The 72089-nt window shown below is 47.6% G+C and overlaps 2 protein-coding genes across 2 annotated transcripts; both read right to left on the reverse strand.

Annotated features, from left to right (window-relative positions):
* Positions 1 to 6139: 6139 nt before the first annotated feature.
* LOC142201050 (uncharacterized) lies at positions 6140 to 31514 on the reverse strand. The gene is made up of 4 exons (XM_075271874.1): positions 31332 to 31514; positions 12201 to 12327; positions 9718 to 9819; positions 6140 to 9616 (listed from the first exon to the last, which is right to left on the reverse strand). The coding sequence occupies exons 1-4, from the start codon at positions 31353 to 31355 to the stop codon at positions 8190 to 8192; spliced, it is 1680 nt and encodes a 559-aa protein (XP_075127975.1). The 5' UTR covers positions 31356 to 31514; the 3' UTR covers positions 6140 to 8189.
* An 11821-nt stretch (positions 31515 to 43335) lies between these two features.
* LOC142201204 (sterile alpha motif domain-containing protein 9-like) lies at positions 43336 to 47988 on the reverse strand (the record flags this gene model as incomplete). Its single annotated transcript, XM_075272029.1, has 1 exon — positions 43336 to 47988. A coding segment is annotated over one exon (4653 nt), but the record flags the coding sequence as incomplete, so codon positions are not given.
* Positions 47989 to 72089: the final 24101 nt, after the last annotated feature.

Raw genomic sequence — 72089 nt, forward strand, 5'->3', positions numbered from 1 at the left:
CAGGTAACAGCACTGGGGAGACGGCTGTCAGTAAATCTTCAGGTTTACATTGAAATTTTGGACACTTTTCTTATCCCATCTATCGAAAGGATGTTTGGGGATGACGAAATGATAATGCATCTTACCATAGAGCAAAAACTGAAAACATTCCTTGAAGAAAGACACATAAGGTCAATGTCATGGCCTGCAAACAATCCGGATCTCAATCCAATGGAAAATCTGTGGCGGAAGTGCAAGAAAATGGTCCATGACAAGGCTCCAACCTGCAAAGCGGATCTGGCAACAGCAATGAGAGAAGGCTGGAGCCGGATTGATGAAGAGTTCTGTGTATCACTCATGAAGTCACTGCCTCAGAGACTATGAGCAGGTATAAAAGCCAGAGGTGGTGCAGCAAAGTCCTAGTCATGTGTTGTGTTTCTTTGTTTTCATGATTCCATAATTTATTCCCAGTGCTTGTTCTATAAATCTCACTGTTACCGGCGACCACAATTATATTTCTTGATTTCTTTTTGTGTTTCTTAAAGCCAAAAAGTTTCCATATGAAAGGCCTTTAGTGTTTTTTATGGCTGTGATCTGCTTTTTTTCTATAAAATTAAACAACTGAAGCAACCTCCTCAGGGACTGGTGATTCCAGAATTTTTGCCAGGGGTTACACACTGCCAGACACTGAAGATGGATTAGAGACCAATGGATAGAAACCCCAAAGAAAAATATCCGATGGCGCTCACAAAGTCTTCAGACAACACTCGGATGGGTGAAAAGGATAGGATTATAAGCTAAATATAAAAAGTATTATAGTAAAATCCTATCCCTTTCACCCATCCAAGTGTTGTCTGAAGACTTTGTGAGCGCCATCGGATATTTTTCTTTGGGGTTCCTAATCCATCTTCAGTATCTGCTCAACCAGCTACCTCCCTAAGGAAAGCTGGGTATTCCGAAAGACGGTGAACCATTGTCTAGACGACAGTTACTCCATCATTATACCTACCAAAATCAAGGGAAGCATTTTTTGAGACCTCCAAACGCATCCCAGGAAACACAAGGAAGTTCCATTAGGAAGCGCTAAGTATCCTTTTTTCCTCGTATAGAACTATACACTGCCAGACACCTCATACACGTGTCTGGCAGTGTATCCAGAGGCACAGCCTGACTTCCGAAGGTCCTGCCAGGATCACCAGGTAACGGCGGGACATGAAGTAGCCTGGGGTCACTGGCTAGACCCCAGGCTGCATAATATAGATACCGGCACCCCCCGATCTCGCTGCGGGAGGGGAAATGATTGCGCATCCCGTTGGATACATCGATCATGTTTGATCGCTGCATCCTAGGGGTTAAAACCCCCCATTGGAGCGGAGCTCAGATACAGCTAACACCCGCTCCATTACGTCGGCACTGACAGGGAAAACCTTCCCCGACTGCCCGACATAATTTTACAATAGGGCAATCAGGAAGGACCTGTCCTGACCTAATTTAACTATGGGCCGGTCGTTATGGGGTTAATGGCAGGCGGTGAGGATTTTATATGTTGTGGGTGTGGCTAATGTCCACCAGGTCACACATGACTGTTTTGAGTGGGGGAATGAGCTTCTTGTGCCATCAATGGGAACAACGCCCTTGGTAAACATACTGTCTTGGAACTGGCCATCCGGCCCTATTCATCCTTTTTGTGCTCCTTGCTGTGCTCAAGTCTTTTCTTCTGAGCCATTTTGGTCCTGCACCGTATTTAGAACCTGAGAGTGGAGAGTTTTGGTCCAGTATGGTGACACCTCCCCCCCCCCCCCGTGTTGAGGCAATGTCCCCTAGACTTTGGAAGCAGCATCTGCCCTCGTGTTACCTCTGCTGTCTTTAGTATCAGCCTTGGTGTGCGCCTTGACTTTGACTATACCCACCTGTTTGGGTAGCAGCAGGGTCTTCATCAGCTCATGAACTGCCTGGAGATCCTTCATGGGCTTACCATTACACTCGGCCATTTTATACCACTTCATTGAGAAATACTATTTGGGTGAAAGGTCTCCCTGAGGCTTCGAAGGCCAAGGACCTTATCTCCTCATTACAAGGAATTTTCAACACCCTTCTTGAAAAACCGTCAGATGCTCCAGTAGAAATGGATAGGACACAGTTTACTCTTCCGCCTAAAAGCCCTAACCCTGAGAGGCCATGTGACATGACTTGCTGCCCACAGCTTTTGTGTAATAAAATCATTGTGCTGCCTTGTCCTTGCTCACTCTGTTATGATTCGTGGGATCGTCTGAAAGAATCCACCCTGACACGGCGTAGAACACTAAACCAGTGACTAGATCAGGTCCCACAATGGGACAAAGATAAAAAATTCAAAGGGATTCTACCATTAAAACTTTTTTTTTTTTCTCGTTACGTCGGAATAGCCTTAAGAAAGGTTATTCGTCTCCTACTTTTTGTTGTTTTCTCCCTGCCACCGTTCGGTTAAAATCCCGGTTTTTGTTGGTATGTAAATCAGTTATCTTGCAGCACTGGGGGCGGGCCCCAGCGCTCAAACAGCACTGGGGACGTCCCCAATGCTGCGAGAGAACTCTCTCTAGCGACGCCTCCATCTTCTTCAGGAAGTGCCTCTTCACTCGTCGTCTTCCGGCTGGGTTCATGCGAGCATGCGCAGTACACTCTGTAGTGGCCACAAAAAAACGGCCAATGGCATTTGCAGTCTGCTCTGCGTGAGGCCCAATGGCAGAGGCAACTGCGCAGGCATTGAAGTGTGAACCCAGCTGGAAGACGACGAGTGAAGAGGCGGTTCCTGGAGGGGATGCCCCCAGTGCTGTTTGAGTGCTGGGGCCCACCCCCAAAGCTGCGAGAGAACTCATTTGCATACCGACAAAAAACGGGATTTTAATCGAACAGCGGACCGGAGACGACTTCTAAAGGTAGGAGAAGAATAGCCTTTCTTAAGGCTATTCCGACGTGTTAACGAGAAAAAAAGGGTTTTAATGGTAGAATCCCTTTAAAAAAAATTAAAAATTCCAAAAAGTAAAAAAATCTGAAATAAGTACAAACACAAATGCCTTTACCATATCCTGCTTTATTATATATAGAAAAAAAAATTAAAAGCAATAAATATTCACTATTGCCGGGTCTGTAACAACCACAATTAAACGGTCCTGAAAAACTAAAGAGAAAAAAAATGCTGTAAACAATGACTTTTAGGGCTAGTTCACACGGGGGCAAAGAGGCTGATTCTGACAGCGGATTTCGCTTCAAAATCAGCCCCTTTACAATAGTGGTCTATGGAGACTGCTAGCAGAGAAAAAGAAGAAGCGACATGACCTTTCTTCAGGTGTTTTCCGCCTGAAGAAAGCAATAGAAGTGAATGAGAGGCGAAAACCGCGCGTTTTTTGCAAAAATAAGCAACGCTTTTTTTTTTTTCAAAAAACCGAGCAGGAAAAAAACGTGATGCGGTTTTTTCAGCCCATTCACTTTACAGCAGGAGAAAACAGCCTGGCTTTTTTTTAAAGCTGTTTTTACAAAAAAAAGCTCCAAAAAAATCTTGGCAAGGTCCAAAAAAGAGCCTCCTAATTAGGAAGCTTTTTTTTCTGGTGCCAAAATAAGCCACAGTTATATACGTGTGAACTAACCCTTAGTTGTCTTGCTTCATAAAAAAGGAAGAACAATAAAAATGTGGTAGGTACCCTAAAAAGTCACGCTCATCCCGAAAAAACAAGCCCTAAACCAGCTCTGCAGACAGAAAAATGTAAAAGGCAGATGGCGGAAAAATTAGAAAAACATAAAAATCCATATCTTTTTTTTCCAGTTCTGGAAGTGCTCCATTACTACCATGTAAAAGATAAAGTGCAGAGAAGTTTCCAACTCACAACCTGGTGCCGAGGACAGAGTCAGAGAACCCTCCACGAGGACGATAGAAGGTGGGAAACCACAGAACCATAAAGGGGGGGTTATCCACAAATCTGGTAGGGGGGGGATTCTTGTATGTCCTGACATATCCTTGTTTATCCATCTTCCATTTATGTCTGAAGATCATTTCAACTGATAAACCAAAAGATAGAGATGTGAAAAGTCAAGAAAAAAAAAAAAAAAATCAAGGTGACATGCGCACGACCGTGATTGACCGGCACATGGATAACATCCGCATGCCGCCAGTAACAACATGGATAATATGCGTGTGCCGCCAGTAACAACATGGATAACATCCGTGTGCCTCCAGTAACAACATGGATAACATCCGTGTGCCTCCAGTGACAACATGGATAACATCCGTGTGCCTCCAGTGACAACATGGATAACATCCGTGTGCCTCCAATAACAACATGGATAACATCCACATGCCACCAGTGATAAAATGGATAACACCCCCATGCCGCCAGTGACAACATGGATAACATCCGTGTGCCGCCAGTAACAAGGATAACATCCGCATGCCGCCAGTAACAACATGGATAACATCCGTGTGCCTCCAGTAACAACATGGATAACATCCGTGTGCCTCCAATAACAACATGGATAACATCCACATGCCACCAGTGATAAAATGGATAACACCCCCATGCCGCCAGTGACAACATGGATAACATCCGTGTGCCGCCAGTAACAAGGATAACATCCGCATGCCGCCAGTAACAACATGGATAACATCCGTGTGCCTCCAGTAACAACATGGATAACATCCGTGTGCCTCCAGTGACAACATGGATAACATCCACATGCCACCAGTGGTAAAATGGATAACATCTGCGTGCCACCAGTGACAACATGGATAACATCCGTGTGCCGCCAGTAACAACATGGATAACATCCGTGTGCCTCCAGTAACAACATGGATAACATCCGTGTGCCTCCAGTGACAACATGGATAACATCCACATGCCACCAGTGATAAAATGGATAACATCTGCGTGCCACCAGTGACAACATGGATAACATCCGCGTTCCTCCAGTAACAACATGGATAACATCCGTGTGCCTCCAGTGACAACATGGATAACATCCGTGTGCCTCCAATAACAACATGGATAACATCCACATGCTACCAGTGATAAAATGGATAACACCCCCATGCCGCCAGTGACAACATGGATAACATCCGTGTGCCTCCAGTAACAACATGGATAACATCCACATGCCACCAGTGATAAAATGGATAACATCTGCGTGCCGCCAGTGACAACATGGATAACATCCGCATGCCGCCAGTAACAACATGGATAACATCCGTGTGCCTCCAGTAACAACATGGATAACATCCGTGTGCCTCCAGTGACAACATGGATAACATCCACATGCCACCAGTGATAAAATGGATAACATCTGCGTGCCACCAGTGACAACATGGATAACATGCGCGTTCCTCCAGTAACAACATGGATAACATCCGTGTGCCTCCAGTGACAACATGGATAACATCCGTGTGCCTCCAGTAACAACATGGATAACATCCACATGCCACCAGTGATAAAATGGATAACATCTGCGTGCCGCCAGTGACAACATGGATAACATCCACATGCCTCCAGTAACAACATGGATAACATCCGTGTGCCTCCAGTAACAACATGGATAACATCCGTGTGCCTCCAGTAACAACATGGATAACATCCGTGTGCCTCCAGTGACAACATGGATAACATCCACATGCCACCAGTGATAAAATGGATAACATCCGTGTGCCGCCAGTGACAACATGGATAACATCCGCGTTCCTCCAGTAACAACATGGATAACATCCGTGTGCCTCCAGTGACAACATGGATAACATCCGTGTGCCACCAGTAACAACATGGATAACACCCCCATGCCGCCAGTAACAACATGGATAACACCCCCATGCCGCCAGTAACAACATGGATAACACCCCCATGCCGCCAGTGACAACATGGATAACACCCCCATGCCGCCAGTGACAACATGGATAACACCCCCATGCCACCAGTGACAACATGGATAACACCCCCATGCCGCCAGTGACAACATCTGTGAGCACAGACCACGACATGAATAGGACTTATCCTGCGTTGCGCTCACGGCCCTATACACCAGTTTGTGATAACACGTGTGTATGGGGTCATAGAAACAAATGGGCCAGTGTGAAAAACACGGCTAGCACAGTGACTGTACGCACGGTTATGGGCACGAGGTGTAAGGGTTACAAATGCTCGGAAATATCAGTATAAATATAAATTTTATTAAGTTTCCAGAATGTAGCGAGCCGCACACAATTCTGTCTGAGATTCTTGGTACAAAGTGAATTTATTAAGAAGCCATGAAATCATTGTGTCTGCAGCAAAGTACCAAAATACACGTCATCTCCCAGGTCACCAGCCAAAAAGAAATCCGGTGCAGTACAGTAAGACTCAGGGAAAATCTTCATACTTAGTAAAATGGAGTTACTAGTGTCATGTGACATGCCAGGCCTAGGAATCCTGACCTCTAGTCCCTTCTATACAAGTATCCAAGTGATTGTATATATCCCTAACACCCCGGGTAACAACCAGCGCTACACTACAGGGCTGTGCAGAAGTAGCTGCCAAAACCACGCCCCCGTTTCTGGATGTGCCTCTTGCTTTGCTGCCATTGGCTGAAGCTGCACCACACAGACTTCCTGCATTGCCCTCCCCTCACCATCCTACTGGTAACAACGAGGGTCATTTCACTCCTTTCTTCTCCAGCCTTCTTTTTCTTGCTTTTCTTGGATTTTTCTCCCCGTCCTCCTCTTTTCCTTTTCTACAATTTGGTCAGTGGTCTCCGAGGTGACAGGAGGAGTTATCCGGATGACCCCTTCAAGTTTTGTGCACTAGGTGCCTGGAATCACATGTATGTTTAGTGTCGGCCTGTATGAGAATCCGGAGGAAGTAACTGATATGAAGCGGGCAGGTCTCGTATTCAAGTCATTATCTGCCTATTGGATGCAGGAGAAGGGTAAAGCTGGAAGTCGGTGAGGTGCCCCTTTAAGACCGGTACTGAACAGACCATAATGAAGTTAGAGACCCCGGTAGGTTACCCTACTCCGGTCACTCCATTTCGCTAAATGAAGATTTGCCCAGAGTTGCGCTTTAGACAAGAATGTTGAGAAGAGAGATTGGTTTTGTAGCTCGGACACTACGGTAATGCCTGCCAATCAATATCATTATTTCAAGGGGTTGTCCAATGTAATAAATAAGTAGGAAACATCTGTAAGGTGTAGTAATATAAATGTATAACAAGTCCGGGGGTCTTATATTACAAAACATTCCCTCTTGTCGCTAAGGCATTCATCACACATTCTGAACTTGGCGGCTGATGGAGGGGCGTATGGCCAGACGCCTCCAAGGAGTGTAGGAAACTGGCGCGGGAAGGAGTCTGGCGCGGGAAGGAGTCTGGCGCGGGAAGGAGTCTGATCATGTGCCGCTCTTAGTAGACAATAGGGAAGGTTTTGGTGACAATGGGGCTGCACATCAAACACCAGCGCCAAATGTGTCATAACGTTATATTGCTACGTTTCATACAATATTTCCATCTCATTACACAGGGGTAACCGCTTCCAGCCCCGTGCTCTGTACAGTACTGACATAAGAGGTGGCCCCAAAAAGCTAATCGAGCCGGGGCTGGTGGTAAGTCCGCCACCAATTTTAAGGATACACCCTAAATAAATTCCCAGCCAACCCCTTTAATAAATTGACCTGAACTTTTCCAACTTCCATAACCTTTACCAAGCTTTAAAAAAAGAAAAAGCAACATAAAACTTCCCACCGCTCTGCCCAATCTAAACACCGGAGACATCTATAGTGAGAATCACATGTATGGAGTAAGAAGTGGTCACAGGTAACATAACTATAGGCACCTAGCAGCAAAGACAGTCGTATATTACCAAGATAGTGCAACCTAAAATGACTGGAGATAAAGGATCCGAGAGAAGACCAGTACACGTCCGCTCTGGCATAGGGGTCCCCACTATTAACTAATAGCTCCTACATCTTGTACACAACATCTGCACAATGGTAACGGCCATCTTGTATCCATCAGCAAAACACATAGCAGTTCAGACAGGGACAACCTTGTCGGGCAGATCTCGTATTGCTTCAGTAGTGATGTATAGCCCTATAGCTAGGATAACCCTGAGCTGCACTTCTGCCAATTCACACTGGTAGAGACAGGGCAGAAGTGTGCAGTGCCCTCCGTAGGACATAAGGCACGTTTCTATAAAGCACCAGGACAATGGCTCAGTCTCCACCTCACCGTGTTTTAGATTGTTGGTTATTGGGCTGATTGTGAACTCGAATATGTGCAGTGAGAGTCTCTTTCTTGTTGAAGCTCTTTTCACACTGGTTGCATGGAAAAGGCTTGTCCGGGGCGTGTTTCACCTGGTGCTCCATCAATTGGGTTTTCAGGAAGAAGCTCTCGCTGCACTGGGTGCACCTGAAGGGCTTAGTGTCCGTGTGCACGCCCTCGTGAGTGATGAGCAGGGACTTGTCATTGAAGCTCTTCTCACAGTGCCGGCACTTGTAGGGTTTGGGCTTTAGATGGCTTTCCTCGTGTGCCAATAGGCTGTTGCGGTTGGGGAACCAGGAGCTGCACTTACTGCACTGATGAGACTTCTCTCCGCTATGAGTCCTCTTGTGAGCAAAGAAAAGGGTCTCATCTTTGAAGTTTCTATCGCACTGATCACACTGGAAAGGTTTACATTCCTTGTGCTTGCTGCTATGAGCGGAAAGCAGCGACGCCTTCGAGAAGCTTTCGTCACAAAATTGGCAAGCATAGGCTAGTTTTCCAGTGTGGATTCGGTTATGGGCTTCCAGGATGAATGGGCTGTTAAACCTCTTATCACAGAAATTACATTTCAGCGGCTTCTCCTTCTCAGCATGGCCGTTTGTTACGTTGGAGTTGGTCCCCTGGGTTGCCACCAATTTTGGGGCCTCACTATCCGTTGAGGTGGTTTGTGAAGGTGCGGCTGCTTTACCAGCTTGCTCATTTGTTACGATGGAATTGCTCTCTTGTGTAGACACGGTTTCCGAGGCCTTGCTGTCTGCCGAGCTCGTTTTCAAGGCTACTTTATCCGCTTGCTCAATAGTCCTATTGGAATTCGTGTTTTCAGCGGTCGCTGTTTTTGAGGGCATGTTACTTGTCGAGCTCGGTATTGAGGCGGCCTCCTCACCGTTTACATTCTTGGCGCTTCTCTTCTTGTAGGGCCCTCTTTTTGACCTGGATTTAGTATTTTTGGATGATTTTGGAGTGGAGTTTGGAATTGGAATCACATTTTCCACACTCGATGAAGTTCGTGAATGTTTCCGTCTATGGACGATCAACTCGGATTTATAGCTGAAGGTCTCGCTACACAGTTCACACTTATGGGGTTTGTCTCCGCTGTGGATCCTGAGGTGGGCCTCCAGCGCCGAGCTGTATTTGAAACATTTATCGCACTGTGGACAATACAGTTTTTTGTGTTTTTTCACGATTCTAGGAGCATGGAGGGCCTGGTTTTGGTTCCCATTCAGGATGCTGTTCTGGTTATCTTCATTGTAATCCTGCCGAGGCCTTTTGGGGCGCAATTTCATTGAAAATTCAGACTCTTTGGATAACTCAGGAGGATCGGCCTGTGATGACATGGGTCTGGTCTTCCTACAGGAACCAACTGTAGACTTCTTGTCGTTGATTTCTGTCCCTACAACAAACAGAATGAGTATTAAATAGACCACAAGGCAACCTACATGTATTCTAATAGCAGGTAGGAAAAAAAATCATTGAAGAAAACTGATATCAAACCTTGTGTAGCAGCCGAGGTGGGTAAAACAGTCTGTTGTGCTGTTGCTCTGGCTGCTGACTTTCTGTTCTGCTGCCAGGACAAGATTATAGGGACCTTAGAACCTGAAATATAGATAAGCAATCACAAATCAATGCTGGACCTCTCTTTATTGCTATATGTTATGTGGTGGAGCTGTATGTGCCCCTACCATGGACACTATTGGACTGTAATCTCTTGCCTTATGGATATCATGCGCTGGCTGTGGAAAGGCCATGGGCCAAAGGACTGTTTTGTGGGGTAGTCAAACCCCCAAACAATCTGTGGGCTACTTATGGACTCTAAATGGACTGTGCCCTGGATTTCATGAGGTGAAGTCCAGAGACCCAATCGGGCATTATATTTCTGTTTCTAATCTTTTATCCTTTTTTATCTTACTGTACTGTACCATACCTTTCTGTAACTGTATAAGCTTGTATCCGCTAGCATATGTCTCTATGTATGTTGGTTGACTAGTATCGACCCTCTTGGGTTAATAAATGTATTTGTGCAGCTTCCCAGCACATTGTATGAAACATTAAATGGTACCATTATAGGGATCCTATCATTAAGATGACATTTTTTGTCCCTAACACACCGGAATAGCCTTAAGAAAATCTATTCTTCTCCTACCTTTAAATGTCTTCTCGCGCCGCTGTTCAGTAGACATCCCGGTTTTCTTCAGTATGCAAATGAGTTTTCTTGCAGCACTGGGGGTGGGCCTCAGCGCTCAAACAGCACTGGGGGCGACCCCAATGCTGCAAGAGAAATCTCCAGCGTCGCCTCCATCTTCTTCTGGAACGGACCCTCTCCGCGTCTTCTTCTGGCACTGGGGTAAAATTTCTACACATACACAGTCTGCTCTGCCATCTGCACATGCCCGTGGCCAATTTTTTGGGACCGCCCCCAGTGCTGCAAGAGAACTCATTTGCATACCAAAGAAAACCGGGATTTCTACCGCACGGCGGCGCGGAGAAGACATCTAAAAGTAGGAGAAGAACAGCCTCTCTTAATGATATTCCTACGTGTTAGGGACAAAAAATGTCATTTTAATGATAGAATCCCTTTAAGAAGTACAATTTGTCCTGCAAAATACAAGACCTCGTACAGCTCTGTGAATGGAAATATAGAAAAGTTAGGAATTCTACAAGGTGAGGAATAAAAAACTATAACACAACAATGGAACATTTGTGGCTACTGGAAAGAGTTAAAGGAACTTTCTAATTTTCCACACATGAAGCTTTAAAGGGATCCTATTTTTTAAACACAATTTTTTTCTCCCTAACATGTCGGAATAGCCTTAACAAAGGCTATTCGTTTCCTACCTTTCCTTTACTTCTGTGCGCCGCTATTTGCCTGCAATCCCGGTTTTTCTTCGGTATGTAAATGAGCTCTCTCACAACACTGGGGGCGGGCCCCAGCACTCAAACAGCACTGGGAGCGTCCCCAATGCTGCCAGAGAGCTCTCCAGCGCCACCTCCATCTACTTCTGCGACGAGGTCTTCACCACGTCTTCTTCTGGCAGTGTCTTCCTACTTGTAGGCCTCGGGCAAGCTGACTGCGCATGCCCACGGCCATAAGAAAAATGGCCGCTTCCACAGTATTGTAAGCGGCCATTTTCTCGTGGCTGGTGAGCATGCGCAGTCGGCTTGCCCTAGGCCTAGAAGTAGGAAGACGCCGCCGGAAGAAGACGCGGTGAAGACCTCGTTGCAGATGAAGATGGAGGTGACGCTGGAGAGCTCTCTGGAAGCATTGGGGACTACTCCAGTGCTGCGAGAGAGCTCATTTACATACCGAGAAAAAACGGGATTGCAGGCGAACGGCGGCGTGGAGAAGATAAGGAAAGGTAGGAGACGAATAGCCTTTCTTAAGGCTATTCCGACATGTTAGGGAGAGAAAATTGTGTTTAAAAGAGAGGATCCCTTTAATCATCTTGTCGTAAAAACATCTGCAACGTTCTAATAGACTCTGAGGCAGATCGATCAAGTCCCTACGCCAGTCTTCTGGAGTGAAATAAAAACCCACTGACAGAGCTGAGAGAGATTTCAGTATTGGCCCATAGACTGCCAGAGGATGTCCTGAGCTAAGGCAACATGGCGGGGGATCCAGGTCTGGCTGCCTCCTGGTGCACACAGACCTAACAACAATGGGGGAAGGTGGATGGATATTTTGTCTATACACTTCCTATTATGTATAAATGATGGTCAAGTGGGCTCGAAAAAAGGGCCTATAGTATCAATGTCAGACCCCAGGAGCATAACTTCAGGTTTCCAATGATGCAATATTCATCACTTAAATCAACAGAACATATATAAGGTCTCCTACACATGGCCGTATATACTCCGACCTCAGTGCCAGACACCTGTACTTACAGCAGCAACGATCCCTGATGGGCTGTGCTCATTTGTGGCTGTAATAAACGTGCAGGAGCCCTAATGGATGTTATATACAGGGAGAGGGAACCTACCCAGAAAGAGAAAATGCTCATAGTTTTCTTTCATCACTTCCATATACAGCGTCCTCTGCTGGACATTCAGCATCTCCCATTCTTCCGCAGAGAAGACTACAGCAACATCATCAAACGTGACTGAATTCTGCAGAAAATGGGTTCAAAGAAAAATTAAGCTTCAGACCGTACAACAAAAGGTAAATTTTATATATATATGCATCACATTACTCATCCGAATTACATCCTATATTATATTCCAGAGCTGCGCTCACTATTCTGCTGGTGCAGTCACTGTGTACATACATTACATTACTTATCCTGTATTATACTCCAGAGCTGCGCTCACTATTCTGCTGGTACAGTCACTGTGTACATACATTACATTACTTATCCTGTATTATACTCCAGAGCTGCGCTCACTATTCTGCTGGTACAGTCACTGTGTACATACATTACTTATCCTGTATTATACTCCAGAGCTGCGCTCACTATTCTGCTGGTGCAGTCACTGTGTACATACATTACATTACTTATCCTGTATTATACTCCAGAGCTGCGCTCACTATTCTGCTGGTGCAGTCACTGTGTACATACATTACATTACTTATCCTGTATTATACCCCAGAGCTGACCTCACTATTCTGCTGGTGCAGTCACTGTGTACATACATTACATGACTTATCCTGTATTATACTCCAGAGCTGCGCTCACTATTCTGCTGGTACAGTCACTGTGTACATACATTACATTACTTATCCTGTATTATGCTCCAGAGCTGCGCTCATCACTTATCCTGTATTATACCCCAGAGCTGTGCTCACTATTCTGCTGGTACAGTCACTGTGTACATACGTTACATTACTTATCCTGTGTTATACTCCAGAGCTGCGCTCACTATTCTGCTGGTGCAGTCACTGTGTACATACATTACATTACTTATCCTGTATTATACCCCAGAGCTGTGCTCACTATTCTGCTGGTACAGTCACTGTGTACATACATTACATTACTTATCCTGTATTATACTCCAGAGCTGCGCTCACTATTCTGCTGGTGCAGTCACTGTGTACATACATTACATGACTTATCCTGTATTATACTCCAGAGCTGCGCTCACTATTCTGCTGGTACAGTCACTGTGTACATACATTATATTAGTTATCCTGCATTATACTCCAGAGCTGCGCTCACTATTCTGCTGGTACAGTCACTGTGTACATACATTACATTAGTTATCCTGCATTATACTCCAGAGCTGCGCTCACTATTCTGCTGGTACAGTCTCTGTGTACATACATTACATCACTTATCCTGTATTATACCCCAGAGCTGCGCTCACTATTCTGCTGGTACAGTCACTGTGTACATACATTACATTACTTATCCTGCATTATACTCCAGAGCTGCGCTCACTATTCTGCTGGTACAGTCACTGTGTACATACATTACATTACTTATCCTGTATTATACCCCAGAGCTGTGCTCACTATTCTGATGGTACAGTCACTGTGTACATAAATTACATGACTTATCCTGTATTATACTCCAGAGCTGCGCTCACTATTCTGCTGGTACAGTCACTGTGTACATACATTACATGACTTATCCTGTATTATACTCCAGAGATGCGCTCACTATTCTGCTGGTACAGTCACTGTGTACATACATTACATCACTTATCCTGTATTATACCCCAGAGCTGCGCTCACTATTCTGCTGGTACAGTCACTGTGTACATACATTATATTAGTTATCCTGCATTATACTCCAGAGCTGCGCTCACTATTCTGCTGGTACATCACTGTGTACATACATTACATTACTTATCCTGTATTATACTCCAGAGCTGCGCTCACTATTCTGCTGGTACAGTCACTGTGTACATACATTACATTACTTATCCTGTATTATACTCTAGAGCTGCGCTCACTATTCTGCTGGTACAGTCACTGTGTACATACATTACATTACTTATCCTGTATTATACCCCAGAGCTGCACTCACTATTCTGCTGGTACAGTCACTGTGTACATACATTACATTACTTATCCTGTATTATACCCCAGAGCTGCACTCACTATTCTGCTGGTACAGTCACTGTGTACATACATTACATTACTTATCCTGTATTATACTCCAGAGCTGCGCTCACTATTCTGCTGGTACAGTCACTGTGTACATACATTACATTGCTTATCCTCTATTATACACCAGAGCTGCGCTCACTATTCTGCTGGTACAGTCACTGTGTACATACATTACATTACTTATCCTGTATTATACTCCAGAGCTGCTCTCACTATTCTGCTGGTACAGTCACTGTGTACATACATTACATTACTTATCCTGTATTATACTCCAGAGCTGCGCTCACTATTCTGCTGGTACAGTCACTGTGTACATACATTACATTACTTATCCTGTATTATACTCCAGAGCTGCGCTCACTATTCTGCTGGTGCAGTCACTGTGTACATACATTACATTACTTATCCTGTATTATACTCCAGAGCTGCGCTCACTATTCTGCTGGTACAGTCACTGTGTACATACATTACATTACTTATCCTGTATTATACTCCAGAGCTGCGCTCACTATTCTGCTGGTGCAGTCACTGTGTACATACATTACATTACTTATCCTGTATTATACTCCAGAGCTGCGCTCACTATTCTGCTGGTACAGTCACTGTGTACATACATTACATTACTTATCCTGTATTATACTCCAGAGCTGCGCTCACTATTCTGCTGGTGCAGTCACTGTGTACATACATTACATTACTTATCCTGTATTATACTCCAGAGCTGCGCTCACTATTCTGCTGGTGCAGTCACTGTGTACATACATTACATTACTTATCCTGTATTATACTCCAGAGCTGCGCTCACTATTCTGCTGGTACAGTCACTGTGTACATACATTACATTACTTATCCTGTATTATACTCCAGAGCTGCGCTCACTATTCTGCTGGTGCAGTCACTGTGTACATACATTACATTACTTATCCTGTATTATACTCCAGAGCTGCGCTCACTATTCTGCTGGTACAGTCACTGTGTACATACATTACATTAGTTATCCTGCATTATACTCCAGAGCTGCGCTCACTATTCTGCTGATACAGTCACTGTGTACAGTATACAGTATATACCAGGCTCTATATTATATATAGCAGTGTACCACCAGTGCTAGACTCCAGCAGAAATAAGAAAATTGGGAACACCCTAAGAATCTGGGAATTTTGGGAAACTACAATATGGATATCCAAAATTTAGAAGAATGCCCCAATACTACAGCCCTTAATAAGACAGAGCTGGGGTCTGCATTCTGGCACAGCAGGGGGTCCGGCACCCTGGAAATTGTATATCCTAACAGCCTAAGCCTCAAAGAACAGAAAGGCATAAAACCTGCAGCTCACAGGGAACACCCAGAGGTCTTGTCTGCTGATTACTCTCTTAATGGAGAGACCAGGAGAAGAACCAATCTAATATTCTATACTAAGCATCTATCTGCCTGGCACACCGCTCTGTCCACCCACTATAAGAAAACTACAGAAGGGAACAACAGCACGGGCAGACAAATTAGGGTAAAAGACCCACGAAACGATGACGACGTGATACTCACTATATCCGTATACAATACTGGTAATATTACAGTACAGGGCAGAGAAGTCAAACTACAGCAGTTTGAAGATGCCTTTCCAAAGATTAAGAGACTGGCACAAACCCACAAACAGAAGACAGACACCTCTGCCTGCACAGAGACTGACCCAGGGGAGCCATCCCCTCTACACAGACACCCACCAGCAAACCCCCCTCTACACAGACACCCACCAGCAAACCCCCCTCTACACAGACACCCACCAGCAACCCCCCACACACACTGCTCCAAGCCACAACCCCCCTCACCTTTCACTTGAGATCCTCAGAGACTCCTTATCTGAACTAGAAAGATTTCACATACTTCAAAGAACAAATTAAAAGGAACCTCAGTGACAACAACACAAATAAGCAAACCATTGCTGAGCTGACCAGGCTGAGGTGTGAAGCCCTGCAGAAACTAGAATGTGATTTTCATAAACTACGCCAAGAAAACGCTGAATTGTGGAGAGTGATAGCAGACATGAAATCTCAGATACAACACCTCACCCAAGAGAGAGGGTCAGAAAATGAGGGGGGGTGAGAAACAAAGGACAGATAACAGACAGGACCCCAACAAAGCAGAAGGAAATACAACACAGGAGATACCAGAGCAGCCCCCCACCCAAAGAACAGAACCAGAGCTGCCCCCCACCCAAAGAACAGAACCAGAGCTACCCCCCACCCAAAGAACAGAACCAGAGCTGCCCCCCACCCAAAGAACAGAACCAGAGCTGCCCCCCAACCCAAGATCAGAACCAGAGCTACCCACCAACCCAAGATCAGAACCAGAGCTGCCCCCCACCCAAAGAACAGAACCAGAGCTGCCCCCCAACCCAAGATCAGAACCAGAGCTACCCCCCAACCCAAGATCAGAACCAGAGCTGCCCCCCACCCAAAGAACAGAACCAGAGCTGCCCCCCACCCAAAGAACAGAACCAGAGCTACCCCCACCCAAAGAACAGAACCAGAGCTACCCCCAACCCAAGATCAGAACCAGAGCTTCCCCCCACCCAAAGAACAGAACCAGAGCTGCCCCCCAACCCAAGATCAGAACCAGAGCTACCCCCCAACCCAAGATCAGAACCAGAGCTATCCCCCACCCAAAGAACAGAACCAGAGCTACCCCCCAACCCAAGATCAGAACCAGAGCTACCCCCCAACCCAAGATCAGAACCAGAGCTGCCCCCCAACCCAAGATCAGAACCAGAGCTACCCCCCAACCCAAGATCAGAACCAGAGCTGCCCCCCAACCCAAGATCAGAACCAGAGCTACCCCCCAACCCAAGATCAGAACCAGAGCTGCCCCCCAACCGAAGATCAGAACCAGAGCTGCCCCCCAACCCAAGATCAGAAGCAGAGCTACCCCCCAACCCAAGATCAGAACCAGAGCTGCCCCCCAACCCAAGATCAGAACCAGAGCTACCCCCCAACCCAAGATCAGAACCAGAGCTACCCCCCAACCCAAGATCAGAAGCAGAGCTACCCCCCAACCCAAGATCAGAACCAGAGCTGCCCCCCAACCCAAGATCAGAAGCAGAGCTACCCCCCAACCCAAGATCAGAACCAGAGCTGCCCCCCAACCCAAGATCAGAACCAGAGCTGCCCCCCAACCCAAGATCAGAACCAGAGCTACCCCCCAACCCAAGATCAAAACCAGAGCTACCCCCACCCAAAGAACAGAACCAGAGCTACCCCCAACCCAAAGAACAGAACCAGAACAAACCCCGACAACCCAGCCGAACAGCAGACAAGTCTTGACGAGGAGATCACCGGGTCCAGATATTGTCCTGATCACAGACTCCAATGGCAAATACCTGGACACAAATAGACTGTTCCCGGGGAAAAGAGTCACCAAAACCCGCTGTTTAACAATCGAAAAAGCAAACACTGTCATCAACGACCCTTATTTCACCAAACCCAACCACGTCATCATACACACAGGGACAAAAAACCTTGAGGCCCAGGACCAGCACCAACAGATAGCGGGACAGCTGACCCAGCTAGCAGAGAAAGCACAACAACAGTTCCCAGACTGTAGTATCATCCTGTCATCTCTGCTCCCACGAGGAGACATCTCTGAACACATCATCAGAGATATCAATTCAGAGCTGGCATCCAAAATCCGATCAACATCAGGCATCACCCTGGCACAACACCCCTCCATAGACAAACGTCACCTATATGATGACAAACACCTCAACAAACAGGGAGTCAGCCTCCTGGCCAAAGAACTTAAAGACATAGTGCTCAACAGAGACCCCTGGCCCATACACCATACAAGACAAAAACCTGTGGAGAAGTCACCTTCCAGGAGACACACCCAAACACCATACCCCCCTCAACATACAAGACAAAGACCCATGGGGAGGTTGCCTGGCTGGAAAATATCTCAAACACAACGTCTCCCCCAAAAAACTGGAAATGGGGACTACTATAAGCCAGGGTGGAAGCCACCTGTGCCATACAGAACAAGACAGAGCACAGACATGGAGGAGATAAGAACCATGTTCAGCACTCTGTGCAACACACTGCTCCAGACTGGGATCCACAACATGGCCACCAATCAGGAACCCAGCCCGTCCTCTGCAGGACAGCTGTTAAGAGTTAAGTCCTCCATCTTTGTATTTTGTGAGCCATCTTGACACTCTTTCACATATAAATTGTATAAGTATGTATTTTTCTGCTTAAGTCAAGGAGGCCCTTTGTTAGACTTTAAGGAATGTGATAATGAACGTTAATGCATAGGTTGCTAATCCTTATCTCTCAAGGGCCTCATTTTGAGAAGATGCAGCTGACTTTGTATATCTCTTATCTCCTTTACATGATGTATGGACACATAACCAACAAAAGTATTCATCTTATGGTATCTGGGCACTCTGTCATATTTTATGGTATATGAAGGTCACTTAGAGTGTATAGACACAGAGTCTATGAAGCATGTCATCTTATCTCTTTTGCCATGATATATACATATAGACAGTCTGGGATGTTAGCTCACACATAAGTATTTTCAATCCTTCTTTGTTTCATGGGAAAGTCCATCCCAGTGTGGAAAGCTATAATGAGATGCAGATTATAATGAGCCTCAGCCAATAGTCATGTGCCAGGCTTGTCTTATATCTCTATAACCAATCATGTTATACTGATTAGAATAGCCAAGCCAGCTCTTTGTCTGTAATGTATTTAAACTAACTTTTTCTTACAATAAAATTAGAACTCTTTTGATACACCACCATCTTGTGTCTTAATCAGTTCTCCAGGCCTAAAGAAGATGGCTGCAGTCCATCTAGGCTTGTTAATTAATTATCTAATTAGGACATCTACAACATACGGAGGGATCCATATGTCCCTATCACAGCTCATTACAAGGTATACCCACCAAAGATGACACCACTGACTATCAGTAGCTGGAATATCCAAGGGCTGAACGCCTCAGCCTTTGGATCCAAACCAAACGATCCAGACTTTATAGACAGACTAAAAAACATAGACATCCAAATCCTCCTAGAGACATGGACCCGGGCAGAAGATGAGTCACTAACACCTATGGGCTACAAGGAATTCTCTGTCACTGCCCGGAAAAGCAAGACTACCAAACTAGGCCGCCACTCAGGAGGCATACTAATATGGTTCAAGGAGGAGCTTAAAGAACATGTGAAAGCCATCAAACGCGGTGACAACCACATGTGGATAAAAATAAGCAACTCCATCCTCAACGGCCAACACGACATCTATCTCTGTGCAGTATACATCCCCCCATCTGAGTCCACCTACCACAACCCAGACATCTATGAGGTCCTACAAAGGGAATCTGCACAGTTCCAGTCCCAAGGCAGAGTGCTGATCTGCGGCGACCTAAACGCCAGGACTGGAACAGAGATAGACTACCTGTCCTCTGATGGAAACCTGCACATCCCGGTAGGCGAGGTCCACCACCTGGAGTCTGCACAGAGAAGAAGAAATAGCTATGACATAGTCGTCAACAAGAGCGGGAGACAGCTGCTGAACCTGTGCCGGAGTCTGGGACTGTACATAATGAACGGGCGTACCAGAGGGGACACTCAGGGACGCTTCACACTAAACTCCCATGTGGGCAACAGCGTGGTGGACCATGTCATCACAGACGCAGACCCAGCAGACATAGATGCTCTCATAGTCACCCCTGAGACACACCTGTCAGATCACAACCAGATCCTGCTGTACATGAGATCCACTGACAAGCCACTCACACAGCAGCCCCACCAGATTGGTCTCTACAACCTGCCACCGAATACACCAATGCGGCTAACCGACCCGAAATCAAGGAACTGCTCACAAACTTCTATATGAGTTTCTACCAGCCAGACCAACAAGGGGTCACCCGAGCAGTGAAGGACTTCAGTAACATCCTGTACACCACGGCAGAACTAGCAGGCCTGAAACCGACAAAGCCCAAGATACCGACTAACAAACAGTCTCACAAATGGTTTGACAGCGACTGCAAGGCTCTACGCCGTTCTCTAAGGGCAGCCTCCAACCAAAAACACAGAGACCCCAACAACAAGGAGGTGAGGGAAGCCTACAACAATCTATGCAAGCAATACAAGGGCACCCTCAGAGAGAAGAAACAGAGATACCTCTCCCACAAAATAGAGCAACTAGAGGACTCCCTCCAGGACAGCTCATTCTGGGAGACCTGGCACCACATGGGCACAAAGCCCAAGAAAAACTCTCTCCACATCCAAAATGGCAATATCTGGCTCAACTACTTCAGAGGTCTCTACAAAAACATCCCAGAAGAAGAACTAACTCCAGAACAGCAACAGATAATCACCAAACTGAGGGACATGGAGAAAGTCATCAAAGACTTCCAGAACCCTCTGGACTCGCCAATCACCATAAAATATATACAGGAAAGAATTGCCCTGCTGAAAGGCAAAAAGGCCAGTGGCCCTGACGGCATCCTACCAGAGATGATCAAATATTATTATTATTATTTATTTATATAGCACCATTAACCCTATAGAGACACAGCTCAAAAGTGACTTGAGGACCAGGCCTCTTTTTTCAAAACTGACATGTGTCACTTTAAATGGCAATAACTTGGAGACGCTTTAACTTACACAAGTGATTCTGAGATTGTTTTTTCGTAACACATTGTACTTCATGTCAGTAGTAAATTTTAGTCGATATGTTTTGTCTTTAATTATGAAAAAATAGGAAATTTGGTGAAAATTTTGAAAAAAATGCAGTTTTCAAACTTTGAAATTGCAAGCCTTTCAAATAGAAATCCATACTACCCAAATTTTTTCATAAATATAATTAACCATATCTCTGATTTATGTAGCAATCAAATTTTAATCACCCTTTCATTTTTTTCAGATATTATAAGGCTTACAAGTCAAGCAGTAATTTTCCAAATTTTCAAGAAAATTTCCAAAGCACATTTTTCAAGGGACCAGTTCAGTTCTGAAGGGAACTTGAAAGGCCTCTCTAATAAAACCCCCCGAAAGTCACCCCATTCTAAAAACTGCACTCCTGAAAGAATCCAAAACAGCAGTTAGAAAGTTTCTTAACCCTTTCAGCATTTCACAGCAATTACAACAAAATGGAGGTCAAATTTACATTTTTCAATTTCTGTCACTAATATATTTATTTAGCCCTAGAATTTACACATTTACTAAGGTTTAAAGGAGAAACTGCACCCCACATTTTGTTACACAATTTCTCCCGAACATGATAATACCCCATATGTGCTGGTACCCTAATGTATGGGCACACGGTTGCTCTCAGAGCGGATGGAGCGCTAATTGGATTTTGTAGGCCAGATTTTGCTACAATACTTTTCAGGCACCATGTCCCGTTTGCAGAGCCCCCAATGTGCCAAAACAGTGGAAACCCCCAAAATGTGACCCCATTTTGGAAACTAGACCCCTCAAGGAATTTACCAAGGGGTATAGTGAGCCCTTTGACCCTACAGAATTGGCCCAATAAAAGGAAAAGTGACATTTTTTGTTATAAAATGTTGCTTTAACCCCAAATTTTGCATTTCCACAAGGGGATAAAAGAGAAAATGCACCCCACAAATTGTTACGCATTTTGTCCCAACTACAGAAATGCCCCATATGTGAATGTAAAGTGATGTATGGGCACGCTGTGAGGTCCAGAGCTGAAGGATCGCTATTGGGATTTTGGAGGGAAAATTTAGCTGAAATCTGTTTCAGGCACCATGTTGCATTTGGAGAGCCCCTGAAGTGCTAGAACAGTGGAAACCCCCTCAAAATGACCCCATTTTGAAAACTAGACCCCTCAAGGAATTTATCAAGGAGTTTAGTGAGCACTTGGACCCTACAGGTGTTTCACAGATTTTTTTACCATTGAGATGTGAAAATGAAAAATTACTTTTTTTCCAATAAATTGTCCATTTAGCGCCATATTTTAAATTTTTGCAAGTAGTTAGAGAATTAAAAGCCCCCCAGAGTTTGTTACACAATTTCTCCTGAACATGGCAATACCCCATATGTGGCCATAATCTGCTGTATGGGAACATGGCGGGGCTCAGAATGGAAAGAGGGCTATTTGGCTTTTGAGGGCAGTTTTCTGGTGCCATGTCGCATTAGCTGAGCCCCTAAAGTACCAATACAATGGAAACCCCTCAAAAGTTACCCCATTTTAGAAACTACACCTGTCAAGGAATGAATCAAGGGGTATTATCATTTTCAGCCTAAAAATGCTTCCCAAAAATTAATGTACAAAATGAAAATTTTAATTTTTCAAGAAATATGCCATTTTGGTGTCCACTACATTGCACCCACTTTGTGTTGTCAGAGACCTGCACGCCTAAAACTATTAAGGGGCCATCCTGAGGGTCAAAAAATTATATATGTGGGTGTAAACTGCTGCTTGGGCACACAGCAGGGCTCAGAAGGGAAGGAGCACTACGCTTTTTGGGGTACAGATTTAGAGGGACTTTCTGGGCGCCATGTTTTTGCAGAGCCCTGGAGGTGCCAGTGAACTGGAATTCCCCAAGAAGTGACCCCATTTTGTAAGGGCAATTTTAGGGTCTCTGCAAAAGTGTCATGGCATCCAAAAAAACCAAACCGTCTAAGTCTGTGCTCCAAAAACCAAATAACCCTTCTTTCCTTCTGTATCCGGCTGTGCCCCAATATCAGTTTATACCCACATATCACATTACATATGTTATCCCGGGTACACCAGTGTCATACATGTGCCCTAATATCAGTATATACCACATATGACATTACGTACATTATCCCGGGTACACCAGTGTCATACATGTGGCATAAACTGCAGTTTGGGCACACAGCAGGGCGCAGAAGGGAAGGAGCGCGATGCGGCTTTTGGAGTGCAGATTCAGATGTTTGGTATCTGGACGCCATGTCATGTTTGTAGAGCCTGTAAGGTACCGGAAAAGTGGATTCCCCAAAGGAGTGACCCCAGTTTGAAAACTGCACCCCTCAAAAAATTTATCAGGGGGTGTAGTGAGTATTAGTATCCCGGACATGACTGCACTGTGGATGGCGAAGAGGGAATATATAAGCGGTGCGGAGAACATTGGGAACACCACATTCCCTACTATGTCCCAGTAGCTCCTATAATTGGGGGAGTCACTCTGGGGGTCACTTCTGGTGTCTTTTCGCTCATAAGCTGTAAACATGGGGTGTCCCCTGATATCCGCTCGCACCGCTTATATATTCCCTTGCTGCCGCAGCCAGTTGTGTTCTAATAATTTGGCGATTTTTGCGGGCTTTTGTTCTTGCATTACTAGATGCTATATTTTCTTTATTTTTCTGGTGACGTGGACATATAAGGGCTTGTTGTTTGCGGGATGCGATGTATTTTGTAATGACACCATTTTTGGGTGCCTACAACTTACTGAATACATTTTATTAACTCTTTTTTTGCTGGACTAAAAAAAAAAAAAAAAAAATCAATTCCGGTATTGCGTTTTACCTTTTAAATTTTTCGCCATGCAGCGTACAGTATAAGTAACATATTATCTTTATTCTGCGGGTCGGTACGGTTACGGCGATACCTCATTTATATTATTTTTTTATGCAATACTAATTCTGCAGAATAAAAACACATTTGGGGACATAAATCAATGTTTTTTGCATCGCCATCTTCTGAGAGGCGTAACATTTTTATTTTTTGGTTGACAGTGTTGGTTGGGGGCTTATTTTTTGCGGGACAATGTGTGCTTTTTATTGGTACTGTTGTGAGGTGCATTTGACTTTTTGATCACTTTTTATAGCACATTCTGTAAGGTGAGATAGCAAAAAAATCACTACTTCCAGCGGGTTTTTTCCGTTTTTTTTTCCCGTCATTTACCGTGTACATTAAATATTGTTTCAGTTTTATTGTACAGATTGTTACGGACGCGGCGATACCAAATATGTATTGTTTTTATTAATTTATAGGTTTTTTTTTATATAATTCGTTTTCTATAGAAAAAAAGGGTTTTTGGGGTTTTATAACTTTATTAATTGTTTGCAAACACTTTATTTTTTTTTCCACTTTTTTTTTTTAAACTTTTTCATGTGTCCCTATGGGACACTTAGATCAGTGATGATTGCATCACTGATCCTCTAGTATAGAGTGAGACACAGGCTGCAGTGACAGCCTGCACGTTATCACTCTATAAACAGGAAGTGAGTCGTACGGACGGGACAGACTCACTACAGAAGATCCCGGCCAGGATAAAAAGGTAAGTGGGACTCAGGGCTGGCTGGGGTCACTAAACAGACCCCTGGCCACATAGTAGGGATACCAGCACCCCCCGATCTCGCAGCGGGGGGTGCCGGGGACCCCCACAAGATCGGGCAACCTGTTTGCCGTGATCATGTTTGATCACGGCAATCAACGGGTTAAACCCCAAAATCGGCACTCATGTCCGATGGAGGGGGATGGAGCAGGGTGTTAGTTGTCAGATACAACTAACACCCGCTCCAAGAACGCCTGCACTGCGGGGATTGTTTACATCCATGAGGTACTATTACCTCATTGGTCCTTAAGCACCAGACATCCATGAGGTAATAGTACCTCATGGGTCGCCAAGGGGTTAATTCCATGGTGCTTTACATTATTATATTAATCCCATGGTGCTTTACATTTGGGGGTTACATACAATACACAGAATATACAGGTAGATATAATACTAGCAGTGACTGACTGGCACAGTGGGGTAGAGGGCCCTGCCCGCGAGGGCTTACAATCTATGAGGGAAGGGGGTAGAGACAGAAGGAGAGGGGGAGACTGTACAGATGGCAGTGCGGTGATAGTGTTATTGGAGGTTGTAGGCCTTCCTGTATAGGTGAGTCTTCAGGGCCTTCTTGAAGCCTGTGATTGTGGGGATCAGTCTTATGTGTCTTGGTAGGGAGTTCCAGAGTATGGGGGATGCACGGGAGAAATCTTGGAGACGGTTGTGTGAGGAGCGGATGAGAGAAGAGCGGAGTAGGAGGTTGTTGGAGGATCTGAGGTTACGTGTGGGCAGGTAGTGGGAGATGAGGTCAGAGGTATATGGAGGGGACAGGTTGTGGATGGCTTTGTATGTTAGCGTTAGTAGCTTGAACTCAATTCGCTGGGCTATGGGTAACCAGTGGAGGGACTGGCAGAGGGGAGCAGCTGGTGAAGATCGGGGGGTGAAGTAGATTAAGCGAGCAGCGCAGTGTAAGGTGGACTGGAGGGGGGCGAGGGTGTTAGCTGGGAGTCCATGGAGAAGGGTGTTGCAGTAGTCTAAGCGGGAGATTATGAGGGCCTGGACGAGCATCTTGGTAGCTTCCGGGGTGAGGAAGGAGCGGATTCGGTGGATGTTCTTGAGCTGGAGGTGACAGGAGGTGTTGAGGGCTTGAATATGTGGCTTGAAGGATAAGTCAGAGTCCAGGGTTACCCCAAGGCATCGGGCCTGTGGGACAGGGGTAATTGTGGTTCCATTAACTTTGATAGATGGGTCGGGTGGAGGGGCCATACGGGGTGGGGTGAAGATGATAAACTCTGTTTTTTCCATGTTGAGTTTGAGAAAGCGGGAGGAGAGGAAGGAGGCTACGGCCACTAAGTAATCTGGAATTCTGGCCAGCAGGGAGGTCATGTCTGGTCCAGAGATGTAGATTTGGGTGTCATCGGCATAGCAGTGGTACTGGAAACCATGAGATTCTATGAGTTGGCCCAGGCCAAGGGTGTAGATGGAGAACAGGAGAGGTCCTAGGACGGAGCCTTGGGGGACACCTACAGAGAGAGGGCGAGGTGAGGAGGTGGTGTGCGAGTGGGAGACACTGAATGTGCGGTCGGTGAGGTATGAGGAGATCCAGGAATGGGCCAACTCTGAGATACCAAGGGATGAGAGAATTTCTAACAGGAGGGAGTGGTCAACTGTGTCAAAGGCAGAGGAGAGGTCGAGGAGGAGGAGGACAGAGTAATGGCGCTTGGCTTTGGCGGTTAGCAGGTCATTGGTGACTTTTGTTAGGGCAGTTTCTGTGGAGTGCCGGGGTCTGAAGCCTGACTGAAGTCTGTCAAAGAGCAGGTTGGATGAGAGATAGGAGGAGAGTTCGGAGTGGACATGCTGCTCGAGAAGTTTTGAGGCGTACGGGAGCAGTGAGATGGGACGATAGATGGCTGGAGAGGACGGGGCGAGGGACGGTTTCTTAAGTATAGGAGTGACAGTGGCGTGTTTGAAGGCTGAGGGGAAGGATCCATTGGTTAGGGATAGGTAGAAGAGATGGGTTAGGGCTGGAGTAATGACTTCAGCAAGTTTGGGGATGAGGTGTGACTGGATCGGGTCGAGCACGCAGGAGGTGAGGTGGGATTTGGAGATTATGGAGGAGAGTTTTTCGTCAGTTATGGAGGAGAAGCAGGTCAGGGATGAGGAACAGTAAGTAGTTGGGTAGAGGGGTTGTCGGGGGAGTAGGGCGAGACTGTCTCTGATGGTGTTTTAGTTTTAAAGTAAGAGGCAAAGTTGCATTTTGAGGCTTGAAAAAGCGCATGTAGAAGCGCGAAACAGCTGTTGCTTTTCATGCCATCGATGCTGTACTTCCCTCCCTAAGAAGAATTTTGTTTTTAAAGATGTGATACCTTAATAAAGGAAGCTTTTTTAAAGAAGACAAGCCTCTTTGTGGGTGAGTGCCCTTCCTACTATTTCTTCTTGCTACTGCTTATTTGTACCTGAGGAAATCCTCCTGGGAGTGGCTTTTCTTCCAGAGGCGCTCTGCAACCCGCGAGGCACGTCTCAGTTTTTCAGTCAGTTCGGTGTGCCAGGGTTGCCTATTGGTTGGTCGGGCTCTGGAGTTTGTGTAGGGGGCCACAGAATCAAGGGCTGAGGTAATGGTGGTATTATAGAAGGCAGCAGCGGCATCTGTGTCCTGGAGTGAGGAGATATCAGCGAGTGGTAGGAGAGAGTCTGAGAGGGTGCAGGTGTCAAGGCGGTTGAGGTTCCTGCGGGGGCGTGGTGGTTTAGAGGTTGGGGGGTCTGTTGGAGAAGAGAGGGCAGAGACTGTCAGCTGGTTGTGGTCAGAGAGTGTGGATGGAGAGTTAGAGAGGTTGCATATGGAGCAGAGGCGGGTGAATATGAGGTCTAGTGTGCCCCCTTTATGTGGGTGGCAGAGGAGGACCATTGGGAGAGACCAAAGGAGGTGGTGAGGGACAGGAGACTGGAGGCGGAGGGGTGGTCTGTGTTAATGGGGATGTTGAAATCCCCCATGATGATGGTGGGGGTGTCTGTGGATAGGAAGTGTGTGAGCCAGGTGGTGAAGTGGTCGATAAAGGCAGCGGTAGGTCCCGGCGGTCGATATATGACGGCCAGTTGGAGGGTGAGTAGATACGATCAGAATGCACTTCAAAGGAGGGGGGGGGGGGGGGAGGGCAGGTAGCGCCTGGATAGGGGCAAATGAGCACTTGTCTGACAGGAGGCTGCCTACATCTCCACCAGGTTTGTTGTTGGGGTGGGGAGTATGTGAGAAGTGCAGACCTCCATAGGAGAGGGCGGCGGGGGAGGCGGTGTCTGAGGGGGTCAGCCATGTTTCAGTGAGACAGAGAAATGTAAATTCATTGAGAATGAAAAGGTCGTGGATGTAGGTAAGTTTATTACATACGGAGCGGGCATTCCATAGTGCACCGGGGAGGGGTAGGAGTGAGTGAGATTGGTTTGAGATTTCGGGGGTTCCGTGCACTAGCGCCAGGTGTGGGGAAACGGCCGACAGTGGAGATTCGCTGGGGAGGTCCAGGATTAGGAGATATGTCAGCAGAAGTAAGGAGGAGCAGGGAGAGGGACAGCAGGTGCAGGTAGGAGAGGCTGGGGGGGGTTGTGTGTGTCTGGGGCGGAAAGTCTGTAGGTGTGTGAGGAGCTGTGCAGAGAAAGTTATATGGTGGGGTAGGAGAGAGGGAGAGATGAGGATGTCTTTACTGACAAGGCTGGTTTGGGGTGGAAAAGTGGATTTTACAAGGAGTGGGAGAACAACAGTGAGTAAAGTGAGAAACATTTCTGTTAGAGCAGTTTACAGCAGTTGGATTATGTGACCTTCTGTTCCCTTCTGGTTCAATTCTGAAGACTACACTTAGATGCACACTGGACTGCCAAATGACCTGAGCTATTACATTTATACAAGCCAAGGTTTGTAAGATGTCTATCAGGTGTGAATGAGGGGAGTGCATATAAGCAGACGCAATCAGGCCAGAATCAAAGAAAAGGAAATGAAACAAGGGGAGAACACAGCAGGGATTACAGCAATACATGGCAGCACTGGCAAAGCTATTCACCCTCCTGCTCAATGCTGGACACTTCCCCCAAGACTGGAACAAAGGCCTCATAACCCCCATCTACAAGAATGGGAACCAATACGACCCCAACAACTACAGAGGGATCTGCGTCAGCAGCACATAGCTGGGGAAACTGTACAACAGCATCATCAATAACAGAATCCTCACCTTCCTCACACAACACGGGGTCCTCAGCAAGAGCCAAGCAGGGTTCATGCCAAACCACCGCACCACAGACCATATCTACACCCTGCACAGCCGCATCAAGACGCACGTCCACAACACCAGAAGAGGCAAGATATTCGCCTGCTTCGTGGACTTTAAGAAGGCGTTTGATTCAGTATGGCACCCAGGCCTACTCCTGAAACTCCTAGAGAGTGGAATAGGAGGAAGAACGTACGACGTCATCAAGAGCTCCTACACCGGAAACCAGTGCAGTGTGAAGGTGAATGGGAAAAGGACAGCATACTTCCAACAGGCCCGAGGGGTCAGACAAGGCTGTAGCCTGAGCCCAACGCTCTTCAACATCTATATCAATGAACTGGCTACAGCCCTGGAGGCCTCACCAACCCCAGGCCTCACCCTGAACAATCGAGAGGTGAAGTTCCTTCTATACGCCGACGACCTCCTACTCCTGGCCCCCACTGAGAAAGACCTCCAAGAAAGCCTGTCAGTGCTGGAAAAATTCAGCACCACATGGGCCCTACCCATCAACCAGAAGAAGACCAAAGTCATGGTATTCCAGAAGAAGGGCCACAATAAAGCCTCCACCACCTCACAATTCACACTGAACGGCTCCACACTGGAGAAAACCAACAGCTACACCTACCTGGGGCTGGAGCTCAGCCAATCAGGAAGCTTCAAAGCAGCAATAGAAACCCTGAAAGCAAAAGCCTGCAGAACCTTCTACGCCATCAGAAGACAACTGTACCACCTCAAACCACCGGTGAGGGTCTGGATGAAGATATTTGACGCTGTCATCTCCCCGATCCTTCTCTATGGCAGCGAGGTTTGGGGCCCAGCCACCTACCCAGACCAGTTAAAGTGGGATTCCAGCCCAACAGAGAACTTCCACCTGGAGTTCTGCAAATACCTGCTCCATGTCCATCGCAACACCACCAACATGGCCTGCAGGGCAGAGCTAGGCAGACTCCCCCTATGTCTCACCATACAGAAGAGGGCGCTATCATTCTGGACACACATACAGGGCAGCAGTCCTGGCTCTTACCACCACCAAGCCTGGCTGAGCCACAGAGCCCCGAGAAAAACTGATACCCCCCAACCAAGCATCAGCCATCTGCCAAAACCCCCAACATGCCCTGAACAAGGCTCAAATACAAGGAGTCATTGAGAGAGACAGAGAGCGGTACATCGAGGAATGGAGAAGTGCAATAAATAACTCCAAGAAACTCACCAATGTGTACCAATCCCTACAAAGGGACTACACCATGGCCACCTACCTGGAGAGAATACGCCACCCCAAGCACAGACAGACCCTGAGCCGGTACAGACTGAGCGCCCACAACCTAGAGATAGAGACGGGGCGATACAGGCAGACGTACAAGCCACGGGAGAAGAGACTGTGCCAGCACTGTGACCAGGGGGCCCTAGAAGACTAGACCCACTTCCTGCTACACTGCACCAAATACTCAGCTGTGAGGGCCGTCTACTACCAAAGACTCTCTGCCCACATCCCAGACTGGGAGAAGAGGAAACTCTACATCCTACTGGGAGAAGAATATCCATTCGGACGTGCCAATAAAGCCAATTTGATTTGTATATACCAGGCTCTATATTACATATGGGAGTCTACCACCAGTGCTGTATACAGTATATACCAGGCTCTATATTATATATAGCAGTGTACCACCAGTGCTGTATACAGTATATACCAGGCTGTATATTATATATAGCAGTGTACCACCAGTGCTGTATACAGTATATACCAGGCTCTATATTACATAGCAGTGTACCACCAGTGCTGTATACAGTATATACCACAGTGCTGTATATTACATATGGGAGTCTACCACAGTGCTGTATACAGTATATACCAGGCTCTATATTACATAGCAGTGTACCACCAGTGCTGTATACAGTATATACCAGGCTGTATATTATATATAGCAGTGTACCACCAGTGCTGTATACAGTATATACCAGGCTGTATATTATATATAGCAGTGTACCACCAGTGCTGTATACAGTATATACCAGGCTCTATATTACATAGCAGTGTACCACCAGTGCTGTATACAGTATATACCACAGTGCTGTATATTACATATGGGAGTCTACCACAGTGCTGTATACAGTATATACCAGGCTCTATATTACATAGCAGTGTACCACCAGTGCTGTATACAGTATATACCAGGCTGTATATTATATATAGCAGTGTACCACCAGTGCTGTATACAGTATATACCAGGCTGTATATTATATATAGCAGTGTACCACCAGTGCTGTATACAGTATATACCAGGCTCTATATTACATAGCAGTGTACCACCAGTGCTGTATACAGTATATACCACAGTGCTGTATATTACATATGGGAGTCTACCACAGTGCTGTATACAGTATATACCAGGCTGTAGCGCCATATTGTACTCTATACAGCACTTTATTGGATTCCCTCCTACTATCTCCTCGTCCAGGATGTCACACATTATATTTTAGGATTACACAGGGTCACGTGGTGCTGTCTGGGCTCATTAGAGTGTGAGCTCTGCAGACCAGACCCCTCACTCACCTGTACACGGGGAGTCCCGGCCATGGTCCTGCGGCCAGGCCCCCGACACAGCGGGAAAATGGCGTCTGGGCGACCTGAGGAGACAACTCAACCGGGACAGTGTCATACGCGGTGAGATAACAGCGACTCACAGTCACACCTGCGACACAAAAACTTTTACCGTGCGAGTCCCAGACTCACAGCGCTGGTCGTAAAGCGCTCTGCTGTGAGACATCCTACTGAGTGCGCAGCTGCAGAAACTGACTAGCGCGAGGCAGAGAAGAGGCCCCGCCCACCGAGCGGATGCGCTCAATACTGGACGCAGCGGGCGAAGGGACAGTGAGGGGTCAGCAGGGGGCGACACCGAGTAATGAGGAGCCGAGAGGGGGCGACACCGAGTAATGAGGAGCCGAGAGGGGGCGACACCGAGTAATGAGGAGCCGAGAGGGGGCGACACCGAGTAATGAGGGGCCGAGAGGGGGCGACACCGAGTAATGAGGGGCCGAGAGGGGGCGACACCGAGTAATGAGGAGCCGAGAGGGGGCGACACCGAGTAATGAGGGGCCGAGAGGGGGCGACACCGAGTAATGAGGGGCCGAGAGGGGGCGACACCGAGTAATGAGGAGCCGAGAGGGGGCGACACCGAGTAATGAGGAGCCGAGAGGGGGCGACACCGAGTAATGAGGAGCCGAGAGGGGGCGACACCGAGTAATGAGGGGCCGAGAGGGGGCGACACCGAGTAATGAGGAGCCGAGAGGGGGCGACACCGAGTAATGAGGAGCCGAGAGGGGGCGACACCGAGTAATGAGGAGCCGAGAGGGGGCGACACCGAGTAATGAGGGGGCGACACCGAGTAATGAGGAGCCGAGAGGGGGCGACACCGAGTAATGAGGGGCCGAGAGGGGGCGACACCGAGTAATGAGGGGCCGAGAGGGGGCGACACCGAGTAATGAGGGGCCGAGAGGGGGCGATACCGAGTAATGAGGAGCCGAGAGGGGGCGACACCGAGTAATGAGGAGCCGAGAGGGGGCGACACCGAGTAATGAGGAGCCGAGAGGAGGCGACACCGAGTAATGAGGAGCTGAGAGGGGGCGACACCGAGTAATGAGGAGCCGAGAGGGGGCGACACCGAGTAATGAGGAGCCGAGAGGGGGCGACACCGAGTAATGAGGAGCCGAGAGGGGGCGACACCGAGTAATGAGGAGCCGAGAGGGGGCGACACCGAGTAATGAGGGGGCGACACCGAGTAATGAGGAGCCGAGAGGGGGCGACACCGAGTAATGAGGGGCCGAGAGGGGGCGACACCGAGTAATGAGGGGCCGAGAGGGGGCGACACCGAGTAATGAGGGGCCGAGAGGGGGCGATACCGAGTAATGAGGAGCCGAGAGGGGGCGACACCGAGTAATGAGGAGCCGAGAGGGGGCGACACCGAGTAATGAGGAGCCGAGAGGAGGCGACACCGAGTAATGAGGAGCTGAGAGGGGGCGACACCGAGTAATGAGGGGCCGAGAGGGGGCGACACCGAGTAATGAGGGGCCGAGAGGGGGCGATACCGAGTAATGAGGAGCCGAGAGGGGGCGACACCGAGTAATGAGGAGCCGAGAGGGGGCGACACCGAGTAATGAGGAGCCGAGAGGAGGCGACACCGAGTAATGAGGAGCTGAGAGGGGGCGACACCGAGTAATGAGGAGCCGAGAGGGGGCGACACCGAGTAATGAGGAGCCGAGAGGGGGCGACACCGAGTAATGAGGAGCCGAGAGGGGGCGACACCGAGTAATGAGGAGCCGAGAGGGGGCGACACCGAGTAATGAGGAGCCGAGAGGGGGCGACACCGAGTAATGAGGAGCCGAGAGGGGGCGACACCGAGTAATGAGGAGCCGAGAGGGGGCGACACCGAGTAATGAGGAGCCGAGAGGAGGCGACACCGAGTAATGAGGAGCCGAGAGGGGGCGACACCGAGTAATGAGGAGCCGAGAGGGGGCGACACCGAGTAATGAGGAGATAGTGAGGGGGCGACACCGAGTAATGAGGAGCCGAGAGGGGGCGACACCGAGTAATGAGGGGGCGACACCGAGTAATGAGGAGCCGAGAGGGGGCGACACCGAGTAATGAGGAGCCGAGAGGGGGCGACACCGAGTAATGAGGAGATAGTGAGGGGGCGACACCGAGTAATGAGGAGCCGAGAGGGGGCGACACCGAGTAATGAGGAGCCGAGAGGGGGCGACACCGAGTAATGAGGAGCCGAGAGGGGGCGACACCGAGTAATGAGGAGATAGTGAGGGGGCGACACCGAGTAATGAGGAGCCGAGAGGGGGCGACACCGAGTAATGAGGAGCCGAGAGGGGGCGACACCGAGTAATGAGGAGCCGAGAGGGGGCGACACCGAGTAATGAGGAGCCGAGAGGGGGCGACACTGAGTAATGAGGAGCCGAGAGGGGGCGACACCGAGTAATGAGGAGATAGTGAGGGGGCGACACCGAGTAATGAGGAGCCGAGAGGGGGCGACACCGAGTAATGAGGAGATAGTGAGGGGGCGACACCGAGTAATGAGGAGCCGAGAGGGGGCGACACCGAGTAATGAGGAGCCGAGAGGGGGCGACACCGAGTAATGAGGAGCCGAGAGGGGGCGACACCGAGTAATGAGGAGCCGAGAGGGGGCGACACCGAGTAATGAGGAGCCGAGAGGGGGCGACACCGAGTAATGAGGAGCCGAGAGGGGGCGACACCGAGTAATGAGGAGATAGTGAGGGGGCGACACCGAGTAATGAGGAGCCGAGAGGGGGCGACACCGAGTAATGAGGAGATAGTGAGGGGGCGACACCGAGTAATGAGGGGGCGACACCGAGTAATGAGGAGATAGTGAGGGGGCGACACCGAGTAATGAGGAGATAGTGAGTGGCCTAGAGGGGGCGACACCGAGTAATGAGGGGCTGAGAGGGGGCGACACCGAGTAATGAGGAGATAGTGAGTGGCCTAGAGGGGGCGACACTGACTAATGAGGGGATAGTCAGGGGCCGGGAGGGGGCGACACTGACTAATGAGAGGGGTGATGTGAGCACACGGACCCCATTATACCCTGTTTCCCCGAAAATAAGACATCCCCCAAAAGTAAGGCATGGGGGGAGGTTTTGTAAATTGCCTAATATAAGGCACCCACCGAAAATAAGACATCCCCAAAAACACTGCCTCTGCTGTGATACCACTGTTTCTGCAAGATGAGCTGGGAAAGCATCGTATGCTGCGGGGAGTCCACTCTCCCAGCTCATCCCACAGCAGCCGGAACAGTGGTATCACAGCAGAGGAGGCAGCCAGCTTTCCTGTGCACACGGAGCACAGCGTTCAGCCGGCTGCAATGCCCACTAAGTGAGGCTCTCCGGCACAACCGCCGGAAGCCTCGCTAATCTCTGCTAAGCCCCGCCAACCACTTCCACCACCGTGACCAACAGCAGCACCAGCGCTGCTATGAAGATGGGGAAGGTAACTAGCATACCTCCCCCCCCACCACCACCTCTTGCACCACCTACAACCGGCAGTCATGCCGGCACTCCGTTAAAGGGGTACTCCCACGTCGCATACTCACCCGTCTTTGTTCCTCTAAAATCTTCTGTCTTCCGGCTTTGTTTTGTCATTGGTGGGCGGGGTCACATATGCAAAGCCAAGCGGCGAGATGCCGCCGGCCCTGCGTGCGCGCTCATACACCAGTCTACCCTTCACAATGCAGACCCGGCACCCTGCGGGTCTGTATTAGCATTGTGAAGGCTAGACTGGTGTATGAGCTTGCACGCAGGGCCGGCGGCATCTCGCCGCTTGGCTTTGCATATGTGACCCTGGAGCGGAACAGTATCGCTTCTGCCGCTGCTGTCTTCATGCAGGGCAGAAGCATAGCGATGTGCCTGTGCCGGCGTCTAACAGTCCCCAGCATCCGCCTATTACAGCGGATGCCGGGGAGTTAGACGCCGGCACAGGTGAAGCCAGCAACATCGCTATGCTTCTGCCCTGCATGAAGCCAGCAGCGGCAGAAGCGATGCTGTTACTCCGCCCCCTGCCCCGGAATAGCAGCATCACTTCTGCCGCTGCTGGCTTCATGCAGGGCAGAAGCATAGTGATGTTGCTGGCTTCACCTGTCCCCCAAAGGGTAAACTACCCCCCCCCCTCCAGGCTCGCTCCCGTGCACTTAGCCCCTCCTCCCTCCCCCCTGAGAGCAGCAGACACATCACTTGACTCAGGAGCAGCTAGGTCAGGGCTGTGGCCACAAAAAAAATGAATAAAGTGAGATAGTGGCCAAACAAAGGAGTTCTGCTGAAGCAATGTATTTAGGAAAAGTCTTACATTCACATTAATAAGCATTATAGATAGGATCCTTGTGACGGGACAACCCCTTTAAGGAAGCGCCGACATGACTGCTGATTGTCCCCCGCTCCAGCCGCTCCATAAGACATCCCCGAAAATAAGACAGGTCATATATTTTGGAAGAGAATTTAATATAAGTCACTGTCTTATTTTCGGCGAAACAGGGTAGTCTATAGGGATCCGTGTGCTTTTACTGCACAGCGCTTGCAGTTGCCTCATAGATTGTAAGCTCTTGCGAGCAGGGCCCTCAGTCCCATTGTGTGAAATGACTTTCTTTGTTATGTATCTGTCTGTATCTGAACCCTACAAATTGTACAGCGCTGCGGAATATGTTGGCGCTATAGAAATAACATTTATTATTATTATTATTATTATTATTATTCCGTTTGGGGGTCCCTATGCAGACTCCCCCGGACGGAATACCAACGCAGATGTGAACGAGGGATAACATACATCTGAACGGCTGTATCTGATCTTTGCAGATATAACCAGCTGACACCTGCTGAATATGGTGCAAACAATACTCGTGGCTGAGCTCTAGGGAGCGAGAAACCCGTGCTTGGATCTGTGTGTGGTCCATGTCTCTATGATGGCAGCTCAGCTCTAGACGGACCTGATGCTACTTTTGGCATTTATTCCATGACAGGGGCATGTTTTAGGATTTCGGATACATAGACATCAACGATGACTACTTAGGCCCAGATGAAGTCTTGAGCTGCGGAATCCAAGGCAAGATTGTACAAGACCCTAATGTGTGGCTCAGTGGTTAGCACGGCAGTGCTGGAGTCCTGGGTTCGAATCCTGCCTATGGCAACATCGGCGAGGAGTTTGTGTGGGTTTCCTCCCGTACTCCAACGATGTACTGATAGGAAAAAAAATAGTAGACACGTGATCAGGCCATTGACTTCAGTTCTAAAAATCAACAAGTGACTCCTGGTCCAAAAACTTGGACACTACTGGACCCATGGATCTCTATGGGGTCTGTGTGCCTGTCAAAATGGGCAAAAATATAACATGTCTGTATTTTGGAGGGGGGTTAAAACGTACCATCTCTTTGTTCATGTGGATACAGTCATCCATCCCCATTGTTTCTAGGTCGGGCCCCGAGTGACATAAACGCTACAATTTGCCCATCGTGGAAACCATTGCTTTATTTTACAGTCAGTGCAAAGTGGATGGGACTCTAGTGAATCTCACCCCCACGCGGTGCGGACATGCGGCAAAACCTGCGCGATTCTGGACCTGGCAGCATGTCAGTTATACCTACAGAAATGTCAGCGGTTTCCCCATCGGTATAATTATAACAGAAAGTCTGCGGGGGAAACCTCTCCGAACTTTCTGCCTAAAGCGCTGCAGGAGGGGCTGTGATGCGACGTCACCCTGGTGTTTCCCGTAACACTTTTTTGCTGCAGGACACCACGTGGGGCCTCAAAATGATTGTTTTCCAATGTCATGTGATGGGATAGACTGGACTGTTCAAGTAAAGAGAGTCTGCCAGTGGATTCTGAGTCACCAGGGCCATTAACGATCCTTCTAACTAGCCCTGAGTGGCAAATGGTAACAAAGGGCCCAAGCCCGACCCGTCCGCCATTACACAGAAGGACAATGGATTTATACTCCACTCTGTAATGCTTAAAAAAGGGTTTTCCGGCCCCAACAGCAGATTGTACCCAGATGACCCCAAAAAGTAGGACTGTGTTACTGCAGCGCTGCCGCCATTACTTGTATAGGAGCAGAACAGACTTCTGACCATTGTCCTTATCCTCAGCCTCTAGTGCCTGGACGTGGCATCAGCTGATCGAGACTCCACCAATCAGAAACTGATGATAGGAAATCAATATAAAAAACAATGTTGAAAACAGAATATCCCTTTAATTTCTCCTTTGGTGGCGCTGCAGAATAATTGGATTCTTAAGGCAGAATTTTTGCAGCAGAATCCACTGCGAATATTCCTCCTTCCATTCATTTCAATGGGAGACGTTACAATGACCGATCTCTCCAGCACCAGGGCACATACCGGGAATTCAGCGCCCCGTCAGCTTTCTAGCAGTATAATACCGCACATTGATGAAGACATGAAACGTCATCTGTGATATCTTTACCGCCCATCAGTTTCTTCATCGTGTGAATAAGATTTGTGACTTGTACGGCAATACACAGATGTTCCAAATCTGGCCAAACAAATCTCTGCGGCCTCCATCCTTGTTCCTCGCGTCTTACAGTCCAGTTTGGAAAATGAAAGCTGTTTTTAGGGTTATCACCTCATCATATCCGGAGTCCGCGTAGATTTTGCTTTGCGTTGCAGAGGACAAGGCTCTGTCACAGTTTGGGAAACATCTTAAACAAAGACCAATTTGGAAGAACAAACTGGTAGGGATGAAAGAACAGAAGCAGAGTGGGCGGAGGCCCCGGGCCCACTGACACTGGGGGCCACCTCGGGGCAGCCACAACACGTTTAACATATTGGTGTTTGCATGAAGTACATATTAGAGGAGGAAGCCACTACACATACCTCCCAACCATCCTGGATTCTGCGGGACAGTCCCACATCCGTGGTCATGTCCCGTGGTCCTGGTCGGTGGGACGTATGTCTGGAGACAACACAGATGAGGTGAATACAGTGGTGAAGCAGCAGCAGACAGCCCCCTCCTTACCACTGTGACCCTGTGCTTGGTTGTATCCAGAACGGAGTAGCCCCTGGTAGGTATGATGTCACAGATAGGGGAGGGGTCTCTTTCATCACAGCTCTGTGCTCTATATAGCAAGCAGGAGTGGAGCAGGTGTAGATAGAAAACAGACAACAGGGAGGTGTTTTGTTGGACTGCAGGATGGAAGGGGAGTGATAGGATTGTTTTACATGGGACTGCATGTTGGAGGAGACTAAGGGGAGCAGGGATATATTTGCATGGGACTGCATGTTGAGGATTTGAAGACAGAGTGATGTTTTACATGGGACAGTATCCTGGAGGGTCTGGGGGATTGGATTGATGTTTAGGGTTAGATAGGATTGCCGTTGGCTTCGGGGGATACAGTGTCCTTTGGGTTCTGCTGGCATCTAGAGGAAGGCAGGGATCCTTGGGGTGTTGCTGACATCTAAAGGAGGGGCAAGGGTGCCACTGGCATCTTAATATGGGGGCCTGCGACTTCAGGGTGCTTCTGGTATCTAAAGGGGTCCTTGCGGTGCTGCTGGCATCAGGTGGGGGGAAGGGTGCTTCTGGCATTTTAAGAGAGGCATGGGTCCTCTGGGTGCTGTTGGCATAGATAGGGGGCAGGGGTCCCTGGTGTGCATCTGGCAACTAAAGGGGGTGGAGACACGGGTCCCTGGGGTCCCATTGGCATCTAAAAATGTGGGCATATCTCCTTGGTTGGCATCTAGTATTTAAACGGGGAGGCAGGGGTCATTGGGGTGCTGCTGGCATGTAATAGGGAGTCAGGGTTTTGTGGGGCTGCTGCATTTGTCTGTGTGGGATCCCTGGGGTATTGCTTGTGTAAGAGGGGGTTCTGGAGGTGGTCCCTTGGGTACTTCCTCCTGTGTATATATGGCAGAGAGACCAAAGGGTGCTGCCATGTGGTGTATGGGTCCCTGAGGTACTACCTTCATGTAATTGGGGGTACCTGCGGTGCTGCCAGTGTATTGGAGGGGTCTGGCCTCTGGGGTCTTGCCACTGATGTGTTGGGAGGGGGTGTGCTTTGGGGGGTGGGAGGGAGCCCTCCAGTCCCTGGGGTTCTGCCACTTGTATGCTGTTGTGATCTGGATCTTGGTGGGCTGTGGCCTATGTGCTGTGCGGGGCTTGTTAGGGGCAATCAGCCCTGGATATGTTGCCGTAGTCCTAATTAATCAATATATGAGTATTGGTGACGTCACAGCAATTGCTCGGAGAACACACAGACACACAAGTATCGTGATCAGGATGTTCTACTTTATTGAACAACGTAGCAAAGTTTATATAGGTAGGGAGTAAAATAACTATCACGTGGTGCGGTATCCTAATACGGTTAGTAACATCCGGTAGCATTTTGTTATTTTAAACCGATTTCATCTGGTTACACTAAAGACAAAACAATATGCAGAACTCGAGGGAATGGAATGTTCCTCGGGAGATAAATCTATAAGCAAAGTTTAGCAGTGAAACATTTTCTTCTATTTTTCTCAATATAACGAGAGATTATGAAGATAATCTTGTTTCCCTTAGTCCTAACAGCGGCACATTATGGGGGGTATTTTCTGCCCCTGTGTGCTGGTAGGACAGGCGGACTTTTGATTAGCCAATCAAATACATGGCTTGCCTATAAGAGGGCACAAGAGCCTCCCCCCTGAGTGTACATACAAAGTAATACAATACTCAATAACAATCAAAACCGCTGTTAGGACTAAGGGAAACAAGATTATCTTCATAATCTCTCGTTCCCTGTCGTCCTACCAGCGGCACAATATGGGGAATTAGAGAGTAATCCCCTAGGGCGGGACCTCACTACAGACTGCACCCAATATGGTGCGCCCAAAAGCGGTAGCTTCCGAGGCGCATTAGGTCTGTAATGCAAAACGAAAGTTGATTCTGAGGACCAAGATGCCGCAGTGCAGATCTGGTCCAAAGATAAAGCTGTAGACTCCGCCCACAAGGTGGAAACTGAGCGTGTTGAATGGGCCCTGACTAGGGCAGGAGGAGATAACCCTTGGGCTGAGTACGAGACCTTAATCGTAATATATATATATATATATATATATATGTAATATATATATGAAACTGGGGTGGATGAAGGGGGGCACTTAAACAGGGGCCATTAAACTGGGGACAACTGGAGGGGGCATTAAACCATGAAGGTAGCTGGACCTTTCTGCCTCTAGTTGCCCCCAATTTAATGTCACCCTCCAGCTACCCCTACGGTTTAATGTCTGCTTCTAGCTGCCCTTAATTTATTGCCAGCTGCTCCAGTTTCTTGTTTAAACTGGGGCACCAGGAGAGGGACTTAATACTGTGGGGCAGTTGGAAGGGAACATTATAATGTGGGGACATATAGTGTATGGGTGACCAGGGGTGAACCTGTCCCTTTCGCAGCCCGAGGCGAACGACAGAAACCGCCCCCCCCCCCCTTCCTGGGAGGAGGGGGCGTGGCGGAGGGGTGGGGCTTAGCGAAGGGAGAGGGGCTTAGTGCCGTTCGCAGGCAGAGAGCAGGCACGGAGAGGACCTGCTCTCTGCCTGAGCGTGAGGGGAGGCCGCTGGAGCAGCGCTGCTCCAGTGGCTTCCCCAATCCACCACTCGGTGCTAAGCCAGTCCAGGACAGCTTGTCCTGGACTGGCTTAGGTAAGCAAAAATGCCGCCCTCCCTGGGGCCCTGGCATAGCGCCGCCTGAAGTGGTCGCTTCAGGTTGCCTCATGGGAGGTGCAGCGCTGTGACTGTAGGAGGATTATACTGTGTGGGGGCACATGGAGTCAACATAAAAGTGGGCGCAGCTAAATTTGTCCCTCTTTCTGTTCTTCAATGGTTGGGAGGTCTGTTATTGCACCCCAAACTGCACTGAGGAGGGGGCACTGGGAGTGTTCTTGGACAGTGGCCGGGGCGTGAAGGCTATGCCTTGAGGAGTGGGAGGCTGGGTAATGCTCTGAGGGTGAGGTTGTCTCTGGCCCAGTTCTGAAGTCTAACGTTTATGCTTTAGACATAACATTACATAGGATACTTAACCCCATCTTTAGACCCCACAGGTCTGAAGGTGTTGCTGCAACCTGCTTCACCTATACATCACCTCTGGTCCTGGGCGCCGCCATGTTTGGTCCTGGTAATTTAGACCCTGCTACAGCAGAGACAGATGTGCAGTACACGGTGTGAGAAGGTGACAGGCAGAGTGCTGGATTCCCGCTATATATCTCCCCCAGGTGTCTGACATATGTGGGGTCCAGGGCAGGTCTGGAGTAGCCTCAGCACAGGGGCAGATCCCGGGCTCAGTACTGGGCTGCAGCTCTTACATTGCAGGGCAGATCTATGAGGTGAGAGGAGGCGCCGGGTCTGTCCTGTAACCCTGAGTCTGGTGACACTATATTGTGCTTGTTTTGTTCCTGTGGCTGGTAGTAAGCCACATGTATACTTAGGTTATGGGGTCTGTTAGTGGCTCAGACGAGCCGGATTTTATTTTGTTCATTTTGTGCCTGAAGTGAAGGTTTATTTATTTTCCTGTTTTTTCTAAATAAACCAGTTTGCTGCCCATTTTGTGTCCCTGTCTCTGACTTTTTGGGTCCGCACCACTGCTGCTACCCAGCTAGCTACCCCACAACGGGTATAAGGACAAGGTGACAGATGGGGCTGTGTAAATCTTACTCTGCGGTGGGATGGCGCTGGTTCTGTACCTGATGCTCCTTCATTCAGGGTAAAGGATATCTATTCAATGTCATTGACGTGGTCTGTGTTTGTGGTTTCGAGCTGTACCCCATTCTCCTTGGTTCTGCTCCACTTACAGCAGGTGTAAGGAACGCTGCGGGGACGGGGATGGACACAGCCATAGTTACTATTCAGGAGAGAGATGTGACCGGTCCGGGGAGGCTTGTACAGCCCATATTATAGAACATTTGGATCATGTCCTTGGTCAGTGGTCAGATGTTCTGTGCGGTGTCTGACCCTGGAAGGAAGAAATCTGCTCTCTAGTGCCACCCATTGGGAGTAGTTACCTTATATGGTTGACCCTGGGAGGATGAAACCTGCTCTCTAGTGCCACCCATTAGGGGTACTTACCTTGTAAGTCTGACCCTGGGAGGAAGAAACCTGTTCTCTAGTGCCACCCATTGGGGGTACTTACCTTGTATGGCTGACCCTGGGAGGATGAAACCTGCTCTCTAGTGCCACCCATTGGGGGTAGTTACCTTGTATGTCTGACCCTGGGAGGAAGAAACCTGCTCTTTAGTGCCAGCCATTGGGGGTACTTACCTTATATGGCTGACCCTGGGAGGAAGAAACCTGCTCTCTAGTGCCACCCATTAGGAGTAGTTACCTTGTATGTCTGACCCTGAGAGGAAGAAACCTGCTCTCTAGTGCCACCCATTGGGGGTACTTACCTTGTATGTCTAACCCTTTCGTAGGCCTTGCAAGAAATATTAGCCAAACTAAAGTTTTCTCTGAGGCCTCTATTTAGCTATTTCAGAGTTCTTGCCCCTCATGGGTGCAGATCAGGGGCTGGTTGGCTTTCAAGACGGTACGACGGTTCTGCTTCTCTTTGTGGAAACCACCAGTTGGCATAGGGAGAATTACAGGCCAGGCAATGTGTACTGGGAAAAGAGTAATGCAAATAAGATATCATCGATGTAGAATACACCCCAAGATGGCAGCCTGTAGATGAGGGTCCTTCCTTATGTGGAAGATTCTGGATGGTTTATAAAGCATTATTATAAGGATTATCTTATATCCTAAATCATGTAGTAAGGCCTGGACACTGACTGGCTACCTCCAATAGGTGGCACTACAGAGGCCGCTTTCATCCTGGGTGATCATTTGTATCCACAGAACTAGAACCAGAAAGTGGAATGTCCTCCTAGTAAGATGAAAGCTGGTGGCAGAGCCAGATGTAGTGGGTTTATTAGGGTAACTCATAGATCATTATGGATATAGGTGGACTTTATACGTAACATGAAATCTTGTTCTGTAAAGTCAATAAATCCCATGATGGCCGGGCCGTTCACTCTGCAGGGATGTCACTGCTGCACTTTAATATTATATGCCACAAGCCCTGCATAAGTGAATCCCAGATAGAAAGTCACATTCTCATTCCCGTAAGGCACGGAGGAATTATTTATGGGGACAATTTCAATCCTCTCTTTTTTGCAGTGTCCCATTGCGTAAATCTTCCCATTCTCGGCAAAGCCTGGCACAGTTCTAAGGAGTTTTTGGCCACTCTCTAACCTTTCTACATCTCCGTCATTCAGCTTCAGTCTCCACTCGTTGACCGGTCCCTCCATGCGTTTCTCCACTGTACTTCTGTGAAGCAGTTTATGAAGACCATAACCATGTCCTAAGAAGAAGAGGACGTTGCTTCGTTTTTTGCGTACAGGGACGTTCTTGATCCTGAATTCATGCAGACGTCGAATATTCTGAAGAGCGGAGCTCAGAATCCTGTCCTTGTTTGCATCTGGCTCCCGGTCCACCACGTCATCTTTCCAGTAGAGAAGCAGGAGAAGTAGATAAGCGCTTGCAGGATAAGACTTCCTCCAGTTTTGGTATCTTTTGCTAAGTTCCCGTAATTGCTGAAATGACAGAAGTTTGGTCGAGTTGGGAGCGGCGCAGGCCAGCGCTATATGGCTCATTATATAGTTGATCAGGTCCGCGTCATCCAGGTTGTCGACGGCTGAACATTTTGTGTACAGGTCGACAATGTTTGCTAGTTTCCTGTGATCCGGCAGCAGTGCCAGAATGGCTGTGGTGCTGCCGCCTCCCAGCTCGTAAATGTTCATCTTCTGAATAAGTTTATTGATGGAATTCTTAACATCGTCTTCATCTTCACCATTTCCAGTTGCAGGTAAAAGTTGTGAACTAAAAAATTTAGCAAAGACCTTGATTTTGTGCAGCAGCCATGTCCGAGGAGAGTAGACTTTGTCTTCCGCTGTGCTCTTGTGTTCGTTGTCATCTATTTTATCAGTTTGGAAATAACTCACTTCTTCTGATATCCATTCCAGTGCATTGTAGATATTTCGGTGCAGACCTTTTATATGGTTGTGAAACTTGGACCAGGGTTTCTTGATGACTTCTGGGATGTGGTCAGTTAGGAGATAGCGCAGAAGTTCATGACTTTTACCGTTTTCATTTTGAGGGAAAATTTCAAGGGTTGACAACAACTTCAACAGACGACATCCGACATCCACTTCGCCAATATATCCGGCATTATTCATGGTCTCTGTTTCAGCCTTGCTTGCTTTTTGTGCCGCTCGGAAACACTGCATGGCCTTAAGAGCATGCTCAATCAACTCTGGGACATCCTGGAGCGACACGGCATTGTTACTCTTATCAAGTAAAAAACCAAAGCGCTTCTTATATACTTGTCCCTCAGTATCCAAGATAAAGGAGTCGTTGGGTAGCTGCGCCTTCGCTGTCTCTGCCCATTGTATGGCGTCCTCAAACTTCTCATATTTATAATGCAGGCGAGCAAGCTGCTGGGCCAGAAAAGGGTCTTTATCAAATCGTTCATAGGCAACTTTTAACAAATTTATTGCTTTATCCTGGTTCTTTTCAGTTTCGCATACATGTTCTATAAAAGGAGACAGGAAGGAATCTACGCTGTCACCCCGGCTGATCTTACGGCGGCGAAAAATCAAGTCTCTGACAAATCCAAGAAACTCATCTCTGCCAAATCGGTGCTGGAACAGAACATCCTCCTGAAGCAAGGCCATAGCAATTTGACTTTGGGGGTTGTCAGGGAGCTGCTTTAAGATTTCCTCTGCCACATAGGGATGTATTATATGAATGCAGGTTATAGACGTTATGGGATCGACTCTTTCGATGAAGATTAGCTTTGCTTGCTCACTGAGGCAGTTGTTGAAATTGTATTGTCGTAGGTCGCTGTGATCTGTTGTATGTGCGTCCAGGCCCATGAACGCCTCGCAGTGGGACACGGAGATGTAAGAGTTCTGCACGTAGCAGTTCAGTAAAGCCACGTATCTCATCAGTCGGGTTACATTGGAGGAGTGGTCCACATTTTCCATGACGTTATGAACAAAGTTTGTCACATATTCTTCTACAAACTCTTGACTCATCAAAATGAACGTTATGATGGACTCGGGGGAGAACTGCTTCTTAAGTTTCTCTGCTTTTGTCGTAAACTTCCTTTTTTCATCCTTACTAAGTTTGTGAGTAATGGCCACTGTCTCCAGTGCAGAAAACTTGTAAAGTTTTTCCGGGGCATTCGCTCTTTTGCAGCTTAAGAGGATGAAGCATAACTTTGCAGGCGCAATCCTTTTAGACACCATTACTTTGGTTAACTCATCTCGGAGGTCATCGATGTATTCGTCATCGCAGTCTTCAATGAGCAGTAGGACAGGGAGGCAGAGGTGGATGTCTTTCTCGTCATATTCTCTAAAATTCACAGCATGTTCACACACGGTCATGACTGGAAAGGAAGATTTCAGCACGGCACATCTTAACTCTTTACGTTTCTTCCACAGAATCTGGCGTGCTACTGTACTTCCTCCACTGCCTGGTTGGTGGATAATTTTTATCCTCGCTACCGGAAGACTCATCCGGTTTCCATATTGAATGTCATTTAAAATGCTCTGAACGTCCGTACAAGCTTCTCGCTCGATGAAGGCTTCACATTTCCCTTGGTCTGCAAGCCAGAAGTGCCTCCAGCTGACTTTCCCACCTCGGTAGAATGTGGTCTCGATCTCTTCTATTTGTTCCTTATTCAGATCTTCCAGGTTTGTGTTTTCACACTCGTTGGCGCACAGAACTTCGAGGGAATGCATTCTCTCTTCATCCGGGGCAGTCAGGACACAAATGCCCTTTGTGGACACAGATAACTGTCTGATAGAGGAAGATAATGGCAGGAGATTTTGGACGGTTGCATCAATGTGACTGAGCTGCATCCCCACAATGCTTCGCTGATCTAGGGTCTCCATCTTGCAGGAAGCCTGGGCCTGGTTGGCCCACTTCTCGTAGTCGTCTTTGTTCTCTGCAATGCATACGATGTAATCCATGCCATTTAATTCTGTGTAAAATTCATGGAAAGTGTCAATTATCGGTTTCTCTGGAGACGATAGTAAAAGAAAGACGACAATGAAGTAGCCCCTCGGAAGAATTTCATCACAAAGGAAAGTAATGGCCTTTTTTAAAAGCTTCCTCTTTGTTCGCACCCAGGTATTCTCATCACATGGCTCATCCTCACCCCGATAATTGCTGCGGCCATTACAAAACACCCAGCTGGTTTGGTTAAAGAGGGAGAGGTTCTTTTTCAGGTCTCCGGTGCTCACCTTTCCTTCATTGGAGTAACTCTTTAAGGAATGGTTGTTAATGGCATGATGCTCCTTATATATAGAGCACAGTCCATTGTTGTCCGAGTTTGGGTCAAAGTCAAAAACACACAAAATATTCATACGCATTAAAAAATTGAGATTCTTCAGCTGATTCTGTGCGCACTGGTTTGTGACTAGGATGTACCGGAGAGAATTGCTGATGGATTTTTTACCATCGGTCAGCAGAACGGAGACTTTCCTGCCTAAATCTTCAGTCATGGGCCTATCGCAGGTAGACTTCAGTTCTGCCTTTACTCTCGCTTCATCTAAATTTTTCAATTTCTGCATAAAGCGCACCACGTCTTCATCGGAGACCGGCTCAGTTTTTGCCCCAATTCTCCGGTAATAAGTTTTCTTCTCGTAACTTACTTTGTTGCTTTTCTCATTAAATTTTGGTAAACTTGCCTGGAAAGCTCGTTCTTTAACAAAATGTGAATCGGACACGACGTCCACCTCAACCACAAAGAGCTGATCTTCACAATCATTAGTGACTACCTTGATGAATTTTGGGGTACGGATACAATTTCTGGCGGCCTCGTGTTCTATATGGAAACATTTCTCTATGTAGTCGAGGGCGTCCACGTACCACTCCTGGTCTTTCACTGGAATCCCCATTATCTGCCATTGTTTACCTTCCTTTTTGTCTATCACTCCAAAATGTATCGTGCCATTAGTCCTCACGTTCATACAAGCGGACGCGAATCTGATCACCTCCGATGCAAATTTTGCCTGAAGTCTGGTGCGGTCTAGCTGGCAGGCAGTGGTGAGTGACTTGTACTCGTGGCATGGAGTGATGAGATCTTCTACTCCACATTCTGGAGGGAGGACATGGCCTTTCACATACTTAAAGTTTCCAACATCCTCACCAAACGGTCGAAACTTTGCGTCTGTATGGGATATTAGATCCTGGTTACTTTGTGTATTTCCTGAGGACAATGTTTCCCTCTCAGTTAGATGTTCTTCCTCAGTATTGGGCCTACTTTCCTCTTGTTGCCCTGTGGTCCCCGATGCCTCAGCAGGACTGGTGGCTCTTAATCCCGGTGACACTTGGTGTCCTTCATCGTCCTGGAGTGGCAGTGTGCTTGGATTTGTGCTGTTTCCTGGTTTTGGTTGGCTGACTTTGTGTTTCTTCACTAACTCATTCCTTTCTGCAATCAGCAGCTGTATTTGTCCTTGTTTCATACCAAGACCCTTCAAGAAGACATCATTGATTTTTCTCAGCACGGGTCCAGTTACTTCTTCATCACACAGCTTATCAATGTATTCTGTCTTGATGTGTATGGAGCGCAGCCACTCCCGGACATGATCTTCTGTCCAGTCATCCAGAGGTCGTGTCCTGTAATCTACAAGAAGAATATTGGGTCAGTTTCATCTCCCACACGCACCCAATATACTATATTGTCCCAACTGCTCAGATGTCCTGCCCTGATCGCCATCACCTGACGTTGTCATTGCTATGGAGTGTGATGTGAGGACTATTACTATACGGTGTTATAGATCTCAGGCCCGGTTCACATCCCGGTTCATATATACCTCCTTGTAGAAAGAATAGTGGTGTATATATAGTATATGTATAATATGGAGGGGCACATACTTCTGTCTGTATAGTCATATATAGTATATAGTATACGTATAATATGAAGGGGGCACATACTTCTGTCTGTATAGTGTATATATAGTATATGTATAATATGGAGGGGGCACATACTTCTGTCTGTATAGTGTATATATAGTATATGTATAATATGGAGGGGGCACATACTTCTGTCTGTATAGTGTATATATAGTATATGTATAATATGGAGGGGGCACATACTTCTGTCTGTATAGTGTATATATAGTATATGTATAATATGGAGGGGGCACATACTTCTGTCTGTATAGTGTATATATAGTATATGTATAATATGAAGGGGGCACATACTTCTGTCTGTATAGTGTATATATAGTATACGTATAATATGGAGGGGGCACATACTTCTGTCTGTATAGTGTATATATAGTATACGTATAATATGGAGGGGGCACATACTTCTGTCTGTATAGTGTATATATAGTATACGTATAATATGGAGGGGGCACATACTTCTGTCTGTATAGTGTATATATAGTATACGTATAATATGGAGGGGGCACATACTTCTGTCTGTATAGTGTATATATAGTATACGTATAATATGGAGGGGGCACATACTTCTGTCTGTATAGTGTATATATAGTATACGTATAATATGGAGGGGGCACATACTTCTGTCTGTATAGTGTATATATAGTATACGTATAATATGGAGGGGGCACATACTTCTGTCTGTATAGTGTATATATAGTATACGTATAATATGGAGGGGGCACATACTTCTGTCTGTATAGTGTATATATAGTATACGTATAATATGGAGGGGGCACATACTTCTGTCTGTATAGTGTATATATAGTATACATATAATATGAAGGGGGCACATACTTCTGTCTGTATAGTGTATATATAGTATACGTATAATATGGAGGGGGCACATACTTCTGTCTGTATAGTGTATATATAGTATATGTATAATATGGAGGGGGCACATACTTCTGTCTGTATAATGTATAATATGGAGGGGGCACATACTTCTGTCTGTATAGTGTATATATAGTATACGTATAATATGGAGGGGGCACATACTTCTGTCTGTATAGTGTATATATAGTATACGTATAATATGGAGGGGGCACATACTTCTGTCTGTATAGTGTATATATAGTATACGTATAATATGAAGGGGGCACATACTTCTGTCTGTATAGTGTATATATAGTATACGTATAATATGGAGGGGGCACATACTTCTGTCTGTATAGTGTATATATAGTTTACGTATAATATGAAGGGGGCACATACTTCTGTCTGTATAGTGTATATATAGTATATAGTATACGTATAATATGGAGGGGGCACATACTTCTGTCTGTATAGTGTATATATAGTATACGTATAATATGGAGGGGGCACATACTTCTGTCTGTATAGTGTATATATAGTATACGTATAATATGGAGGGGGCACATACTTCTGTCTGTATAGTGTATATATAGTATACGTATAATATGGAGGGGGCACATACTTCTGTCTGTATAGTGTATATATAGTATATGTATAATATGGAGGGGGCACATACTTCTGTCTGTATAGTGTATATATAGTATATGTATAATATGGAGGGGGCACATACTTCTGTCTGTATAGTGTATATATAGTATATAGTATACGTATAATATGGAGGGGGCACATACTTCTGTCTGTATAGTGTATATATAGTATACGTATAATATGGAGGGGGCACATACTTCTGTCTGTATAGTGTATATATAGTATACGTATAATATGGAGGGGGCACATACTTCTGTCTGTATAGTGTATATATAGTATACGTATAATATGAAGGGGGCACATACTTCTGTCTGTATAGTGTATATATAGTATACGTATAATATGGAGGGGGCACATACTTCTGTCTGTATAGTGTATATATAGTTTACGTATAATATGAAGGGGGCACATACTTCTGTCTGTATAGTGTATATATAGTATATAGTGTACGTATAATATGGAGGGGGCACATACTTCTGTCTGTATAGTGTATATATAGTATACGTATAATATGGAGGGGGCACATACTTCTGTCTGTATAGTGTATATATAGTATACGTATAATATGGAGGGGGCACATACTTCTGTCTGTATAGTGTATATATAGTATATGTATAATATGGAGGGGGCACATACTTCTGTCTGTATAGTGTATATATAGTATATGTATAATATGGAGGGGGCACATACTTCTGTCTGTATAGTGTATATATAGTATACGTATAATATGGAGGGGGCACATACTTCTGTCTGTATAGTGTATATATAGTATACGTATAATATGGAGGGGGCACATACTTCTGTCTGTATAGTGTATATATAGTATACGTATAATATGGAGGGGGCACATACTTCTGTCTGTATAGTGTATATATAGTATACGTATAATATGGAGGGGGCACATACTTCTGTCTGTATAGTGTATATATAGTATACGTATAATATGGAGGGGGCACATACTTCTGTCTGTATAATGTATAATATGGAGGGGGCACATACTTCTGTCTGTATAGTGTATATATAGTATACGTATAATATGGAGGGGGCACATACTTCTGTCTGTATAATGTATAATATGGAGGGGGCACATACTTCTGTCTGTATAGTGTATATATAGTATACGTATAATATGGAGGGGGCACATACTTCTGTCTGTATAGTGTATATATAGTATACGTATAATATGGAGGGGGCACATACTTCTGTCTGTATAGTGTATATATAGTATACGTATAATATGGAGGGGGCACATACTTCTGTCTGTATAGTGTATATATAGTATACGTATAATATGGAGGGGGCACATACTTCTGTCTGTATAGTGTATATATAGTATATGTATAATATGGAGGGGGCACATACTTCTGTCTGTATAGTGTATATATAGTATATAGTATACGTATAATATGGAGGGGGCACATACTTCTGTCTGTATAGTGTATATATAGTATACGTATAATATGAAGGGGGCACATACTTCTGTCTGTATAGTGTATATATAGTATACGTATAATATGGAGGGGGCACATACTTCTGTCTGTATAGTGTATATATAGTATATGTATAATATGGAGGGGGCACATACTTCTGTCTGTATAGTGTATATATAGTATATGTATAATATGGAGGGGGCACATACTTCTGTCTGTATAGTGTATATATAGTATATAGTATACGTATAATATGGAGGGGGCACATACTTCTGTCTGTATAGTGTATATATAGTATACGTATAATATGGAGGGGGCACATACTTCTGTCTGTATAGTGTATATATAGTATATGTATAATATGGAGGGGGCACATACTTCTGTCTGTATAGTGTATATATAGTATACGTATAATATGGAGGGGGCACATACTTCTGTCTGTATAGTGTATATATAGTATATGTATAATATGGAGGGGGCACATACTTCTGTCTGTATAGTGTATATATAGTATACGTATAATATGGAGGGGGCACATACTTCTGTCTGTATAATGTATAATATGGAGGGGGCACATACTTCTGTCTGTATAGTGTATATATAGTATACGTATAATATGGAGGGGGCACATACTTCTGTCTGTATAGTGTATATATAGTATACGTATAATATGGAGGGGGGCACATACTTCTGTCTGTATAGTGTATATATAGTATACGTATAATATGGAGGGGGCACATACTTCTGTCTGTATAGTGTATATATAGTATATGTATAATATGGAGGGGGCACATACTTCTGTCTGTATAGTGTATATATAGTATATGTATAATATGGAGGGGGCACATACTTCTGTCTGTATAGTGTATATATAGTATATAGTATACATATAATATGGAGGGGGCACATACTTCTGTCTGTATAGTGTATATATAGTATACGTATAATATGAAGGGGGCACATACTTCTGTCTGTATAGTGTATATATAGTATATGTATAATATGGAGGGGGCACATACTTCTGTCTGTATAGTGTATATATAGTATACGTATAATATGGAGGGGGCACATACTTCTGTCTGTATAGTGTATATATAGTATACGTATAATATGGAGGGGGCACATACTTCTGTCTGTATAATGTATAATATGGAGGGGGCACATACTTCTGTCTGTATAGTGTATATATAGTATACGTATAATATGGAGGGGGCACATACTTCTGTCTGTATAGTGTATATATAGTATACGTATAATATGGAGGGGGCACATACTTCTGTCTGTATAGTGTATATATAGTATATGTATAATATGGAGGGGGCACATACTTCTGTCTGTATAGTGTATATATAGTATACGTATAATATGGAGGGGGCACATACTTCTGTCTGTATAGTGTATATATAGTATATGTATAATATGGAGGGGGCACATACTTCTGTCTGTATAGTGTATATATAGTATACGTATAATATGGAGGGGGCACATACTTCTGTCTGTATAGTGTATATATAGTATATAGTATACGTATAATATGGAGGGGGCACATACTTCTGTCTGTATAGTGTATATATAGTATACGTATAATATGGAGGGGGCACATACTTCTGTCTGTATAGTGTATATATAGTATATGTATAATATGGAGGGGGCACATACTTCTGTCTGTATAGTGTATATATAGTATATAGTATACGTATAATATGGAGGGGGCACATACTTCTGTCTGTATAGTGTATATATAGTATATGTATAATATGGAGGGGGCACATACTTCTGTCTGTATAGTGTATATATAATATATGTATAATATGGAGGGGGCACATACTTCTGTCTGTATAGTGTATATATAGTATATGTATAATATGGAGGGGGCACATACTTCTGTCTGTATAGTGTATATATAGTATATGTATAATATGGAGGGGGCACATACTTCTGTCTGTATAGTGTATATATAGTATATGTATAATATGGAGGGGGCACATACTTCTGTCTGTATAGTGTATATATAGTATATGTATAATATGGAGGGGGCACATACTTCTGTCTGTATAGTGTATATATAGTATATGTATAATATGGAGGGGGCACATACTTCTGTCTGTATAGTGTATATATAGTATATGTATAATATGGAGGGGGCACATACTTCTGTCTGTATAGTGTATATATAGTATATGTATAATATGGAGGGGGCACATACTTCTGTCTGTATAGTGTACTAGCTTTTACCCGCGACTTCATCGGCGAAACCCTGACCCCCTGCGGGACCCACCTGGAGCGGTGCATAGGCTTGTTCTTTTGCCTTGTGTCCGCAGCGGGCCCTTCCTACACCTGTGGGTCCATGGACCCTCAGGGCCCACCCTGCGGCCCACTGGAACTGTTTACCTCCTCTTTTCACATGAAAATTTTGGTTTTAAGAGGGAATTTCAAATCAAAGAAAGAATGATGGATTTATGAGTGTAAATTTATGACCCTGCTTCAAACACTGGAGAAGGGGTTAAATCTGTCACATGGGTTTATGGCACCTTACAGAAATCACTGACCTGAGACCCTGAGACCTGATAAGAGACTGGAAGTGTTTACATTGTTTCTACCAATTACTAATGACACCCCCCCCCCCCTCCTCCTGACATTCTATCCCTATGTGTCCTTTTTGTACTGTATATAAATCTGCTCCTTCAGAAATGGTTTTAAATTTACTTGAGAAAGGAGCCGAGACATTGTAATCTGTCATTATTATTAGTCAGCCATTAAAACTTCAACAACTGAAGACCATCAAGTGTTTTGTTTTTTATATTTCCTACCCACTGGCTAACACGGTACGAGAATAAACATTTTCCTTATACTAAGTTGTATAGGGCAAGAGTAAGACAGGAGGTGTTTGATCCTTCCCTCACCTGGATAGTTATTTGCTATTGGGGCGGTGTGCGGAGCCGCAGTGATATTGTTAATAAGTAACACTCACAGTTCTTTGTATCATTTTAAATATCACAATAAAAGTGGAGTTTTAGTATATTTTGTTATCTTGGTGCTCCCCTATTGGAGGTTTACTCCTTCTGTGGACTACAGTGGAATATTTACTTCTGTGTGGGGAGGGGGCTACTGTGGAGTGTATAATCCTTTGTGGGGGCCACTGCAGGGAAGATTGTACTGTGTGTGGTCACTGTGGGGCAGATTATACTGTGTGTGGTCACTGTGGAGCAGATTGTACTGTGTGTGGTCACTGTGGGGCAGATTGTACGGTGTGTGGTCACTGTGGAGCAGATTGTACTGAGTGTGGTCACTGTGGAGCAGATTGTACGGTGTGTGGTCACTGTGGAGCAGATTATACTGTGTGTGGTCACTGTGGGGCAGATTGTACGGTGTGGGGTCACTGTGGGGCAGATTATACTGTGTGTGGTCACTGTGGAGCAGATTGTACTGTGTGTGGTCACTGTGGAGCAGATTGTACGGTGTGTGGTCACTGTGGAGCAGATTGTACTGTGTGTGGTCACTGTGGAGCAGATTGTACTGTGTGTGGTCACTGTGGGGCAGATTGTACTGTGTGTGGTCACTGTGGAGCAGATTATACTGTGTGTGGTCACTGTGGAGCAGATTGTACTGTGTGTGGTCACTGTGGAGCAGATTGTACGGTGTGTGGTCACTGTGGGGCAGATTGTATGGTGTTTGGTCACTGTGGGGCAGATTGTACGGTGTTTGGTCACTGTGGGGCAGATTGTACGGTGTTTGGTCACTGTGGGGCAGATTGTACTGTGTGTGGTCACTGTGGAGCAGATTGTACGGTGTGTGGTCACTGTGGGGCAGATTGTACTGTGTGTGGTCACTGTGGGGCAGATTGTACGGTGTGTGGTCACTGTGGAGCAGATTGTACGGTGTGTGGTCAATGTGGGACAGATTGTACGGTGTGTGGTCACTGTGGGGCAGATTGTACAGTGTGTGGTCACTGTGGGGCAGATTGTACGGTGTGGGGTTACTGTGGGGCAGATTGTACGGTGTGTGGTCACTGTGGGGCAGATTGTACTGTGTGTGGTCACTGTGGAGCAGATTGTACGGTGTGGGGTCACTGTGGAGCAGATTATACTGTGTGTGGTCACTGTGGAGCAGATTGTACGGTGTGTGGTCACTGTGGGGCAGATTGTACTGTGTGTGGTCACTGTGGGGCAGATTGTACGGTGTGGGGTCACTGTGGGGCAGATTATACTGTGTGTGGTCACTGTGGAGCAGATTGTACGGTGTGTGGTCACTGTGGAGCAGATTATACTGTGTGGGGTCACTGTGGGGCAGATTATACTGTGTGTGGTCACTGTGGAGCAGATTGTACGGTGTGTGGTCACTGTGGGGCAGATTGTACTGTGTGTGGTCACTGTGGAGCAGATTGTACGGCGTGGGGTCACTGTGGAGCAGATTATACTGTGTGTGGTCAATGTTGGGCAGATTGTACGGTGTGTGGTCACTGTGGGGCAGATTGTACTGTGTGTGGTCACTGTGGGGCAGATTGTACGGTGTGGGGTCACTGTGGGGAAGATTATACTGTGTGTGGTCACTGTGGAGCAGATTGTACGGTGTGTGGTCACTGTGGAGCAGATTATACTGTGTGTGGTCACTGTGGGGCAGATTGTACGGTGTGGGGTCACTGTGGGGCAGATTATACTGTGTGTGGTCACTGTGGAGCAGATTGTATGGTGTGTGGTCACTGTGGAGCAGATTATACTGTGTGTGGTCACTGTGGAGCAGATTGTACGGTGTGTGGTCACTGTGGAGCAGATTGTACGGTGTGTGGTCACTGTGGAGCAGATTATACGGTGTGGGGTCACTGTGGGGCAGATTGTACGGTGTGGGGTCACTGTGGGGCAGATTATACTGTGTGTGGTCACTGTGGAGCAGACTGTACTGTGTGTGGTCACTGTGGAGCAGATTGTACTGTGTGTGGTCACTATGGGGCAGATTGTACTGTGTGTGGTCACTGTGGAGCAGATTGTACTGTGTGTGGTCACTGTGGAGCAGATTGTACTGTGTGTGGTCACTGTGGAGCAGATTGTACTGTGTGTGGTCACTGTGGAGCAGATTGTACGGTGTGTGGTCACTGTGGAGCAGATTGTATGGTGTGTGGTCACTGTGGAGCAGATTATACTGTGTGTGGTCACTGTGGGGCAGATTGTACGGTGTGTGGTCACTGTGGGGCAGATTGTACTGTGTGTGGTCACTGTGGGGCAGATTGTACGGTGTGTGGTCACTGTGGAGCAGATTGTACGGTGTGTGGTCACTGTGGGGCAGATTGTACGGTGTGTGGTGACTGTGGGGCAGATTGTACAGTGTGTGGTCACTGTGGGGCAGATTGTACGGTGTGTGGTCACTGTGGAGCAGATTGTACGGTGTGTGGTCACTGTGGGGCAGATTATACTGTGTGTGGTCACTGTGGAGCAGATTGTACGGTGTGTGGTCACTGTGGAGCAGATTGTACGGTGTGTGGTCACTGTGGGGCAGATTGTACTGTGTGTGGTCACTGTGGAGCAGATTGTACGGTGTGTGGTCACTGTGGAGCAGATTATACTGTGTGTGGTCACTATGGGGCAGATTGTACGGTGTGGGGTCACTGTGGGGCAGATTATACTATGTGTGGTCACTATGGGGCAGATTGTACGGTGTGGGGTCACTGTGGGGCAGATTATACTGTGTGTGGTCACTGTGGAGCAGATTGTCTGGTGTGTGGTCACTGTGGGGCAGATTGTACTGTGTGTGGTCACTGTGGAGCAGATTGTACGGTGTGTGGTCACTGTGGGGCAGATTGTACTGTGTGTGGTCACTGTGGAGCAGATTGTACTGTGTGTGGTCACTGTGGAGCAGATTGTACGGTGTGTGGTCACTGTGGGGCAGATTATACTGTGTGTGGTCACTGTGGGGCAGATTGTACGGTGTGGGGTCACTGTGGGGCAGATTATACTGTGTGTGGTCACTGTGGAGCAGATTGTACGGTGTGTGGTCACTGTGGAGCAGATTATACTGTGTGGGGTCACTGTGGGGCAGATTATACTGTGTGTGGTCACTGTGGAGCAGATTGTACGGTGTGTGGTCACTGTGGGGCAGATTGTACTGTGTGTGGTCACTGTGGAGCAGATTGTACGGTGTGTGGTCACTGTGGAGCAGATTGTACTGTGTGTGGTCACTGTGGGGCAGATTGTACTGTGTGTGGTCACTGTGGGGCAGATTGTACGGTGTGTGGTCACTGTGGAGCAGATTGTACGGTGTGTGGTCACTGTGGGGCAGATTATACTGTGTGTGGTCACTGTGGAGCAGATTGTACTGTGTGTGGTCACTGTGGAGCAGATTGTACGGTGTGTGGTCACTGTGGAGCAGATTGTACTGTGTGTGGTCACTGTGGGGCAGATTGTACGGTGTGTGGTCACTGTGGAGCAGATTGTACTGTGTGTGGTCACTGTGGGGCAGATTGTACTGTGTGTGGTCACTGTGGGGCAGATTATACTGTGTGTGTTCACTGTGGAGCAGATTGTATGGTGTGTGGTCACTGTGGAGCAGATTGTACTGTGCGTGGTCACTGTGGGGCAGATTGTACTGTGCGTGGTCACTGTGGAGCAGATTGTACTGTGTGTGGTCACTGTGGAGCAGATTGTACTGTGTGTGGTCACTGTGGGGCAGATTATACTGTGTGTGGTCACTGTGGAGCAGATTATACTGTGTGTGGTCACTGTGGAGCAGATTGTACTGTGTGTGGTCACTGTGGGGCAGATTATACTGTGTGTGGTCACTGTGGAGCAGATTATACTGTGTGTGGTCACTTTGGGGCAGATTATACTGTGTGTGGTCACTGTGGAGCAGATTGTACTGTGTGTGGTCACTGTGGAGCAGATTGTACTGTGTGTGGTCACTGTGGAGCAGATTGTACTGTGTGTGGTCAGTGTGGAGCAGATTGAACTGTGTGTGGTCACTGTGGGGCAGATTGTACTGTGTGTGGTCACTGTGGGGCAGATTATACTGTGTGTGGTCACTGTGGAGCAGATTGTACTGTGTGTGGTCACTGTGGAGCAGATTGTACGGTGTGTGGTCACTGTGGAGCAGATTGTACTGTGTGTGGTCACTGTGGGGCAGATTGTACGGTGTGTGGTCACTGTGGAGCAGATTGTACTGTGTGTGGTCACTGTGGGGCAGATTGTACTGTGTGTGGTCACTGTGGGGCAGATTATACTGTGTGTGGTCACTGTGGAGCAGATTGTATGGTGCGTGGTCACTGTGGAGCAGATTGTACTGTGCGTGGTCACTGTGGGGCAGATTGTACTGTGCGTGGTCACTGTGGAGCAGATTGTACTGTGTGTGGTCACTGTGGAGCAGATTGTACTGTGTGTGGTCACTGTGGGGCAGATTATACTGTGTGTGGTCACTGTGGAGCAGATTATACTGTGTGTGGTCACTGTGGAGCAGATTGTACTGTGTGTGGTCACTGTGGGGCAGATTATACTGTGTGTGGTCACTGTGGAGCAGATTATACTGTGTGTGGTCACTTTGGGGCAGATTATACTGTGTGTGGTCACTGTGGAGCAGATTGTACTGTGTGTGGTCACTGTGGAGCAGATTGTACTGTGTGTGGTCACTGTGGAGCAGATTGTACTGTGTGTGGTCAGTGTGGAGCAGATTGTACTGTGTGTGGTCACTGTGGGGCAGATTGTACTGTGTGTGGTCACTGTGGAGCAGATTGTACGGTGCGTGGTCACTGTGGGGCAGATTATACTGTGTGTGGTCACTGTGGGGCAGATTATACTGTGTGTGGTCACTGTGGGGCAGATTGTACGGTGCGTGGTCACTGTGGGGCAGATTGTACTGTGTGTGGTCACTGTGGAGCAGATTGTACTGTGTGTGGTCACTGTGGGGCAGATTGTACGGTGTGTGGTCACTGTGGAGCAGATTGTACTGTGTGTGGTCACTGTGGAGCAGATTGTACTGTGTGTGGTCACTGTGGGGCAGATTGTACGGTGTGGGGTCCCCTCACTATTTATATCACACAGTATCTGTATTATAGCAGACGTGATATTAGTCCTGGCTGTAATAACACTGCCGGTCACTATAGAACAGATCTGTGCAAAGTAAATAGTGAACATTAATTGTTCAAAAGTACCAAATGCAGAGACCGCTGCCTCTCAGTACAAGATCTGTAACGCCCCAGTCACACGACTGTAATTTGTGGATCCAGAGTTTTAAGGCTAAATTGTCGTGTTGGCACTCCGTGTTAATTTATTGGGTTTTTGGTTGCAGTTTGGGCACTCGGTCTCTAAAACGTTCACCATCACTGAGCCAGACCAACAAGGAGTGCCCCGGGCGGGGAAGGATTTCAGTAACATCCTGTACACCACGGCAGAACTAGCAGGCCTGAAACCGACAAAGCCCAAGAGACCGACTAACAAACAGTCTCACAAATGGTTTGACAGCGACTGCAAGGCTCTACGCCGTTCTCTAAGGGCAGCCTCCAACCAAAAACACCGAGACCCCAACAACAAGGAGGTGAGGGAAGCCTACAACAATCTATGCAAGCAATACAAAGGCACCCTCAGAGAGAAGAAACAGAGATACCTCTCCCACAAAATAGAGCAACTAGAGGACTCCCTCCAGGACAGCTCATTCTGGGAGACCTGGCACCACATGGGCACAAAGCCCAAGAAAAACTCTCTCCACATCCAAAATGGCAATATCTGGCTCAACTACTTCAGAGGTCTCTACAAAAACATCCCAGAAGAAGAACTAACTCCAGAACAGCAACAGATAATCACCAAACTGAGGAACATGGAGAAAGTCATCAAAGACTTCCAGAACCCTCTGGACTCGCCAATCACCATAAAAGATATACAGGAAAGAATATGGAGGGGGCACATACTTCTCTCCGTATAGTGTATATACAGTATATGTATAATATGGAGGGGGCACATACTTCTCTGTATACATATACTGTATATATTTCTGTTGTAGTACAGATTCCACAGCCACAAGGCGAGGCAGGGCCTGTAGTGAATGTGTCATTGTCCGCTGGGTTGTTATAAATTCCTGTATATCTGGTTTAGTTCCCCCTATATATCTATAGGTCAGCTTTCCCCTTTATATCTATAGGTCACCTTCCCCTATATATCTATAGGTCACCTTTCCCCTATACACTATGGGCTGCTCAATGTGATGTTGCACTGAATCCGTCTTGTTATTCTCGCTTCTGGGTTTGCAGCTCCTCAGCAGACCTTTGTGTCTTATACAAGGTACTTTGTGTCCAGACTCACGTTCCTGCCCCTGTGGGAGGTTGTCCTGACCTGTTTAGGGTCTGGGGGCCGCAGTCCATTGAATGCCACAAGTTTCTCCCACCACTAATGTACCAGCAGGGTCAGCCTGGACCACTGGAGGATCCTCTGTGACCCCGAGGTCTGACACAAGAATAGACCAGACAGTGGAGTGGTGACATTATAGATGGAGGCCCCCAGGTCCCCCAGTAGTCAGGATATAGCACCCACCAGTCATTCCTGTCACCAGTAGGTTCTCCTCTCAGCTCCTCTCTGGTTTCGTTTTCCTCCTGTGATAGATCATGGACTTATCCCCTCCCAGTGTTATGTGCAGTGTCCACGCCCTGCGCTCCTGCCTGTCCCACCATGTCCCTGATGTGTTTTGCTTGTTAACAAACTTTTCCACGATCACCATCGGTAAGGCTGAAGACTGCCCTCAGGAATAAGGAAATGTCTGACATCAGAGGGTCACGTGACTGTGCATGGAGTGCAGGAAGATGGAGAGTTGTGGGGTGTAAGGTACTAGAGGGGAATGTGGGGTGCAGGGTGTACCCAGCAAGAAATGGATGGAAAAGGTAAATTTATAAGTGGGCGGAGCTAAATTTGCAGTGGCCTGCCCACATTTTGTCCCTCTTTCTGTCCTTTAAAAGTTCGGAGATATGACTATGGGACATAATACTGTGTGCAGGGGCCACTATGGGGGATAATACTGTGTGCAGGGGCCACTATGGGGAATAATACTGTGTGCAGGGGCCACTATGGGGGATAATACTGTGTGCAGGGGACACTATGGGGCATAATACTGTGTGCAGGGGCCACTATGGGGGATAATACTGTGTGCAGGGGCCACTATGGGACATAATACTGTGTGCAGGGGCCACTATGGGGGATAATACTGTGTGCAGGGGCCACTATGGGGCATAATACTGTGTGCAGGGGCCACTATGGGGGATAATACTGTGTGCAGGGGCCACTATGGGACATAATACTGTGTGCAGGGGCCACTATGGGGGATAATACTGTGTGCAGGGGCCACTATGGGGGATAATACTGTGTGCAGGGGCCACTATGGGACATAATACTGTGTGCAGGGGCCACTATGGGGGATAATACTGTGTGCAGGGGCCACTATGGGACATAATACTGTGTGAAGGGGCCACTATGGGGGATAATACTGTGTGCAGGGGCCACTATGGGGGATAATACTGTGTGCAGGGGCCACTATGGGACATAATACTGTGTGCAGGGGCCACTATGGGGGATAATACTGTGTGCAGGAGCCACTATGGGGGATAATACTGTGTGCAGAGGCCACTATGGGACATAATACTGTGTGCAGGGGCCACTATGGGACATAATACTGTGTGCAGGGGCCACTATGGGGGATAATACTGTGTGCAGGGGCCACTATGGGGTATAATACTGTGTGCAGGGACCACTATGGGACATAATACTGTGTACAGGGGCCACTATGGGGCATAATACTGTGTGCAGGGGCCACTATGGGGTATAATACTGTGTGCAGGGGCCACTATGGGGCATAATACTGTGTGCAGGGACCACTATGGGGGAAAATACTGTGTGCAGTGGCCACTATGGGGGATAATACTGTGTGCAGAGGCCACTATGAGACATAATACTGTGTGCAGGGGCCACTATGGGGTATAATACTGTGTGCAGGGGCCACTATGGGGGATAATACTGTGTGCAGGGGCCACTATGGGGGATAATACTGTGTGCAGGAGCCACTATGGGGTATAATACTGTGTGCAGGGACCACTATGGGACATAATACTGTGTGCAGGGGCCACTATGGGGGATAATACTGTGTGCAGGAGCCACTATGGGGTATAATACTGTGTGCAGGGGCCACTATGGGGGATAATACTGTGTGCAAGGGCCACTATGGGACATAATACTGTGTGCAGGGGCCACTATGGGGGATAATACTGTGTGCAGGAGCCACTATGGGGTATAATACTGTGTGCAGGGGCCACTATGGGGGATAATACTGTGTGCAGGGGTCACTATGGGACATAATACTGTGTGCAGGGGACACTATGGGACATAATACTGTGTGCAGGGGCCACTATGGGGCATAATACTGTGTGCAGGGGACACTATGGGGGATAATACTGTGTGCAGGGGCCACTATGGGGGATAATACTGTGTGCAGGGGACACTTTGGGGAATAATACTGTGTGGAGGGGCCACTATGGGACATAATACTGTGTGCAGAGGCCACTATGGGACATAATACTGTGTGCAGGGGCCACTATGGGACATAATACTGTGTGCAGGGGCCACTATGGGACATAATACTGTGTGCAGGGGCCACTATGGGGGATAATACTGTGTGCAGGGGACACTATGGGGTATAATACTGTGTGCAGGGGCCACTATGGGGGATAATACTGTGTGCAGGGGACACTATGGGACATAATACTGTGTGCAGGGGCCACTATGGGACATAATACTGTGTGCAGGGGCCACTATGGGGTATAATACTGTGTGCAGGGGCCACTATGGGGTATAATACTGTGTGCAGGGGCCACTATGGGGGATAATACTGTGTGCAGGGGCCACTATGGGGGATAATACTGTGTGCAGGGGCCACTATGGGGGATAATACTGTGTGCAGAGGCCACTATGGGACATAATACTGTGTGCAGGGGCCACTATGGGGGATAATACTGTGTGCAGGGGCCACTATGGGGTATAATACTGTGTGCAGGGGCCACTATGGGGGATAATACTGTGTGCAGGGGCCACTATGGGGTATAATACTGTGTGCAGGGGCCACTATGGGACATAATACTGTGTACAGGGGCCACTATGGGGCATAATACTGTGTGCAGGGGCCACTATGGGGTATAATACTGTGTGCAGGGGCCACTATGGGACATAATACTGTGTGCAGGGGCCACTATGGGGCATAATACTGTGTGCAGGGACCACTATGGGGGATAATACTGTGTGCAGGGGACACTATGGGGGATAATACTGTGTGCAGAGGCCACTATGGGACATAATACTGTGTGCAGGGGCCACTATGGGGTATAATACTGTGTGCAGGGGCCACTATGGGGGATAATACTGTGTGCAGGGGCCACTATGGGGGATAATACTGTGTGCAGGAGCCACTATGGGGCATAATACTGTGTGCAGGGACCACTATGGGACATAATACTGTGTGCAGGGGCCACTATGGGGGATAATACTGTGTGCAGGGGCCACTATGGGACATAATACTGTGTGCAGGGACCACTATGGGGGATAATACTGTGTGCAGGGACCACTATGGGGGATAATACTGTGTGCAGGGACCACTATGGGGTATAATACTGTGTGCAGGGGTCACTATGGGGTATAATACTGTGTGCAGGGGCCACTATGGGGGATAATACTGTGTGCAGGGGCCACTATGGGACATAATACTGTGTGCAGGGACCACTATGGGGGATAATACTGTGTGCAGGGACCACTATGGGGGATAATACTGTGTGCAGGGACCACTATGGGGGATAATACTGTGTGCAGGGGCCACTATGGGACATAATACTGTGTGCAGGGGCCACTATGGGACATAATACTGTGTGCAGGGGTCACTATGGGGGATAATACTGTGTGCAGGGGACACTATGGGACATAATACTGTGTGCAGGGGACACTATGGGGTATAATACTGTGTGCAGGGGCCACTATGGGGGATAATACTGTGTGCAGGGGACACTATGGGACATAATACTGTGTGCAGGGGACACTATGGGGGATAATACTGTGTGCAGGGGGCCACTATGGGACATAATACTGTGTGCAGGGGACACTATGGGACATAATACTGTGTGCAGGGGCCACTATGGGACATAATACTGTGTGCAGGGGCCACTATGGGACATAATACTGTGTGCAGGGGCCACTATGGGGTATAATACTGTGTGCAGGTGCCACTATGGGGGATAATACTGTGTGCAGGGGCCACTATGGGACATAATACTGTGTGCAGGAGTCACTATGGGACATAATACTGTGTGCAGGGGCCACTATGGGGCATAATACTGTGTGCAGGGGCCACTATGGGACATAATACTGTGTGCAGGGGCCACTATGGGGGATAATATTGTGTGCAGGGGCCACTATAGGACATAATACTGTGTGCAGGGGCCACTATGGGACACAATACTGTGTGCAGGGGCCACTATGGGACATAATACTGTGTGCAGGGGCCACTATGGGACATAATACTGTGTGCAGGGGTCACTATGGGACATAATACTGTGTGCAGGGGCCACTATGGGGGATAATACTGTGTGCAGGGGACACTATGGGACATAATACTGTGTGCAGGGGACACTATGGGGTATAATACTGTGTGCAGGGGCCACTATGGGACATAATACTGTGTGCAGGGGTCACTATGGGGGATAATACTGTGTGCAGGGGACACTATGGGGGATAATACTGTGTGCAGGGGACACTATGGGACATAATACTGTGTGCAGGAGCCACTATGGGACATAATACTGTGTGCAGGGGCCACTATGGGGGATAATACTGTGTGCAGAGGCCACTATGGGGGATAATACTGTGTGCAGGGGCCACTATGGGACATAATACTGTGTGCAGGGGCCACTATGGGACATAATACTGTGTGCAGGGGCCACTATGGGGGATAATACTGTGTGCAGGGGACACTATGGGACATAATACTGTGTGCAGGGGACACTATGGGGGATAATACTGTGTGCAGGGGGCCACTATGGGACATAATACTGTGTGCAGGGGACACTATGGGACATAATACTGTGTGCAGGGGCCACTATGGGACATAATACTGTGTGCAGGGGCCACTATGGGACATAATACTGTGTGCAGGGGCCACTATGGGGTATAATACTGTGTGCAGGTGCCACTATGGGGGATAATACTGTGTGCAGGGGCCACTATGGGACATAATACTGTGTGCAGGAGTCACTATGGGACATAATACTGTGTGCAGGGGCCACTATGGGGCATAATACTGTGTGCAGGGGCCACTATGGGACATAATACTGTGTGCAGGGGCCACTATGGGGGATAATATTGTGTGCAGGGGCCACTATAGGACATAATACTGTGTACAGGGGCCACTATGGGACATAATACTGTGTGCAGAGGCCACTATGGGGGATAATACTGTGTGCAGGGGCCACTATGGGACATAATACTGTGTGCAGGGGCCACTATGGGACATAATACTGTGTGCAGGGGCCACTATGGGGCATAATACTGTGTGCAGGGGCCACTATGGGGCATAATACTGTGTGCAGGGGCCACTATGGTGGATAATACTGTGTGCAGGGGCCACTATGGGGGATAATACTGTGTGCAGGGGCCACTATGGGATATAATACTGTGTGCAGGGGCCACTATGGGACATAATACTGTGTGCAGGGGCCACTATGGGGGATAATACTGTGTGCAGGGGCCACTATGGGGTATAATACTGTGTGCAGGGGACACTATGGGACATAATACTGTGTGCAGGGGCCACTATGGGGCATAATACTGTGTGCAGGGGACACTATGGGACATAATACTGTGTGCAGGGGCCACTATGGGACATAATACTGTGTGCAGAGGCCACTATGAGGGATAATACTGTGTGCAGGGGCCACTATGGGACATAATACTGTGTGCAGGGGCCACTATGGGGGATAATACTGTGTGCAGGGGCCACTATGGGGGATAATACTGTGTGGAGGGGCCACTATGGGACATAATACTGTGTGCAGAGGCCACTATGAGGGATAATACTGTGTGCAGGGGCCACTATGGGACATAATACTGTGTGCAGGGGCCACTATGGGGGATAATACTGTGTGCAGGGGCCACTATGGGGGATAATACTGTGTACAGGGGCCACTATGGGGACATAATACTGTGTGCAGGGGCCACTATGGGGCATAATACTGTGTGCAGGGGCCACTATGGGGGATAATACTGTGTGCAGGGACCACTATGGGGGATAATACTGTGTGCAGGGACCACTATGGGACATAATACTGTGTGCAGGGGACACTATGGGGGATAATACTGTGTGCAGGGGCCACTATGGGGGATAATACTGTGTGCAGGGGACACTATGGGACATAATACTGTGTGCAGGGGACACTATGGGGGATAATACTGTGTGCAGGGGGCCACTATGGGACATAATACTGTGTGCAGGGGACACTATGGGACATAATACTGTGTGCAGGGGCCACTATGGGACATAATACTGTGTGCAGGGGCCACTATGGGACATAATACTGTGTGCAGGGGCCACTATGGGGTATAATACTGTGTGCAGGTGCCACTATGGGGGATAATACTGTGTGCAGGGGCCACTATGGGACATAATACTGTGTGCAGGAGTCACTATGGGACATAATACTGTGTGCAGGGGCCACTATGGGGCATAATACTGTGTGCAGGGGCCACTATGGGGGATAATATTGTGTGCAGGGGCCACTATGGGACATAATACTGTGTGCAGGGGCCACTATGGGACACAATACTGTGTGCAGGGGCCACTATGGGACATAATACTGTGTGCAGGGGCCACTATGGGACATAATACTGTGTGCAGGGGTCACTATGGGACATAATACTGTGTGCAGGGGCCACTATGGGGGATAATACTGTGTGCAGGGGACACTATGGGACATAATACTGTGTGCAGGGGACACTATGGGGTATAATACTGTGTGCAGGGGCCACTATGGGACATAATACTGTGTGCAGGGGTCACTATGGGGATAATACTGTGTGCAGGGGACACTATGGGGGATAATACTGTGTGCAGGGGACACTATGGGACATAATACTGTGTGCAGGGGACACTATGGGGTATAATACTGTGTGCAGGGGCCACTATGGGGGATAATACTGTGTGCAGGGGACACTATGGGACATAATACTGTGTGCAGGGGACACTATGGGGGATAATACTGTGTGCAGGGGGCCACTATGGGACATAATACTGTGTGCAGGGGACACTATGGGACATAATACTGTGTGCAGGGGCCACTATGGGACATAATACTGTGTGCAGGGGCCACTATGGGACATAATACTGTGTGCAGGGGCCACTATGGGGTATAATACTGTGTGCAGGTGCCACTATGGGGGATAATACTGTGTGCAGGGGCCACTATGGGACATAATACTGTGTGCAGGAGTCACTATGGGACATAATACTGTGTGCAGGGGCCACTATGGGGCATAATACTGTGTGCAGGGGCCACTATGGGACATAATACTGTGTGCAGGGGCCACTATGGGGGATAATATTGTGTGCAGGGGCCACTATGGGACATAATACTGTGTACAGGGGCCACTATGGGACATAATACTGTGTGCAGAGGCCACTATGGGGGATAATACTGTGTGCAGGGGCCACTATGGGGGATAATACTGTGTGCAGGGGCCACTATGGGACATAATACTGTGTGCAGGGGCCACTATGGGGCATAATACTGTGTGCAGGGGCCACTATGGGGCATAATACTGTGTGCAGGGGCCACTATGGTGGATAATACTGTGTGCAGGGGCCACTATGGGGGATAATACTGTGTGCAGGGGCCACTATGGGACATAATACTGTGTGCAGGGGCCACTATGGGACATAATACTGTGTGCAGGGGCCACTATGGGGGATAATACTGTGTGCAGGAGCCACTATGGGGGATAATACTGTGTGCAGAGGCCACTATGGGACATAATACTGTGTGCAGGGGCCACTATGGGACATAATACTGTGTGCAGGGGCCACTATGGGGGATAATACTGTGTGCAGGGGCCACTATGGGGTATAATACTGTGTGCAGGGACCACTATGGGACATAATACTGTGTACAGAGGCCACTATGGGGCATAATACTGTGTGCAGGGGCCACTATGGGGTATAATACTGTGTGCAGGGGCCACTATGGGGCATAATACTGTGTGCAGGGACCACTATGGGGGATAATACTGTGTGCAGGGGCCACTATGGGGGATAATACTGTGTGCAGAGGCCACTATGAGACATAATACTGTGTGCAGGGGCCACTATGGGGTATAATACTGTGTGCAGGGGCCACTATGGGGGATAATACTGTGTGCAGGGGCCACTATGGGGGATAATACTGTGTGCAGGAGCCACTATGGGGTATAATACTGTGTGCAGGGACCACTATGGGACATAATACTGTGTGCAGGGGCCACTATGGGGGATAATACTGTGTGCAGGAGCCACTATGGGGTATAATACTGTGTGCAGGGGCCACTATGGGGGATAATACTGTGTGCAGGGGCCACTATGGGACATAATACTGTGTGCAGGGGCCACTATGGGGGATAATACTGTGTGCAGGAGCCACTATGGGGTATAATACTGTGTGCAGGGGCCACTATGGGGGATAATACTGTGTGCAGGGGTCACTATGGGACATAATACTGTGTGCAGGGGACACTATGGGACATAATACTGTGTGCAGGGGCCACTATGGGGCATAATACTGTGTGCAGGGGACACTATGGGGGATAATACTGTGTGCAGGGGCCACTATGGGGGATAATACTGTGTGCAGGGGACACTTTGGGGAATAATACTGTGTGGAGGGGCCACTATGGGACATAATACTGTGTGCAGAGGCCACTATGGGACATAATACTGTGTGCAGGGGCCACTATGGGACATAATACTGTGTGCAGGGGCCACTATGGGACATAATACTGTGTGCAGGGGCCACTATGGGGGATAATACTGTGTGCAGGGGACACTATGGGGTATAATACTGTGTGCAGGGGCCACTATGGGGGATAATACTGTGTGCAGGGGACACTATGGGACATAATACTGTGTGCAGGGGCCACTATGGGACATAATACTGTGTGCAGGGGCCACTATGGGGTATAATACTGTGTGCAGGGGCCACTATGGGGTATAATACTGTGTGCAGGGGCCACTATGGGGGATAATACTGTGTGCAGGGGCCACTATGGGGGATAATACTGTGTGCAGGGGCCACTATGGGGGATAATACTGTGTGCAGAGGCCACTATGGGACATAATACTGTGTGCAGGGGCCACTATGGGGGATAATACTGTGTGCAGGGGCCACTATGGGGTATAATACTGTGTGCAGGGGCCACTATGGGGGATAATACTGTGTGCAGGGGCCACTATGGGGTATAATACTGTGTGCAGGGGCCACTATGGGACATAATACTGTGTACAGGGGCCACTATGGGGCATAATACTGTGTGCAGGGGCCACTATGGGGTATAATACTGTGTGCAGGGGCCACTATGGGACATAATACTGTGTGCAGGGGCCACTATGGGGCATAATACTGTGTGCAGGGACCACTATGGGGGATAATACTGTGTGCAGGGGACACTATGGGGGATAATACTGTGTGCAGAGGCCACTATGGGACATAATACTGTGTGCAGGGGCCACTATGGGGTATAATACTGTGTGCAGGGGCCACTATGGGGGATAATACTGTGTGCAGGGGCCACTATGGGGGATAATACTGTGTGCAGGAGCCACTATGGGGCATAATACTGTGTGCAGGGACCACTATGGGACATAATACTGTGTGCAGGGGCCACTATGGGGGATAATACTGTGTGCAGGGGCCACTATGGGACATAATACTGTGTGCAGGGACCACTATGGGGGATAATACTGTGTGCAGGGACCACTATGGGGGATAATACTGTGTGCAGGGACCACTATGGGGTATAATACTGTGTGCAGGGGTCACTATGGGGTATAATACTGTGTGCAGGGGCCACTATGGGGGATAATACTGTGTGCAGGGGCCACTATGGGACATAATACTGTGTGCAGGGACCACTATGGGGGATAATACTGTGTGCAGGGACCACTATGGGGGATAATACTGTGTGCAGGGACCACTATGGGGGATAATACTGTGTGCAGGGGCCACTATGGGACATAATACTGTGTGCAGGGGCCACTATGGGACATAATACTGTGTGCAGGGGTCACTATGGGGGATAATACTGTGTGCAGGGGACACTATGGGACATAATACTGTGTGCAGGGGACACTATGGGGTATAATACTGTGTGCAGGGGCCACTATGGGGGATAATACTGTGTGCAGGGGACACTATGGGACATAATACTGTGTGCAGGGGACACTATGGGGGATAATACTGTGTGCAGGGGGCCACTATGGGACATAATACTGTGTGCAGGGGACACTATGGGACATAATACTGTGTGCAGGGGCCACTATGGGACATAATACTGTGTGCAGGGGCCACTATGGGACATAATACTGTGTGCAGGGGCCACTATGGGGTATAATACTGTGTGCAGGTGCCACTATGGGGGATAATACTGTGTGCAGGGGCCACTATGGGACATAATACTGTGTGCAGGAGTCACTATGGGACATAATACTGTGTGCAGGGGCCACTATGGGGCATAATACTGTGTGCAGGGGCCACTATGGGACATAATACTGTGTGCAGGGGCCACTATGGGGGATAATATTGTGTGCAGGGGCCACTATGGGACATAATACTGTGTGCAGGGGCCACTATGGGACACAATACTGTGTGCAGGGGCCACTATGGGACATAATACTGTGTGCAGGGGCCACTATGGGACATAATACTGTGTGCAGGGGTCACTATGGGACATAATACTGTGTGCAGGGGCCACTATGGGGGATAATACTGTGTGCAGGGGACACTATGGGACATAATACTGTGTGCAGGGGACACTATGGGGTATAATACTGTGTGCAGGGGCCACTATGGGACATAATACTGTGTGCAGGGGTCACTATGGGGGATAATACTGTGTGCAGGGGACACTATGGGGGATAATACTGTGTGCAGGAGCCACTATGGGACATAATACTGTGTGCAGGGGCCACTATGGGGGATAATACTGTGTGCAGGGGCCACTATGGGGCATAATACTGTGTGCAGGGGCCACTATGGGACATAATACTGTGTGCAGGGGCCACTATGGGGGATAATACTGTGTGCAGGGGACACTATGGGACATAATACTGTGTGCAGGGGACACTATGGGGGATAATACTGTGTGCAGGGGGCCACTATGGGACATAATACTGTGTGCAGGGGACACTATGGGACATAATACTGTGTGCAGGGGCCACTATGGGACATAATACTGTGTGCAGGGGCCACTATGGGACATAATACTGTGTGCAGGGGCCACTATGGGGTATAATACTGTGTGCAGGTGCCACTATGGGGGATAATACTGTGTGCAGGGGCCACTATGGGACATAATACTGTGTGCAGGAGTCACTATGGGACATAATACTGTGTGCAGGGGCCACTATGGGGCATAATACTGTGTGCAGGGGCCACTATGGGACATAATACTGTGTGCAGGGGCCACTATGGGGGATAATATTGTGTGCAGGGGCCACTATAGGACATAATACTGTGTACAGGGGCCACTATGGGACATAATACTGTGTGCAGAGGCCACTATGGGGGATAATACTGTGTGCAGGGGCCACTATGGGACATAATACTGTGTGCAGGGGCCACTATGGGACATAATACTGTGTGCAGGGGCCACTAT

This window comes from Leptodactylus fuscus, chromosome 4 (assembly GCF_031893055.1).
Source record: "Leptodactylus fuscus isolate aLepFus1 chromosome 4, aLepFus1.hap2, whole genome shotgun sequence".
NCBI lineage: Eukaryota > Metazoa > Chordata > Amphibia > Anura > Leptodactylidae > Leptodactylus > Leptodactylus fuscus.

Coding starts and splice junctions, on each gene's coding strand:
- LOC142201050 (XM_075271874.1), bottom strand. CDS start 31,355: ATGGCCGGGACTCCCCGTGTACAG. Junction 9,820..12,200: donor TGAGCATTTTCTCTTTCTGG/GTAGGTTCCCTC, acceptor TCTATATTTCAG/GTTCTAAGGTCCCTATAATC. Junction 9,617..9,717: donor CACCTCGGCTGCTACACAAG/GTTTGATATCAG, acceptor TGTTTGTTGTAG/GGACAGAAATCAACGACAAG.